This window comes from Vidua chalybeata, chromosome 1 (assembly GCF_026979565.1).
Source record: "Vidua chalybeata isolate OUT-0048 chromosome 1, bVidCha1 merged haplotype, whole genome shotgun sequence".
NCBI lineage: Eukaryota > Metazoa > Chordata > Aves > Passeriformes > Viduidae > Vidua > Vidua chalybeata.
This window is the reverse complement of record NC_071530.1, coordinates 109,683,280-109,755,368: the sequence shown is the minus strand read 5'-3', so window position 1 is coordinate 109,755,368 and position 72,089 is coordinate 109,683,280. Positions and strand designations below refer to the sequence as shown.

General features: G+C 38.5%; 1 protein-coding gene across 4 annotated transcripts; it reads left to right on the top strand.

Moving 5' to 3' along the window:
- Positions 1-16,006: 16,006 nt before the first annotated feature.
- Positions 16,007-67,433, top strand: TRAPPC8 (trafficking protein particle complex subunit 8). 4 transcript variants are annotated; one of them, XM_053944014.1, is made up of 31 exons: positions 16,007-16,238; positions 21,600-21,794; positions 24,407-24,490; positions 27,274-27,363; positions 28,679-28,853; positions 29,246-29,399; positions 30,525-30,606; positions 32,014-32,261; positions 33,260-33,375; positions 34,651-34,801; positions 36,098-36,198; positions 37,641-37,746; positions 39,280-39,411; positions 41,044-41,268; positions 42,277-42,385; positions 43,132-43,326; positions 43,511-43,641; positions 44,731-44,805; positions 45,482-45,608; positions 46,644-46,801; positions 47,568-48,010; positions 50,336-50,483; positions 51,706-51,802; positions 52,247-52,315; positions 52,429-52,469; positions 53,914-54,099; positions 54,595-54,696; positions 61,224-61,271; positions 62,608-62,753; positions 64,360-64,449; positions 66,397-67,433. In XM_053944014.1, exons 1-31 carry the CDS (start codon positions 16,082-16,084, stop codon positions 66,629-66,631), a joined length of 4,416 nt encoding a protein of 1,471 aa, XP_053799989.1. In that variant the 5' UTR covers positions 16,007-16,081; the 3' UTR covers positions 66,632-67,433. The 4 variants fall into 4 exon arrangements, with proteins under 4 accessions (XP_053799989.1, XP_053800006.1, XP_053800000.1 ...); XM_053944031.1 differs by lacking the exon at positions 24,407-24,490; XM_053944025.1 differs by lacking the exon at positions 61,224-61,271.
- Positions 67,434-72,089: the final 4,656 nt, after the last annotated feature.

The following is a 72,089-nucleotide window of genomic DNA, read 5'->3' as shown; positions in this document are numbered from 1 at the left end:
CTGCCTAGCCTCCAAACAATTGCCATGAGTCTCTAGCCAGAGGCTGCCTAACACCTCCCAAATACAACAGAAGCATTACATTAGTTCATCTAGGAGATACTGAGGCTGCTCTGAACAGTTGCACTTTTAGACATGCATGCATATATTTGTGTGTCTCAGCTCAGGAGCACCTAATTTTCCATAATCTGTGACCTGGCATAAATGGTGAAAACAAGCCCCGCGGAAAAGGCTCAACTGCTTAGCCGGATCACTGCTGGGAAGGAACACTGCAAAGCTGACTTAGCCTCTGAGGCCAACGAGTGATCCTGGAAACACAGGAGCTCAGAAACATGCAAGGAAGTCTTTCATCCTTTTTTCTCATTTTTCTCCCCCCGGAATTACTCCTGAACATTCACTTAAGTGATGCTTCTGCCTGCCATGAGCAGCAGAAGGAGGCTTGTGCCAAGTGCCAGGCTGGGAAAGGGAGCAACTGTTGAGCACAGATGTAACTGACAAGGCATTTAAAATAGTGGTAGGCAGAGGTAGGTTATCTCAAAGCTGATGATTCAGTCATCTATTACTTTTAAAAACACATTTCCATTAGCACCAGAGAGGCGTTTTCTCAGGTCTGGGCAGCTGTGGCCCACATTTCTTGTGCCAGCATGACGAACCATCAACTACCTCTGTCAAAGAAAATAGGGAAGACTTAATGGTTAAATGTTACAAACAATGACCACAGATATTTCAAAGAAATTTATTTTGCTCTATTTGTAAAGGTTATGAAGGATTCTCATTTTTATCTGTTTTCAGCCTGTTATTTCTTTACCCAGAACTCTGATGATAGCTGTGATGGGGATGTCTGTGGCAAATGACAAGATAGGGCAACAGAAGATATGAGACATGTCCTTGTGTTGGCTAACAGACACAAATATAGATTAATTTTAGTAGGAAGTTAAGGTACTCAAGGAGAGCTGAGCTGTGGAAACAAAGCTGTGATTTTTCTTGTCATATTCTCTCATGTCATTCATTCCTGTGCATGAAGCTTCTCTGCCCACAGTGGAAATGAGTGCTGAAGCCAAGTGAAAATCATGGAAGGAGTTGAACATCTACAAACATAACATGGTGACCTTAATGCAGCTGTCAAAGCAATCTACCAAAGCAACTGGGTTGGTTTTGCCTCTGATGAAGAAAAAAAAAAGGCAGATTCCTTCTAGGTGTCCTCAGGCATGTGAACACTCAAAGAACAAAGACAGTGTTCTACTTATTTCTGCAGGTACTGGAAAATATGTGATACATTCAATAATACATATAAGTGTTTTGGGATCTGTCTAGGTTCTTCTCATTTGGCTAAAAGTTGCATCTGCCCTATTAAATACAGTTGGAAAAGGTTGCAATATATTTTGGGCAGTGTCTTTTTTATCATGACAAAATATTATTTTTCTTTTATTATTGAGAAAATCTGAATATAGAATCATAAAAAACTAATATCTGGCAATTCATGAATATATTTTCCAGTATCCAATGTATTTTCCACAGCTTGATATTTTTACAGAAGCAAAGTCAAGTATGACCCACTTTTGAGTAAGAAATAAAATGGGAAATGCAGTAGACTTGGCACCTCCAAGATGAAAGCATCAACATGTTCAGTTATCTTTCAGTTTGCATCTGGCCTGCAGTAAAACTAGTAATCTCCTGTCAAAGTGATTTTCTTGGAAATTTCCATCACAGATTTGGTTTTGGAGAAAATATCAGCATTTTCTGGGCCCAAACTCTGCAGTGATTATTATCTCATATAAACAGCCTTTACAGTCATGTTATTAACTTGCTAAATCAAACATGTAATGACAGCAGAAGGACAGAAATATTTCCCGTCTTTGCTATTTACTCCTATGCTATCCCCCTGATGAATAATAAAAGCAGATCTAAGAATTATATGTCATCTTAGGTAAAACTCAAAAAAACCAGGATAGCAGCATGCATTATTATAGAAACTGCAACAAAGTATGTTCCAGCACACATGCAATCTTGTCAGTCAGAATCAAGTCAATGAATTTCCTGTGACAGCTACTGGTTTCTTTTAGTATCCAATAAATCAGGAGGAAAATAGTAATACCATGCCACTGGCTGACTCCAATATTGTCTATTAGGGCATTACAATTTGGTGTCACTTGGTTAAGATTTAGATCTGAATTACACCCAAATTCAATTTCTTTGCATATGACTGCATTAATAATCTAATGTGATAAAAGGTCATTAGCCACTCTAAGATAATTAAGTGCTAAAATTATTTAAAAAATCAATCAGGGACTACATCTGTAGGGTTTTTCTTCTGGTAAATCACACACACATTTAAAATCTGACTTAATGTAAGAATGAATAATATATGGAAAGCATTAAATCAGGAATGTTAAAAGTAAAGAGCTTTTTTTTAAAAAAAAAAGCAGACCAACAAACCAACTTTAAAATACCTAGCAAATAAGCCCTTAAGTGCCTGTCAATAATATGTGGAAACAGAAATAGCATTGTCATTGTTGACGTGAAGAATGGAAGTCTCATGAAGACAGTGGTACAACTGCATTAGAGATTTCAGAGATTACTGATGATATTTTTCCAGTACTCAATAGATGGCACACATGGAAACCTGATTGTGGTGGGAAGGACTGGAATGAGCACCAGGCTGGAAAGTTGTAGTGATCTGAAGAGAGACACAATGCTCTCAACCAATTACATCAAATGAGGTCACACGGAGAACAGGCTCAGCCAAGCTCTGTTACATGTGCACATGTCTACGGCTGAGTAGGCATTTACAGAAGTGCTTGCATTTAATGTGGATACACACATACAAATAAATTCTATATATGCCTGATTTGAAGTTTCCTAGAAAAAAAAATTAGTTAAGAAGTAAGGAAAACTGAGAATGTATTAGATGAGAAAATTAACAGTATTAATGAAAATTAGTATATGTATCAGAAGACTTCATTACATGGTGTTAAGCAGTATTTTAAATATTAAAATGAACAATTTTATTTAAAACCTTTTCTGGAAAAGGAAGGAGAGACAATAGTTAGAAGTAGATAGCAAACATAAATATGTCAATAAAAATTACCACACAAATCCAAAGAAAATTCAAGCCTAGTAAAACGAGGGACAACAGAAGGATATCTAAAGTAGAAACAAGAGAAGGTAAAACTGCAGGTAAGATTTGGTGCTAGATCAATAGGAGTGTGCTAATGTTAGCTGCAGTATTTGGTAAGGAGCAAAAGGATGTATTTATATCTGATCAGGGTAGTGGATAATTTGCTAGGCCAAAATGCAAATGTAAGTTTTAAACTGCATTAATAAAAATTGTTTTAAAAAAATAAATATTCTAAAAGGAAAGAAGAGAAAACTTGCATACAATAATCCCAGACGAACTGGCTGAAGGGTTTTCTGTCTTGCTGTTAATCATTGTTAATAATTCTGAGCATGCAATGGAAGTCCTCCAATGCTGGACTCAAACAACATGTTTGACCCCATCAGTTATAAAATGTAAAATATGAAGCACCATCAATAGAAATATATTGATGTTCACTAATTTGGTTTTAGAAACAGGACTTGGCAACCTCAACTCAGGTTGTACTCTGATGAACTTCAATTATAATTGAATTTTGTAACTGTGCTGATGTAATACACTTCTGTAGGGTATTTAACTTAGTCTTTCATGGCCTTCAAACTAATATAAAATAACATTATATAATACAAATGAGATACTTGGGAAACAATAAATGCTGTATGGCAGATCTTACAAAGTAGCATCAGAAACATACATACTTGACCTTACCATAGGTAATATTTTTATGGACATTGTGGAAACAAATACACAACTACCAAGTGACTGTATTTGCAGATGCTGGAAGCAGAGATGAAGAGATAAATCATGATGGCAATGTAGGTTGCACAGCACAATCTGCATTCCAGGATAAATTGGACCTGTTCAGAGAAAGCAGATCCTAAAGTGTCAAGTGCAATCTCATATATCCAGGGAAAAAAAAAAAAGTGTGCTATATTTCTGGAAGAATAACTAGTGGCTGAACACAGCCTGGCAACAGGGTGGAGAAGCAGCTTGCACTTCCCTGGTAGCTCTGCTATCAAAGAAGCCAAATGACTTCTGATGGGAAAAACAACAGTATAAACTGAAAAATAGGATATTTATTGCATTGGATTCACTGCTCTTAAATGCAGAGCAAATGAAAGAAACTCTGCTAGTGCAACTTGACTAACTTTTTTTCTTATCCAAGGCATAGCATACATCAGATAACCTGTGCCCACAGATAATCTGCACAATGACAAGGGGATAAGAAACAGGTCAATGTTTCCCAAGCAGAGGTCTGGGATACCTTCTGGTGTAACCTGAGCATGCATATAATGAACACTGCTGTTAAACCACAGGGCATTTTCCCACCCACACAGAAGCTGTGGTTTTGCTGCTGAGGATACATGTTGAAGTTGAGGATACATGTTGAAGCACAACAAGGGATGTTTGTTGATTGACCTGAAAAGAGCACACCAAGTTGCTTTTCCTCTTTGTTCCCTTGTCCTAGTTTAAAATGCTAAGATTGTAGAGGATTTCCTCATGTGAATTTCCTGTCATTTATGCAAGTCAGAAAGAGGCAAGGATTTCCTACTCCCAAAAAGGAGGCATTATACCATGCACGTATGTCAGGCAGCAGCGCTGTTGCCTTGAAATGTGAGTTTTAATTTCAGTGAGCTTATTTACATCATGACCCTTCATCTATTTACCTGATTTTAATGACACTATTATATGAGAAAGTAATCTGTGAAGATTATATTATTTGGTGTAACTTTCTAAAACCTTAATGTCCTAACCTTTGTTAGAGTGAGTCATACAATTAAGTAATTGGGTAAGGTCAATTGAAGTAGACACATGGTGCCGGTGAAAGCATGTGTTGACCTGAAGCTGGTTTTATAAAATCATGGTGTAATTTCTAGCTTCTGCTTGTACCTTTAGAAACTATAGTTCCCCCAGGGAAAACCCTTGTGAATAAGAAAAGATAGCTGAAACGATAAGCCATGTAAGTACTGATATCTTTAATGGCTAGGATTTTAAGAGAAGGTTTAAAATTCTTTTGTTAATTTATGAAATCACTTCTTTCATGGCAAAGTGGCAATACAGTGCCCAAAATTTACTTTTTGGTATCAACATTTAGGAAAACTTTTGAAAATTCCTTGGTTATTTTGATTTCCCCATTCCTCACATTTGTCTCAAGCTGTGATCCTATCTGTAGCTGTGGCTTCCAAACAGATTCATTGATCACCCCACTTCAGTCATGAGAACCTTCCCTCTTGCCTGTCCTTCATTGACCCCCAGAGTATTGCTCCTCCCCCCAGAGTATTACATCCTCATCTAACTGAGATTTGAGTCCAATGCTTTTTCCTTGCAGTATTGCCCTTCCAAGTCCAGCGTTCTTCATCCACGTGTTTTTTTTCTCCCACCTGTGTTTCTTTGCAAGTTAGTAACCCATGTCTGCTGGCTTAGCTTTCTAGATTTGTCTCTTGTTTTGCCATTTGGTATTTATTGCCTGACCAGTGAGTGAAAGCACTCACTACTTTCCTGATCAATTTGAAGTAGAAATTATTTGCAATGAGTAAATTATTTTCCTCCATGTGAGAATGCATGCTTGTCTGAATGTTCAATTTTTCTGTGTATCTTCCCTGCAATTTCCTCTGAAGAAACTTTTCCTGGGAAGAAACCAGCAGGCCTCACCTGGTGCCTAGCTGAGGAATCTGGACAATTTGATTGATACACCAGGCTGGGCTTTTGGAAAGTGAACCAAGTGAGTGCAAAGAGGCCCTGGGGAATCATGAATAGAAGGGAAAGGGGAAGCAAGCTATCACAAAAACATAAAATTGCCTTTGAAGGTTATAGCCACAGCAATCACACTCAGATTAGTGACATTACACCTCTTTGCCAGGCCCAGCTCAGGAGCATAAGATGACTTTAATGAAGTATAGTAGGTGTAGAACTAACAGTTCACTCCTGTTCATCAATAAATGACCTCATTAATTTTTTTCCCCCTTAAACTGGAACAAGAGTTGAAATTTTGAAATCTCCTACCACCTGGCATTTTGGGGGTAGGAAAAGTCAGGAATGTGGAATATCTTTCTGAATTAAACATAATTATTAAATGCAAAAATTTAAACAGGCTGTTTAGAAGTGGTTGGAAAGTTTGGATTTTACCTTGTCATGTCTGGTACAGGACACAAGACATGGAAGAAAAAGTGATTATATCCTCTGGTCAGGGCTTTCTAATTTGGGAACCAGTATTGTCATGCTGAATCTATCACACTCCTTTCCTTCCTCCATTTCCCTTCCTTCCCAAACAGCAAAAAAATAATTATGCATTCAATTCTAATTCTCAGTAGGGATGATGGTTCTCTCATGTGTTTGCATTATGCTGTCCTGAAGCTGCTGGAGTGGAGTGCTCTGATTTTTTATCCAATTTGTCCCCCACCTCTTCCCAAGCTGAGGCCTACATTCTTACAAAAACATAGGAGCTATCATGTCTTGCACACTAAATCCACACTAAATTCTGCTTCGGAGAAATTAGTACAAATGTTGCCCTATAAATGAAGAACCAGTTTGTTAGTCCTTTGTTAGTTTAGTGACTCAGTTTCAGCAAATGGTGGGCAACAACCCCAGGAATTTCCCTGACAAAGGGACCCCCAGAATCAGGAAGATTATTTGACTATAGTTTAAAAGAAATGAGCAGCAAGGATGACAGACTTTAGGTAAAATATCTGAGATAATTAGGAAAATGGAAGTATGAGATTGTGTGAGAGAGTGAGCGTGAGAACTTCACTTTTTTTTTACAAGGAGAGTGGCAATATTTGTATGTGTCCAAAGTTCTGTGGTGAATGGATCCAATGACTGTGTTGCTGAGTTTTGATCCACTTGTTTTACTTAATTTCTTCTTTTTTTCTACTTGTCTCTCTCTTTTGTTACTGGCAAAGAATAGAAGATTGCTGCTAACCCTGGGCTGAGTCAGGGGGGTGGTACACAGCTGGTTCTGGGAAACAAAAGAGAGGTTATAGAGAATGACTTCAGAATTCCCAGCCAGAGCAGGATCACCAGGAGCTACTCCTAGCTCTCTCTAAATACCAGGAGCTGTTCACTGGAAGAGCTGTATTATGATGTCTGTAAGGAGAACTGCATGATCACCCATTCCCATCCCATGCCCATCAAGAGCATTGGGATCCTGAGTAGTCAGGGAGAGTGTGCCATTGATTTAGGAGAGCAGGAGACTGATCCCTGCTACCACCTTGAAGCATGGCTGGGCAAACCTTTCCCATTAATCCTTACAGCTTCAGATCTGACCTTCTGCTTCAGCCAGCAGACTCTGTCCAGAGGATCACCTGGACCATGTCCCAGTTACCCTGGCCTTGATACACACTTGAGGCCCCTGGAACAGTTCTTACTGCCTTGCTGTCTAAAATCTTCCTTCTAAACTGGGTTTTTTCCTTGTCTTTTGGGAAAGGACAAGCTGTGTTGATTCAGCTTAGGAGGAGTTCCTCTTTCTTCTGTGCACGTGTTGTTTTTCCTTTGTCTTGCAAGCTGCAGAAGGGCATTTCATGAGCTTTTCCTGATTTGTGGAAGGCAGTGAAACTTAGAGGGCTACTGATGCATGGCAGACTGCAGGAACAGCTTTGCTCTGGCAGCAATTCGTATTCTGTACCAGTGTCTGCTGACACAGATGACCACATTGTTCAGGTTTGTGAAGCACATAAGCAAATCCAAAATTTGAAAAATCAGGGTCCCAGATTAACCTTGAGGAGTTACCACACAACATATTTAAATGACTGCAAATGAAAGTATTGAATTCAACCTGAAACTGCAGCTCTGGCAATTCTATATTCTTTTTCCTCTATTTTAAACCTACACAGTACTACAAATATTTTATTAACAGATGGAAAAAACCCTTTCAAATGAACTTCCTCAGCAGTATCTGAGTTCAGCAGAAAGATCTAGCTTGGTTATCTGCATAAAACAATTGCAAAACTTACAAGTTCAGGAAGCTTCCAGCCCAAAGAAGTACAAAAGCACAACTGGCAGCAGCAAAGAAACAGCAAAGAGTAGAGGCTAAGCAGTTTCAGCTCCAAATTTTACAGCCATGTTCTGGTTATTCTTACAACTGAAGCAGTGGACATGCTCCCATCTATTCATGACACTTTCTTACTTTACTATTTGTTCTCTTTTTCTATTTCTTGATTAGGCCTCCCCTGTCCCTTTCCATCCTATACTCTCTGACTTATGTTCAGATACCATTTCCTTTGACCCACTGCTTTCTCTGTAATAACCAGTATTTTTAGTTAAGTAATTCAGATGGTTAAAACATGGATTTGTGACACTGTATTATCCCTTTGTATTTCTGTCCACTGTCTGTCTTATCTATTTGTACATTGTCAGAATCTGAAAGCAAAATGTTATGCACACATTGCCAGACTGAGGGTGCTACAAGTCCTTAGCAATGATCTATTATATTCCTTCTAATGAATTTTCTGCCTTGTAAATAAATATATTTGAATAATTGACTGCCCCATTTTTTAGTAACAGATCTGGGATACAAGACCCTGAGCTGCTTTGTTCATTGAAGATGGGGTTGTTCATCCATCCTCAATTCTCCAGGCAAGTCTGAGGCTGCATCAAAAGGTTCTCAGTCACCATCCCTGGACGTGTTCAAGAAATGACTGGACACGGCACTTGGTGCTGTGGTTTAGTTGACAAGGTGGTGTTCTGTCAAAGACTGGACTCAATGATCTCAGGGGTCTTTTCCAACCTAATTGATTCAGTGATTCTGTTACCTTGTCTAGGAGAGCAGTCCATGAGATGGCAGAGCATCATTAAACTAGCATGACAAAACTGGTCCTGTAGACAGTGTCCTACTGGGAGAGATCATCCAAACAGAGAGACATTCTAAGCACAAAGTTTTTAATACTGGGTAAAAAGAAAATGTGTACAACATGTTTGCATTCACAGAGAATAAATTCTGAGCACACAAATACAAGTTTAGAGCTGCTATAATAAAAAAAGGACCTCCAACACAATTACAATTAAAATGAATATTTTGTCGTTCTGTAGTGGCTACTGAAGATTGATAATAGCCACATGAAATTTGAATTTCTGCCAGAAATTTAAATTAAAAATTGAATCTCAGAAGAATGTGATGATGGTCAGAATTTTAAAATAATTTTTAACCTCAAGTCATGTGTGCACAGGATCGGGATCCACTTCCCTCTACTGGATATAACTCATGTAGTGTTCAATAGTAATGGATCAAGAGGAACGGCAGACAAGCACCATTTTCCCAAAGCATCCATGTGGAGGTCCTAGTTTAAAGTATCTGTGAAAACATGATTTTGGAATAGCTCTGGGGAATTTCAAAATGTGGATAAGCCATAAATATTGTGGAAGTTTGCCTTCCCCTTGTTCTAATAATCTATCAAAGCAAAAAAACATTCTTTCTGCAATATTTAGTAGCTTTTAGATAACATTCCCAGGACACAGTCCTGAACAACAGCAACTTGTATAACCTATTCAATATTTTTCTTACTGTCTATATTAAAAACTATTTTTTCATTCACAGAAGATCTTCTTTTATATGATGCTTACAAGCCCTGTCCCAAGGACTGTCCCTGGCAGGGTATTAAAAGTCAGCCCTACTACAGCACTCCTTTTTTGTAAATAACATGTTCAAAATCACTTATTTTATCATGGATAATCACTGTTGTCTTCCACATGACTTCCTTACTCAGGTGACAAATGCAAAAGGACTTTGGGTGATAATCCTGCTTTAACATGCAAATCTCAAAAAAAGAGAAAAGGAGCTATTTCATCCCATTTAAATTTAATGCATACACCTGAGCAGTGACCCAAGCAACTCCTTAATTTTTAACAGTCACAGAGTGGGTCAGGTTGGAAGGGACCACAGTGGCCATCTGGTTCAACATCCCTGTTCAAGCAGGGTCATCCTAGAGCACATGGCACAGGGTTGCATCCACAGTTCTTCAGTATCTCCAGTGAAGGAGACTGCAAACCTCTCTAGAAAATCACACCAGATTCACCAACACAGTAAAGAAGTTCTTCCTCATGTTCAAGTGGAGCCTCCTGTGCGTAAGTTAACTGCTCTCGAGGGTTTTGTGTGTTTTTTTGGTGGTTTTATTTGGTTTTTTTTTGGGGGGTATTTGTTCGGCTTATATTATTTTTGTTTTGTTGTGGTTGTTGTTGTTGTGGAGATTTTGTTTCTTTCTTTCCTTTCCTTTTTTTTTTTTTTTTTTTTTTTTAATAAAACTGACAGAACTGCTTCCCTTTGGGGGAGGTTTTGGGGCCAAATGCCAGCTCTTGTCCCACCACAAACCAGCTTCCTGGTGCCAGGGAATCCCCCAGGACAGCTGCCCACCATGGTGCAAAAGGATTTTGTTTAATATCATGCTTTAATGGGCAAAGCTTTAAAAATGAAGCTATTTTGTCCAGTTTGCATACAACTGAGCACTGACAGATCTGCCAGAGAACACCCCAGCAACTCTTAACGTTTTAACAGAACCTCAGAATTGTTAGGGTTAGAAGGGGCCTCTGGAGATCATCTACTCCATCCCCCTGCCAATGCAGGGTTACCTGGAGCAGGTGACAGTGGAATGTGTCCAGGTGGGTGAACGTCTCCGGAGGGAGAAACTCCATGTGCTCCCTGGGCACCTGTTCCAGTGCTCTGCCACCCTCGGTGGCATGAAGGTGGCATGAGGAGAAGTTCTTCTGTTGCATCCCGGAGTTTGGGTTTAGATTAGGGTTTTTAATTTATGTTAAAATAACTCAAGTTCTGTAATCCCGCGTTTCCCCCGCGTTGTTTCCCCCCGCGGTTTCTGCCCCCATGTTGCCTGTTGCCGGATCTTCCCCCTGTGCCGCTCCTGTAAGCACCCTGCCGTCCGGCCCCGGGAAACCCCGTGCTGGCCGCCCCGAGCCACACGGTCCCGCTCAGCCCAAGGCTCAGTGCCCGCCCCTGCGGGGTTCTCTGGTTGGTCGCTGTTGCTGACGTCACCGCCACGGCAGCCGCCCCTATTGGCCGGCAGGCCGTGGATCCTCTCGCCCCGCCCCTCTATAAAGCCCTATCCCGCCGGCACGCAGACGCCATTTTCTCCCATGGGAGTGCCGGGAGCGGTCGCGTCTTTCCATCGAACCGCGCCACGTGACCAATAAACCGTTCCTGCCAAGCACGGAGTAAATGGACAAATTTCTTACCTCTTTGCCGGGTCCCTAGCGCACGGTAACAGAGACTGGCCAGCCCACGCGCCCGAGACACGGAGCCGTGTCCGGGAACCCGCGGCAGCAAACCCCGGCAGCACGTGGAAGCTACGCCACAGCCGGGCTCCCAAGAGCCGCGTGCAGCCGGGGAGAGCAAAAACCGCCGCCGCAATTGGCGCCCGAACGTGGTGCCGAGGCCAGTGCTGAGCTGATCGCGTGGACGGAGGTTCACCGCGGAGCTTCAGGAACAGCGCCGGGAGCCACCGCCGCCGGCCAGGGGCCGCGCCGCCGCCAAGGGGGGAGCGCCGCCGCCAAGCCAGAGCGGGCAGCGGTCCGCGCCGGACCACAGCTCCGTGCCGGACGGAAACCGAGAGCAGGGGCTCTCCAAAGTACGTCAGTGAAGTCTCCGTCGCCCACGGGGGACCAGACAGTGTGTCCCGCGTGGGACAGGAAGTGCAAACTTTCGCAGCCAGGAGGGCAGAAGAAAGAACACTTCCCGGGACTCCCGGACCCTGGTGGCAGCTTTGCTTTGCAGAGACTTCAGTCTGGTAAGTATTAGTCGTGGAAACGTGTCCAGCTAATACGGGGAGGGCTGGCCGTGTTCCCGAGGTTGGGACGTGCGGCGCGCAGCACGAACGGCAGCCGCTGGAGTCGCCTGCATTTTTTTGCTTTTTTTCTCCTTTTTACTGCCCCAGGGGTGAGGTGGTTTGGGTGGAAGAAGCATGGGGACCGTGCTATCTGCCCAACAAAAGGAATTTTATTCCCAAGTTAAAGAAATCCTTTTGGTGAAGGGCCGATACCCAAAAAATTTAGTTAAGAAATTTGTCCGGTGGTTGTTCTTTGCTTTCCCCCGTCCGTCTACCGAGGACGCGCGCAAAACAGAATTTTGGGAGCAAGTGGGAAAAAGGCTAGCAGAGGGGATCGGTAGGGATCCCTCCATAGATGACTGCTTCCCTAAATTCCATTTGTTGATCACAGATGTAGTAAAATCAGACCCTGCGCGAAACTCGGTTGGGGAAAGGAAAGAACCATCCGGAAAACCTGTTACTCCCTCTGAATCTGTTTCCCCATCCCCTTCTCCTACGCCTTCTTCCCCTAACCTGGGTGGGCGAGGGGGGGCACCCCGTCGATCTGAGACGCAGGGCAGCTCCACAAATGTGGACCATGCTCCTGGCTCCCCCAAGCCACCCCGGCGTCCCTGCCTTAGCGAGATCGGTCGATTCGCTGAGGCCACGACCCTAAACCCCTTTTCCAATCCCTTTTTCCCCAGTTGAAAATCCCAGTTTCGGCGCTACCCCGCGCAGTTCTGTTTCTTTAAACCCCTTTCTTTGTTCCTCTGAGGAGGCCGAGGCCACGTGGTTGATCCCTTTGTCTTCCCAAGATGGAGGGCGGACACGTGGCAGGGTCTCTTCTTCCCACAACCCCTTTCTGTCCTTTGTTCCCGATGTCCCCGCCTTTGACCCAACCCCCACCTGCCTCCCTGTGGGCGTGGGCGCTGCCGCCTCGGGAGTTCAGGTTACTCCCTCACCCATTGTTCCCCCTCGTGTGGGTGTTCCCTCCAGTCCTTTGCACGTCGTCCCTGCTGAGTCATCGACTCCGCCCTCCCCCACCGGGGAGAGCTCTGCCATCTCCACCCCGCTGCCTGAGGGAGGCAGCCCCCGTCCTGTTGCCCGTACCCTGTCCCCATCTTCCCATGGGTCCCGGAGATCCGGGCGGGAGGGAAGAGGGGGGAGGGAGGAGCGGGAACCCCTACCCCCATCTTCCCATGGGCCCCGGAGAGCCGGGCGGGAGGGAAGAGGAGAGGGGGGGGGGACGGGAACCCCTACCTCCAAGTTCCCATGGGCCCCAGACGTCTGGGCGGGAGGGAAAAGGAGAGGGGGGGAATCGGAGCCCCTGCCTCCACATTCCCATGGTTCCCGGAGACCCGGGAGGGAGGGAAGCAGGGGGATGTGGGTTTCTGAGCATTTTCCAGGTTCCGTGGAATGGGTCGAGCCGACAGATGAGAGGCATGTAGAGGGATCGGAGGTTCAGGACAAGTTTGTCCTGGAAGCGGCATCCATGAACACTGCTGCCTTGGATGCCGTGCCCCCAAAGAACGCTGGTCCGAAGCAGCCTCCAGCAAGACGCCAGTGCTTCCACTGCAATCAGAGAGGACATTTTGTGGTTCAATGTCCGATTCTGCGCAGGGCACCCCCAGGGACAGTGGGAGGGGGGAGAGGGGGGGAGGGAGATCCCATTCCCCCAAAAAACTGAAGAAACAACGCGCACCTGCCTCGCGTGAAGATAAAAGTAAGGCAGGCCACAGCACCTTAAGGGGAGCTGTGAGTTATCAAGTAACTGTGCAGGTGGTAGTTCAGAACATCAGGGTGCCTTTGAGCGTGGCAGATGACCCCACCAATCGGGGGGTTGCATCAAACCGCAGGCGACGCAAAAGAAAAAGGACCCTACAATCTCCTTAAAAAATGTTTTTCCCCAAAGCCCCAGTCTGTGTGTGTCCCAAGTCCCCATGTTTGTAATAAAGTTGCCTCCCAGTTTCCCTATCCCTAAACACCCGGAAAAGAACCAACCCCAGTACCATCTTCAGGCCCTCTCCACCTGCGTAGCAGTCAGTCACCGCAGCTGCAGCAGCAGAAGAAGCTGGGAGAAGAGGCCACTGCTTGAGAGACTGAATCAACACCACTGCTTTCTTTTTATATTTTATTAAGCGGGGAGATGTTGTATCCCGGAGTTTGGGTTTAGATGAGGGTTTTTAATTTATGTTCAAATAACTCAAATTCTGTAATCCCGCGTTTCCCCCGCGTTGTTCCCCCCCGCGGTTTCTGCCCCCATGTTGCCTGTTGCCGGATCTTCCCCCTGTGCCGCTCCTGTAAGCACCCTGCCGTCCGGCCCCGGGAAACCCCGTGCTGGCCGCCCCGAGCCACACGGTCCCGCTCAGCCCAAGGCTCAGTGCCCGCCCCTGCGGGGTTCTCTGGTTGGTCGCTGTTGCTGACGTCACCGCCACGGCAGCCGCCCCTCTATAAAGCCCTATCCCGCCGGCACGCAGACGCCATTTTCTCCCATGGGAGTGCCGGGAGCGGTCGCGTCTTTCCATCGAACCGCGCCACGTGACCAATAAACCGTTCCTGCCAAGCACGGAGTAAATGGACAAATTTCTTCCTCTTTGCCGGGTCCCTAGCGCACGGTAACAGAGACTGGCCAGCCCACGCGCCCGAGACACGGAGCCGTGTCCGGGAACCCGCGGCAGCAAACCCCGGCAGCACGTGGAAGCTACGCCACAGCCGGGCTCCCAAGAGCCGCGTGCAGCGGGGGAGAGCAAAAACCGCCGCCGCATTCCTCCTCATGTTGAAGTGAAAAACGCCAATTACTTGTTTTTTTTTTTTTTTTTTTTAATTTTTAAAAGTTTAATAATAATAAAATGGTTATAAAAATAGTAATACAATTAGAGTAATAAAAATTTAGAGTTAGGACAATTACAAGACAATAAAAAGCAAAGACTTAGGGATGTTGGGATGCTCTCGGGCACTTAAGCCACGACAAGCATGCCTTGTGAGCAAAGGAATCACCCTTAAAACAATACACTGTTGCATATTCATATATACTTCATGGTTATGCATACATTCTATTTAGAACAAGAAACTCTGTTATATGTCAACTGTTTCCTTTAATCCCCACGGCGTCTTCGAGTCTGAGCAAGGCCTGAAGAAATTAGCTTCTTCTGATAAGAAAACCATAAATTCCTCTTCTCTGGAAGATTCAGGTGTGTTCTGTGATGGTTACCTCGAAGCGAGTATCTCATTCCTTAAAAAAAAAACCCCAAAAAACCCACATACATAGCTTCTATTTTAACTACTAAAGCTTCATTTTAACTACAAAACTACATTTACCATACTTAATACAGCACAACTAATCAATATAACATAATACCTATTGTAACTATCTGCGTAGAGCCACATAATATGCATTTTACACAAAGCAGAACTTGTGTTTTAGTTTATGGCTAACCATTCACAGGTTTTGTGTGTGTAGCTTTATTCATGTGTGGGGTTTTTGTTTTGGGGTTATTTTGGTGGTTTTATGGTTGTTGCTTTTTTGCGTTTGGATTTTCGTCCTTGTTTTTGATTTTTCTCTCCTTTGCTTTGTTTTGGGGTAGTTTTGGCCCTTTTTTGTTGTTGCTTTTTTTTTCTTTGGTTGGTTTTTTGTGCTTTTTTTTTTTTTTTTTCAATTTTCTCGGTTTGATTTGTTTTGTCGTTATTTTGGCGGTTTTTTTTGTTGTTTCGGGGTGCTTTTCCCCCCTATTTTTCTTGTTTTGGGGCAATTCTGTCGCTTTTTGTTATTATTTTTGGGCTTATTGTTTGTTTTGTTGTTTGTTTGGGTTTTTTTTTACATAAATCCGACAGCACTATTTTTCCCACTCGGTGGCCAAACCCGCTTCCCGGCGCTAGGAATCCTCAGGAGCATCGCACGGCCCCGCGCCGCCCCCCGCCCGGACCGCACCAACTGCCCGCTCGGGGGGGGCAGGAAGGGCACACAGCCCAACCTCCCCCCCCTCCGGCCGGCCACCGTCGCCTCCCCCTCCCGGCCCGGCACCGCCCCTTTGGCCAATCACATGAGCGGGCGCGGGGGCCGCCGGGAGCGGGCGCTCCCCGAGGGGCTCGGCTGAGGCGCAACATGGCGGCGCTCGGCGGGCGCTGAGCGGGGCCCGGGCGGGAGCTGCGGACAGGCACTGGCCAGGGAAGGAGGGAGGGAGAGAATAATCCGGAGAATTGCGGAGAAAGGTGGCGGGGCCGTCTCGGGCGGCCCCGAGCGGCGGCCATGGCCCAGTGCGTGCAGTCGGTGCAGGAGTTCATCCAGGACTCGTTCGTGCCCTTGGTGGCCGCGCTGTGCAGCGAGGAGGCGGAGCGGCTCACCCGCAGGAACAACCTCAGCTTCGCCGAGCTTGTCAGGCCCTTCTGCCGCCTCACCTCGGAAGGTCGGTGCCGGCAGCGGAGCGCGTTGTTTACACGGGGCGGGGGAGGCGGCGCCGCCGCTCCCTTCCGCCCGCGGCCTCCGGGGGTCCCGCGCGGCTGTGCCTGCCGGGGCTGTGCCGGCGGGACGGGCCCGACACCCCTTCCCGGCGCCGTGCCGGCGGCCGCCCGGGTGGTGTCACCGGGAGCCGTGACAGGCTTGGCGGAGACACGCGTTTGCCGGGGTTGTCGCAGGTGACAGCTGGTAAGGCAGCTTAGTTTCATTCGGTCTGCGGAACCGGGGAAGTTTGGCTTCTCCTGGAGACATCCCACGGCTGAAGAGGAAGGTGTCTGTAAATTCAGCTCTTCCAGACGGATTTTTGTCTTCCATTAAAACCACTTTGCTGTTAACTTCCTAGTACCCATACCTGACTCTTGCTGTAGACTCTACTGGATACGGCTAGTCTTTCAGAAACATTGATCGTAATTTCAGTTGCAGGGCTTTCGTTTCTCTTGCCTGTAGCATGATCCTATATGGGTTATTTTCTTTTCTTTTTTTTTTTTTTTTTTTTTTTTTTTTTTTTTTTTTTTTTTTTTTTGTTGACGCTTCTGTGAGTGAAGAAGTGGGAATCGAACTGCTTATGTGGCAAAATGACCACGTGAAGCAGCAGGAAAACTGGAGATTGACCACTTGAGAGAAACAACAGAGTTTTTTAGCTGTGGTGCTTTAACTTAATATCGGGAATTTGTTTATTTTTCATTTAGGTAAGCTATGCATTTCAAGCTGCTGCCCATGACAGTTGTGTGCAGGACAGCAGTTTGCAGAGAACTGCTTGTCAGAATAATGATGCAATGACATTTGTCAGATTTGGTTTCTGAGACATGTAGCTCAGACTGCAGCCTCTTCATGCCATGTGCTGAGGAAAGAGTGCAAGAAAATGAAGCTTGTACTGTCATTCTCATTAGATTTTTGCATTTCTCTCTTAAAAATGGCAACAGCTTAAAAGCTACTTTGTCTTAAAAATCTGCCTTCATTTTCAGGTGAATCTTAGTAACTTATCAACTGTAACTTGTTCATAAATGTTTTTCATTTTGTTTAACAATGCTTATGAACTATGAGAGAATGCAGCAGAGATAAAAATAATAAATGCAGATGCTCACCTCTTTAGAGCTCTGAAGTTAATTATCTCTTTCTTTTAGTGAAAGGCTCTCAAAATGCATCTAGCAAACAAAACCAGGCTGAGTATTCAAAATGTAGCATTCACTTGGAAGGTTAATTAATTCACTTAGTTGCAACTATTTTGGTCCAATTATTGTGACAGTTAAAGAACTTGCAAACCCGAATTATCCTCAGTGTTCACTGAGTGAAACTTGACACAGTTGGTTTTGTTGCTGCACGATTTTGTGTGTATTCTAATCCAGCAGGCCACAAGCCTGACTCCAGTTCTTCACTCCAAGAGTGACTTCCTCTTCCTACTTCCTGGAAAAAAATGTTACTGCATGCTGACTGTAAGTTCTTGTGTTAGAAGCTGCATGTGTGAGGGTAAGGACTGAGAGGAAGAAAGGCATGATTAAATAATCTGATTGCGGTACAGCAGAATGTCTATACATAACATGCTCTGTGGTTTACTGCTTATGGTTTTAATATTATTATTCTCATATTATGTAGGGTTATTATATTGTGGTGATAACTGTTCAGGGATTCTGTGAGGAGCAGTGGCCATAAGCTAAAATACAAGAAGTTCTCCTTCAACATGAGGCAAAACTTCTTTCCGGTGTGGGTGGCAGAGCACTGGAACAGGCTGCCTAGGGAGATTGTGGAGTTTCCCTCTCTGGAGACATTCCAAACACACCTGGACAGTTCATGTTACCTGCTTGAGGTGATCCTGGCTTGGCAGGGAGGCTGGAGTAGATGATCTCCAGTGATCCCTTCCAACTATAACAGTTCTGCGATTCTGTAATTCTGTCTTGATGTCTTCCTTTCTAAGCACAATTTTTCTTAAGGGGGTGTGAAATGCTGTCCATTTGAAATTAATCCATCTCTCTTTACTTAGTGGCTGTTTCATTGAATTTGTAACATAAAATTGGATTGATTAGTAGTTCATCCCTTTAGAAATAAGCTGTCCCTTACTTATACAGAAGTTTAAAGTACATGTATTGCTTCTTGGATTCTTTAATTTGAAAAGCTAAGTCATGGATTTGCTACTACATATTTAGAGTCCTGCTACAGTACATATTTTTGTCTGAAATTAGGAATTACGTAGCTTATGAACCAGCTGAAGGCTGTGTGCTCATCAGCCTTCTTGCTTAGAGAAGCAGTGCAAGTAGGAAATCAGCCTACTGATATATGTGCAAAACAAATCTGATAAACAGGAATTTATCAGTAGAGAGCTGAGCTCTCTACTGTGAAAGACCAGAACACAGTGTAATCCTTCAGGTAGTGTAAAACCACACTGTTGAGGTTGCTCAATCCAAGGAGGCCAGCTTCTATCTAACTTCAAGTAGAGCCCCTAGATGCAGCGGGATCACCCTTTGCACAAATCAGTATTTAATCTACTCATCAACTTTGGCCTATGACTGACTTGCTAATGTTGGTGTGGCCAAAATACACTTGCAATACTCAGCAAACTGTGATGGTAGTGTGTCTTGAGCACAGATTCAGGGTGCTCTGTCCTGTAATTTTTAGCCTCTTGGCTTCTGTAAGTAAGTCACCTCCTGTTAGTGAAGGAGAAATGTTTAAAAAAAGTGAAAGGACAGCTTTACTGTCCCCATAAATCTTGACTTCAGAGGAAAGCAAAACCAAAACCCTCCCAAAACTTTCAACTTCCTTTAATAAAAGAAACCAGAAGTATACTGAGGATTTTATACTTCATACTTATTCTCAAAGTGGCTTACTTAACTGTTTTGTTTGTTAGTTACAACTAATGCCTGATTTAACAAGTCTGTTGTGCATTGTATATATTGATAGGCGTATATTGTGTATATAGGTAGGTTTTCTTTAAAATAGGATCCTGTTTTTAAGAATCTTGAAAAATACTCTATGAACTAATGCTGTCTTTGTGGGAGGGAGGATTACAGTGCACATGTCAATTAGCAAGTATCACTTTAAGATAGCATTGGTTGCTCTTAAATCAAAGCGTTTGACCTTAACAAAAAAAAAGAGCTTCTGATGAATTTATCTGATTCTAAGCCTTAAGTATGTGCAAGATGTAAGGAAGTATAATGGGAACACTGCTTATTCGAGCTTAGTGTGATGTTAGGAATTCCTTGTTCATGTGTATCTTAGCATCTGATGCTTCAACTTTTGATGAGAAAGATACTGTTCTAATACTGCTGCCACTTTTGGGGAAGTACTTTTTGAAATTATCTTATAAACATTTGAAGGAAATGTATAACACTAGATATGTCTCTTTTTTTTTGATTAAAACAAAAACTTTTTGGAGTTCCAAGTATGCCTGTTATTTTAGTCCTTAACATTTAACATATGCCAGAGATGTCATCTGTGTTCTGTAGGGAAATGTGGTTGCTCTTCATTATTATGGCTATTACATTTAGGACAGATAGCAAGGATGAGTTGTAGTGTTACAGCTGTGCTGGTGAAGGCAAACTAGTTTCCTAGTTGTTTGTTCCTGCCACTTCCTTTACATTTGATAATTTCAAAATGGGGTTGATAATTTACCAATGTGATAAGATGAAAAAAACTCCATCCAAAACAACTGCTTCAGCTTTCTGATAGAAATGATGAACTCAAATATGTAAAGTTTAGCCTGCACAACTGTCTTTTCTGGTGTTGATAAAGCCTTATGATGTACGAGTTCAATCTCAAACTTATAGCTGAAAAAAACCCACATATTTTTAGGTTGTTTTTGGCAGGACTAGTGTTTTAACCTGCTTTACTGTGTTTTCCCATGAGCTTGAGTGCTGGGTAAGGCTTGGGAGTGAATATGTGATTGAGGAAGGTAGAACTACACCAGTCAAGATTTGAACGACATTAGAAATCTGTTTTAACACTTAAGATGGATTGTAAACACATCTAGTGTGATCTGACTTTAGCTGTGTACTTGTTACTTCTGAAGAGGCTTGTGGAAAAGGTGTGGAGTGCTTTCCAGGCTGGAACAGATTGAATACTCAGTTTCAGACCTTTATGGTGTGAATCCTGTAGTTAGTTGAAAGATGAAGAAAACAGCAAGAATTTTCATTTATGCTGCCTTTTATATACTATACAGGAATTTGTGAAAATAACATGCATAGGAGTCGGGCTGTGCTGTGTGGCACGTGGTAGCACCAGGTGGCTTAGGCAGCCGTAGTCAGTGTGTCCTGCCTGCGCTCAGTCTGGCTTGCTTTGATGGTGGTTGTGGTTTGAAGTAGGGTAAAATTACATGAAAAATCACAGTAGGCTCCAGAATTGTTACAAGGCTTGAAAATATTGTGATCAGTTTTTTAAAAACAGATGGCTTTAGGGAGCAATTTTCAGAAAGATTCTACAAAGAGAGGTATAGTGTTAAAAATCATACAATGGTTTAGGTCTAAAGGGACCTTCAGGAACATCTAGTTCTAAGTGTACCCTGCTGTGGTTAGGGTTACTTTCCAACTGACCAGGTTGCTCATACCCCTGTCCAGGCAGGCCTTAACTGTTCCAGTGTTGGGGCATCACAGCTTTTTTGGGCAACCTGTTCCAATGCCTCACTATCCTCATGGTAGAGAATTTCTTCCCAATATCTGATCTAAATCTGCCCTCTTTCAGTTTTAAGCCATTCCCCCTTGTCTTGTCACTATATGCCCTTGTACCTCTCCAGCTCTCTTGAAAACCCCTTATAGGTACTGGAAGACTGCTCTAAGGTCTCCTCCCTTCTCCACGATGAGCAACTCCAACTCTCTCAGCTTGTCTTTTAGGATATGTTAATTTTGGATGAATGAATACTATGTTATCCGTGTCAGGTTTCTTAAGTGCTATTTAATTGTGTGTGGGGGATTTCCTGGAAACTGCTGATTCCTTGAAACATGTGTTGTGTGAAATCCATACATGGTTCCTGTGGCTTTTTCATGAAAGTTGATATGCTCCACAAGGAAGGGAGTGCATCAGTGTAGGATGTGCACGCTCTATGTTAGATGGAGTAGATATTCTTACCAGCTAAGATCCTATACTGTTCATTCATCAGTCTGCCTAGATGAGCCTAATGTTGAACATCAAGTAATTTTTTGTTACCACCTTCCTCCCCTCCATTTTTGGTAGTCAAGCATTATGGACTGTGGTCTAAAACTGGTGATGGAGAAGTTTAGTGGAGCAATCTTTAAAGAAAAAATGTGTTGGAAAAAGACTAATTTATGACAATTCCTTTAACTGTCTGTTACACTCCTCAGCAAATCCTCTTCTTTTTCTTTTTTAGTTCATATGAGAGATCCTAATAATCAGCTTCACATCATTAAAAATTTGAAGATTGCTGTCAACAGCATCATTACTCACCCACCTCAGCCCGGTGCCATTCGGAAACTTTTGCATGATGTTGTGTCTGTCAGTCAGCCTGCTGAAGGACTGGTAGCTAATGTGATCACAGCTGGAGATTATGATCTCAACATCAGTGGTATGTAATGGTATTGTATTTTTCATAATGTAAACTGGAATTGGCTGAGAGATTTCTAGCCTTTGTTTCAGCTTCATGGCATGTACTAAAATTATTCAGAGTTTATCAGTTTTGAGACATTGCTTTTACTGAAACTTCGGATTTAACTAATAGTTTTGGCTTTATATAATGCTGAAAGAGTGGTTGAACTGAATTAATAATTTTAAGTTTCCTGGTGTTGTAGTTCTTCCCAACTTCTGTTAAATCATTACTTTAATGTAGCCATTAGCGATGCTTTGGTTGTGTAATTTTCTTGTTACAAAACTGATACAGTGACTTGTCGAACTTGGCTGGATAAATGTCAGAACTTAGTGTTGGTACTAATGTGCAGCTTTATCTTGAAGTTAGTTATCCTAGCTTCTTTTATTTTTTATGATAAAGTCATAAAATGTTTAAGGAAAAAGGACTGTGAAGAAAGGTGTGTGACTCCTTTGATTCCTTGTCTTTTTTTTTTTTTTTTTTCTCTTGTGGAACTTGTGCTTCATATTTCACTGTCAAAATGACTGGAGTATTCCAAAGATGTTTTTTCTTAGATCTCCAAGGGATGAGGCATTGTGAATAATGCTAAATGAGACCTGATCTTAGGATCTGAGAAGATTGAACTCCTCCCAATTAAGACCCTAATCCATTAAAGCCTCTGAGCATGTACTTAGTTCAAAGCATGTATGCACTGCCCTATTTAAACATGCGTAATTTATGTATTTAAAGTTCAGCCTGCAGTGAAGAGTTTGGCTCTGCTATAGCAATGGACTGATAAAACTTCATGAGGATTAGTGACTGATGTTGCTGTAGTAATTTTTTTTTTATGTTGATGATGGAAAAATGGCGTAATTCTTATGTCTTGGATACCTAATTTGCAAGATATGTCTTCAGCTTGATATCCCATGTTGGTTATAAAGCAAAGGACCTGAGCCTGGAAACATCTTGTTTTTGAGATTTGTTAAAAATCCCACATATTTTTTTCAATTTCTGTGCCTGTATTTATAGAGCACATTGGTGAATTGCCATTTTGGTATGAAATTTTATTTTTGGATGGAAATTTGCTTCAATTCTAGAGATGGAAAGACCCTGAGAAAGCAGAATGGTTTTGGTGAGGAGACTTTTCCATGAGGTTTCTAGTGACCGTAGTTTAGAAGTGAGGTATTGAAAGAAGAGAAGAAAAATAGTAGCTATATTAAGCAATGCTTTGTAGTTATAGAAGCTAATATCTCTCCTTTTGTTTTCAATATTTGCTGCTGGAGCCTCAGATGTACAAATCACCATGTTTGACTATCTTTTGTCTCTCAGTGATTAGGTTCTTATTTCTATTCAGACTGGCTATATGCTTATTTGACAGGAGGAGAGGTGTATAAGCGATTTAAGATCACACAGAAGGACAAATTCAGTTGCTTTGTCTTTTAGTGGAACCCTGCTTCACAAAACACTGACAGTGCTGTTGATGGAGGAGTTTGTATCCCACAGTGTAAGAGAATATGAAGAAGTACCAAGTAGGGTTTCTTTATGCTTAGATGGATATGAGTATTTACTAAGACATTTAGGGTCTTGTTTTTTCAACTTTCTTAGAGCATTTTATTCAAACCAATGGATACATTCATTCCTGACAGCAGAACATAATAATTTGGCATTGTAAATGGGAAATGCTCTCATTAGTTCTTAATTTGTTCTTTTTTTGGGAGTGAATTCGTTTTCTAGGATAATGATATTAAAATATACTTCCTTAATTTTAATAGTGATCAAGTGATGTCTGTTTTGAAGAAAGGTAAACATTGTTTAAGAAGCTGAGTTATGATGTTTCTGGCACTGGGGTCATAATCCTGCTCTTTTTTTGATAAAAGGTTTGGAACTGCTGTGTTGTATTGATTTGTTTGTAATCCTTCATTGTTACAGTTTTGTTTAATATTCTTATAGTTCCATAATATAGTGCTGGGAGACTCATTTGGTTGCTGAAAATTTGCTCATGTTCAGCCATGCCTGCTTCTCCCATGTACTGGTGCATGTAGAAGGTGAAGAAAAATGATCCCAGTAAAGAACTAAATTATTTGAGAGAAGGAAAGAATTTTCTACTAGACCAGTTCCCTGACTATGTTTGTTCAGGGCTGCATGATAAAAATGCTGGCATGAGGCATTGGAGGAATATGTTTGAGATGAAAGAGAATGTTGGGGCAACCACTTTCAGCAGCTAATGTATTCAGGTACATCTAACTAGTACTATAGGCTTGGAAATCTCACAAGTTAGTGCCTTAGATTTAGAGTATCTTCCATCTAGTAAAATAGAAATAAGGTTTAGATACAACTTAAATCTTTGCTTCTTGATAGAATTTCCATTTGTGTTCCAGCCTAGAGTAGGGACTGAACTAGAAATTAATATTGATTTCCATTAAAGTACACTGTCAAATGTTGAGAAGCCTGAAATATTCATGATTAAGGTTAGCTGGAGTCAAATCTCTTCAGTGCCCCTCATAGGCCTGCATGGCGTAGATTTTTTTCTACTTCACTCTACCAGAGTGTAAAAGCCGAGAGTGTGTTTGCATCTGACCCTTTTTAGTATAATAATATCATGTTTTTTCTATCAGATCGCTCAGTTAAAGCTAGTGTTCCTTGGTACAGTAATTGGAAAGAGACACTGATGGAACTGAACACATCCACGTTTTATTCAGGTATTTTTTTGTGGTTGGTGCCAATTTGCCAAATTGCCCTTTACTCCTTTTCCATGTGCCCCATCCACCTTTCCTTACCATCTGCTACAACTGTTCAGCACTTTCCTGGACGTAGATGTGTGTTCCTCCATTTTTTCCCCCTAACTGAAAAATCGTTGGTGGTGGTTGTTTTAATTTTTCTTTTAATCACATTTCTACTCTTGTTAATCAAAAATCATTTGGTCTTTCCATGCAATCAATAAGGGTGGTGGTGGTAAATTAACTGTTGCTGTTAAAAACACTGGACTGTTTGATCCTATGGAACTGTATACTGTCACTGTGCTGTATTTCAAATGTACTTTCTGCTTCTCTAGGGAAATTCTTTCTCAGGGGATAGTAACATTTTTTAAGTTGGAACTCAACTGCTGACTGTACTTAGAGCACATATGTCGCTGCTATATTGACATTCTCTCTGGAGTATGATCCTTAAAAAAAGAAAAAGCTTTCTAATACATTTTTATGTAGTTCATGAGACTTACTGCTACCAAACCACATTGGTTATTGACCTTTCAAGGCTCTGCATTGTGGTCTTTAAGAGCCAGGATTTGATGTTTTTCATTTTTATATATTAATATAGTTTATGCCTTTGGTTAATAATAGCTATCCTTTCAGTAGTATCTGTTCAGATCCTGCTAAATGCCTAAAGAGTACAAAACTTCATGAAGTAGACTTTCCATTCTTAAGCTGTTATGTAGAAATATTACTTTTTTTTTTGTTTTTTAATTAAGTTCTGAACATGTTAACAAGTTTGCCAAAACTTCAGTTCTGTTACCAACATACTGGAAAAATGCAAAGTGTATAGGTCTGGGCACCTGAATGACAGTGCTGGCCTGAACTGCTGTAATGTGTTATGAGGTGTTACAGTTGTGAAATTTTTTTCAAATACTGCTTTTGTTTTGAGCATGGTGTGTGTTTATCAAGTATCTACAATAAGTGATTACAGCCCTGTAAAATGCTCAAGTGAATCCTGTTAATGTTGCTGTGTAGAGGGAATCCGGTTGCCTTTGAGGCCGCTTCCAAGCTTTTTAAGTAGGCCTAATGAAAAAAGAGGGCAGGGGAACCAATCCACAAAACAAAGTAGTTCTTCTCTGTTTGTATCTCAGATTTAAAAAAAAACACGTAATTTTTTTATTTTGCTGTGATTCAACTATAAAACAGAAGTGAAGTTTTTTTGCCTTAGGTCGTTTAACAGTGTTTACTTTGAACCAGAGTTACTGCATTGCTTGTTATACTTGTGAAAAATGCATATGAGTCACTTTCTTATGGCTTGCTTTTAATAATAACAAGCTGTGTTTTCCTTAATTTAAATAGTTGGCATGTTTGCATGTAGGTCTCAGTAAAGCCAAGAGCTTTTTATATCCTATATGAGTGCTCAGAGAGCAGTTTCTGGAAAGGCTGTAATCAAAAGCTGGAAGTTTGTCTCCTATTGAAGTAACTTTTTTTTAGTATTTTTTTTTCATGTGACATGTGCTGAATGCTAGATTGAATTCAAGTGTGGCTATATCTGACTTCTGTGTGTCTGAAGCCAGTCTAAGATGGCTTGACAATGTAGGATTAAACAAAATGCATTAGATGAATGCCATACAAGATAATTCCAACATAAAAATGAATTTGTTTTCTAAAGTTAGCTTAAGAAATCAAAGTGGTGGTTTGGCTTGGTTTTTATGAGGGGGTGCATGAGAGCTTTACAAAGCATTAGAAATTTTTATTTACTTTTATTTACTAAAGTCTAGTGATGTGGGTTTTTTAAGGCAATATAAAGAAAATACCTTCAGATTTTCTTAACAATTTTTTTTCTCTACTAGTTACTGTTTTCTAGTTTGCAGGTGAGATGACACTGGATTCCTGTAACCAGTGTGAAATCAGTTTATTGAAACTGGATTGATTTTGCTCTGGAGTCTGTTTCCCACTCAAGGGAAAGGAGTTGGAGAATAAAGATATAATAGAACAGGCTTAAAAGAAGAAATAATAGATAATTGTTTGACCTATAGTGCGGTGTTCAGGGATGCAACACTATAGCTGGAGTGGAAAGAAATGGACGATATTAGGTTCACCATTTTTTTTATGTCCCAGATATCCTTGGTTTCCCTTGATTTGTTACTCTTAGGAAAATGAAATCCCTGTTGTAAAAGGGCATTGAACATTGCAGGTTAAAATTATTAGGCATTAATGGCACAACTTGGATCTGAGGTTTTGTCTTCTTGGATCTTTGCCAGCTGAACTGTTTGTTTTAGCAAGGCATGGGAAGGGGACTGCTGTCAAGCCAAGTCAACACTTGTAGAAAACAGGCAGCATAGGGTTTTGGTAATCCTTAGCTCCTCTACATACTCAAAAATGAATTTTGTTTCTTGGTCAATTCTTACATCCCTAGCCCAGAAATTAAATGACTGTTAGAGGAATTTATTTCTTTCTTTGCCAAGTGTATGGGTGTTTAAAGGGGTGGTAAAGAGTAGTTGGTTTAAACAAGGACTCCATGCACGTGAGCCTGCAGTGGTGAGGAATGTGGTGCTTATGGTGCTATTCAGTTTCACAGGATTTGATTCAAGTGTTACTGTTTCTCCTACTTGTGTTGCATCTAAAATACTTTCTCCTTGGACTATTCCCCCTTCTTTCCCCTGCCATGCAAACCTTGTCAGAGTTTGCAGGCTTCACTTTCAGGATAGTCTTTCATACTTCCTTTTCATGAATGGGTAAACAAGTTTCACTGACTAGTCTAATTTGTCCTGTTTTATTGTGTATTTCAGCTACTACTCCTTGGTTTGAGTCTTACAGAGAGTGCTTTCTTCAGTCCATGCCTGCATCTGATCACGAATTCTTAAACCACTATGTTGCATGTATCCTTTAAATGTTACAGACCCCTCCAGGGAAGGCTGTTACAAAATGTCATGTAGGAGACACTGAAAATTTTGCAGTACCTCTTTCACAATTATGATTTGAAGCCTATATATTTTTCCACTATGTCTGACTACACAGACTGATTTCATAAGAGTGTCAGGGTTTTCTTTGTGACTGTTTGGCCTGAGTTTTTTTGTAGTGTTTGTATTTTTTCCCCTTTCTCCACACGCTCTTTTTATGTCAAAGTGAGCTCAAAGGCAATACCTGTAAGTGAAACTCCATCATCCTAAAACACTTTCTTCTGTAGCTTTTTAGGTATCTCTTGTCTGTCCCTTATCTACATCAGAGGAATGTGTGTTTGGGATACATCTGCTGCTTTTTAGTAGCTTTTTGTAAGCAGATGGAGTGGTGGAGGTTGGGGAGAGGATGTTTTGGAAATTTGGTGAACTTTGAGCTATGCTGGATAAAAAGAAGTCTGGAAAGACTGGAACAATGCCTGAATGCTTTAACTTTTTTTTTTTTTTTTTTAAACCAAAGCTTAGGCTCAATTTGCTTGTCTACAGGGAAATTGAAAAAAAACACTGTTTCGTGATGTAGCTGATGTTAAGCTTTACAGTAATTATGATTCTGCAGATTTTATGACACTCTGTTCCTAATTCTGTCCTGAACATTATCATTTCAGTATAGAGGACAGGTATTATAATGGCCACACCTGTGCAGAATTAACTTTGCAAAATATTGATTCTGGATTCTGAATTTTAATAACATTTAAAGTATAACTTTGCTTTTTGGCTTCTCTGAAGTAATGTCTTTTGATTTGGTGAATAGATGTAGCAGAGTGGGCTTATTAATGATTGTGTAGTTGTATTGAAATAAAAATCTGAGCACTTCTGCTTTTTACCCAGGTGGTGTTGCTGCGTTTATGAATGCTGGTCATCACTGTTGTTCAGGTGATAACTTAAAGCCCCAACTCTCCTTGGAAGTTGAAAGCTAAAATACAGTTGGGATAAATTTCAGATACATATTTGCTATGAACATCTGGTTTCTATCTAAAATCTTAAATCAGCTATCATGTAGCAGCTTAAACTTAGATTCACTGTCAGAATTGGAGCAAGTTCCTGTTGCATCTCATTTTACAGATGTTAGTTAACTGATTCTTTTTTGTTGAGAGTAAGGCCAAATTCTAATTGCACGTACTTTTGTGGTAACATGTTTTACATGCCTAAGTATTGTACTCATCTATTCTGTTTTATACACTTCCTATTTTATTTTATGGTCATGTGTTCTTTGGGTATATGTCCTTAATGAATTCAGGTATGCTGGTAGTTTCTTCTATTGAACCTGACCCTGTGGAGCAGTTCCTGAAGCTGTCCCAAGAACAACATCGGATTCAGCACAGTAATGAATATTCATATCCCAAGTGGTTTATACCAAACACGCTCAAATATTATGTGTTACTGCATGATGTAAGCACAGGAGAAGAACAAAGGTGGGTCATCTGCCTTCAGTGAGCTTACACTGAGCTCTTTGACCAAAGTGTTTGGGTTGATAAATTCTGTTGAGATTAGACATGAAACAGGATCCATTGGCCAGTATGCTATTATCAAGGCAGATGTTTGAAAGTATTATTTTTAGATCTTCTTGTGTTCATGTAAAATGAAGTTAATCAGTCCCAGCTCTTGGGGTAGGTGCTTTCTTTGGTAGCTTTCTGAACTAATTCTCAAAGATTTTCAGTTTTACTCTTACATAATGGATTGTTTTAAAAATTGGAGAATTTTCCTTTTAAGAACTATGGATAATAGTCTAAAATAGTTCGTTGCAGTACATGCTCTAAAGTTAGTTTGATATCAAGACAAGATAAATGTTGTTTTACTGTTTCAGAGCTGACTCCATTTATGAAGAGATGAAACAGAGATATGGAACTCAGGGTTGCTATTTGCTGAAAATAAATTCTCGGGTGTCGAACAGAGGAGCAGACGAACAGATACCAGATCCTTGGAGTCAGTACCTTCAGAAAAACACTATCCAGAACCAGGTATTACAGTACTCTAAAACCAGATTTTACTGTGCTTATGAAAGTACTTTTTAGTTGCATTGAGTTTCACCTGAGTGTTATGTATGTGCTTCTACAGAATAAGTAGGCATTCCAGACACTTCTGACACAGTTGTGGCTTTTTGTGAGGGCATAAGATGAGTCCTCAGTAGGAACTGTCCTCTGTGCTACTTAATTTGATAGTAAGGAGCACTGAAGTACTAGACTGTCTGAAATAGACTGACAAGAGCACAGAAATAATCGACAAGAAATAGGAAATAATAAGAGCTGTAAGAGGAAGTAACCTCAGAAGTGTCCTGTTCATAGTAACTTTCTACCTTCATTTTTATTTGTCTTTCTCAGGCTTAATTTTTTTCCCCTGGGTCTTCTGTACTCCACTAAATAGTCTGGGTGTGTTGTTTTGTGGGAGTATGTGTGGTTTTTGTGATAACTTCATGTGGTCTGGTCTGTCATCTAAAATTGCAAGGGAGAGTGTGTTTTGAGTTTGCCATAAATATCTGTATTTTTTGCTTTAGAACCAAAAATACTCTTTTTTGAGTTTGCTTTTGACTAACTTGCAATTATAACTCCTTAAGATTAAAAGGTTTCTGGAACTTCTTTACCAAATGTAGCTGTCTGTTCTAGGTAGCCATTCTCAGCATCAGCTGCTACAGAAAAGTCAAAATATTCCCTATTCTATAAGCTAAGAGGACCATTGAGTTATAGTCCACCATAAACTAATCAGATATTTTTCCTTTTTTCTGTACCATGTCAATTGTGTAATATAGATCTTTGTGTGTGTGAGCTTATTCGAGAATTGCTTTAGGGAATGTATTTTTGCTGCTGTAGGCATTGGTGTGCAAGAGCTGGAGTTACTTTGGTTGACAGGGAAGCCAGTTGAGCAAGTTAGAAGGTACTTGCTTCATTTGGTGAATGTAAGTTTTGTCTTTAAAATAGAACAGTTTCTTAAAGCCTCAGAAACTACTTAGAGAAATTAATACATATGAACAAACATGCTGCTGTAGTAATTCAGTTAACTTATTGAAGTTGATAACTACTGTTTCATGACTTTTGTATGTGGTTGAGTAGTCTTAAAGTTCTGACTTTTTTTTCCCTCTTTTCTGGCAGGATTCCTATGAAGATTATACTGTTGTTTCAAACAAGAATACTGATCACTTGATATCTGATGGCATAGACAGTGAAATGAAAGGTATTTTTGTAACTTTATGAAAACCTTGATCTTACAGCATTTACACAACTGTCTTTTGTCTTGGACAGTATTTAATTAGATGTCTATTAGGCAACTCAGAGTAATGGTTTTTTAAATGCTTTAAGTGTCCTCAAAGAAAAATGCTGTGGTAGTGACCTACTGGATTGGTGACATCTCCTTAATGAGATGGTTAATGATGTATTTGGCTCATATTTTGTAAGTCTAAGCATATTGTATGCAAACTCTGGTAATCAGTGAAAATAGCATAGGATTAAATAGTCAATTTTCATAACAATGAAGGTTTTGGTTTGTGTGCTTTGCTATAACCTGGAAGCTGAGGTTTTGGAGGTTTTTTTTGTCCTCGGTTTTGGTATTAAATCTGTAAATGTCAAGGAAGTGTTTAGTTTGTTGTTTGGAAGCACTTGCCTTGGAACTCAGCTTGTGGATGGAAGGGGATAGTAAATTAAATAGAGTGCAAATTATTGATTGCACCCTTAAAAACAATTAAGATAGCTGTGTAGGATTCAGATGAGAAGCATCACCAAATAGGGAAAAAGTGAGGTACCCTGCATTGCCTGGCCTGCCTCACCTGGAAGGCATGTGGAGATCTAGAATGTGTAGGAGACCCTATAGTTGCCATCTTTGTAAGGCCTTGCAGCCCAGATGTAGTCTGGGAGCTGCCAACTGAACTTTACAAACTCAGGATTACATTTCATGAGTAAAATCCATTGAGGATTTGTTTTCATGGCTCAGCTTTGCTTGGTGCCAGATAGGGCAAGCTGATTTTCTTATAAGTAAGAGAACTGCTTAAGTCTTAGAGTGAAGCAGTGTCTCAGTCTATTTCAGAGAGCTAAATGCAATAGTAGTCAGCAGCCCTTCTTATTGAAAAAAGAGGACTTTGGAGGAAATTGTTTTGCATCATAATTTACTTGGATGGACATGGAAAATTAGTTTGTTTTTTTTTTTTAACCTTTAAACATAAGCAGAAAAAAAAAGAGAATGGACCCAATGGAGCAATTGTGGTAATTGCTGCAATCCCAACTTTGATGAATGCTTTATTTTGATTTTAATGTTTCCTAGGTTTTCCTTCTAAGTTGTTAATATTATTTAGCATACTGGAAGATTTTTTTGCACTGTAGTTGAGAACCAAAATCGTACATATTTGTACGTTGTAATTCTTGAGATTCCCTGAACTTTCTGAGAATTGCAGGAATGATGCCATACTCAGTGCTCTGCTGCTGCCTGCTCAGCATTGATCTGTAGTGTAGAACAGCTGGTGAATTGCTTTGCTTTCCAGAGTTCTGAGTAAGGAAAGCTTTGAAATAGGTTAGTAAAAATGACCTTTAAAACCCAAAATATTTATGTAGCTTTATACTTACTGGAGCTCTTATTTCAATCTTTCAACAGATGGCTTGTCAAATAACTTTAAGACTCACCCCCTTCAGCTGGATCATCCCAGTGGCAGTTTGGATAGCACTGATTACATGAAGGCTTCTACATCACTTCAAGACTCAAAGAAGTCAAATTCTGGGACTCCTCATGGTGCTTGTTTAACTCTCACAGATCACGATCGAATTAGACAGTTCATACAGGAATTCACATTTCGGGGACTTTTGCCACACATAGAGAAAACAATTCGACAGCTCAATGATCAGGTCAGTTTACCCTTAAAAACACTCTGTGCTATAATAAGGAAAAATGGTTGGGGTATAAATCCAGATATCCAGAAATCTGTTTTGACAGTATTACTTCCTTCTTGTATCTCACAATTCAACAGTCTTGCTGAAAATGGTTAGTAGATTTAAGAGAAACAACTGAAAATTTCCCATTATTGCTTAATTTATCTTTTAAAAAACAAGAACTAGTTTGTATCAACAGCTCCAGTGCAGGGTGGCTTCTTGGTGAAAGCCTGTGTGAATTGTTTTCAGGGAAATCTGTTGAATCTTAATATTCTATGCTTTTGGATGATTCTGCATGGGGAACAAAACAGACTTAGTGTTTCAACATCAGAATACACAACTAAATTTAAGAAATTTGTTTAATCAATAATCATCTGCAAAAAAACCCCTGTATCCTTCAGTTGCTACTTGACAGGGAAGAAATGCAGGGACACCCTGAACCGTGTAATTCTGTTGATTTTAGCAGTTTTTGCAGCTGAATATGCTTCTTTCAAAATAGATTTTTTTTGGAAGTGGGATTAATATCATGCCCATGTTCAGTCAAGGTCATGCATTAAAGTATTTGCATCACAGTGAAGTACTTTATTTTACAAATAGTCTAGATTTTAGGTTGGACTACTACCCAAAATTAGATATTCTTATTATTTAGAATTTAGTTTTCAAACAGATGTATCAAATATTCAAGGTCTTAAGATGGATGTTTCTCCAGTTTACAGAAAGAATAGCGAACCCCAACTGTCTGAGATAAAATAAACATATGAATTATGAATATATGCATATAAATATATGAACTTCTGTCTCAGTGTCAGAGATTAATTCTAAGAAAGTGTGTTCTTAGTTATTTTATTCCTTTTATTTATTTCTGTTTTATGGAAGAAAATCAGTTTACGAAGCCATAATGAAGCTTGGCTTTTTATATTAGTTTAATGTACATCTCTTGCAATGTAGTGCTCTAATTCAGTGTCTTCCTTCAGTTAATATCCAGGAAAGGCTTGAGCCGATCACTGTTTTCTGCTACTAAAAAATGGTTTAGTGGCAGCAAGGTTCCAGAGAAAAGTATAAATGAGCTCAAGAATACTTCTGGTTTGCTGTAAGTAATCTCAGTCCCTAATTTTAGTCCTAAAGTGCAAATGTAGCCTTTTTAGGGATGGGAGGTGAAAGCATGTGTTTGTTTGATGGTGTTCTGCAAAGTGAACTAAATCAGCAATGTTGTGAATTACTTCAGTTAGAAAAATCATAAAAAGTACTGTGCCTCAATATGTTCAATAAAGGAGTAGCAGAACTTAAAGAAGAAGAGGATAAAATAGACTGTTTGCAGAGTCTTCTGCCTGCTCTATTTACAATGAAGCTTTCTAAGTTAATAAGAACACATGATTTTAAGAGTAATAGTCATAAAAAGAAGCTACAGTTTGTCATGAGGGATTTTAAAAAAAATTTACAAGCTTTTTCACCTGTCATTACAGCCAAACCCCATGTATAGGTGTTTTTGCTTATATAACTATGCAATTTTTTTCCAGCAGAGTATTGAGTATTGTATATTGTATTGCTTTTACAATGTGTTCAAGAGCTAAACTCAAGGGAATTTCATACTTAGTGCACCTGTGTCTTAGTATACACTAAAACCAGGTTTTAAGTGTTACCGAAATACTAATTCTGTATGATTTGGTAATTCCCTCTGTGAATTGGGATGTATAATCATGAAGAACACTCTCCAACTGTCTTTACCACAGAAGTCTAAATAATTTTGGTCATTGTCTAGTCAAGGTTAATGTCCTTGACATGCACATAGAGCTTCAAATGTCTGTGTTGCATGTCTTTGGATTCGTAATCAAAATGTTGGTAATTCCAGCTTTCTGTTTTGAACTTGTAAGTGTAGATCACTTCCTACAGCATTTGCCATACAAGTGTTCGTGAAAATGTATTTGATTATCACTGAAGTGAATCATATATATTGGATTAATTAAAAATTAGATTGATGCTTGCAGAGGACAGGAACTTGCACAGTGTTTTGGCATAAAGCATAGTTTTTAGTGGACTGACTTCTTTCAAGAGAAATGTGGAGAAATAACTTACAGCCAAGTGAACAGTCAAAGTCTTTTTTTTTTCCTTCTCATATGGCTCTGCTTAGCTCTAGTGTTTAATCTGATTAAGCAGTTTCAGTGGTAGTTACAAATTCCATTCAGTATTTCTTGGCTAAGAGGAGTGTGTGCTTTGAATGTCACTGGAACAGTGGATCTTGCCAGTCAGAAAGTAGGATGTGAAACCAAGTTAGGTGTGGCGGCAACGAAGCAGATTCACTTTTCTTGGCTGTTTTGGGGCAAGGCTGAGAGAGGATGACTTTGAATTTAAATATTTGTATTTATAGGTATCCACCAGAAGCGCCAGAACTTCAAATACGGAAGATGGCAGACTTGTGCTTTTTGGTGCAACACTATGAACTTGCATATAGCTGTTACCATACAGCAAAGAAGGACTTCTTAAATGATCAGGCAATGCTTTATGCAGCTGGAGCACTGGTTGGTACTTCATGTAACATGAACATTCTGTGAACTTTTTCTAATAATCTCTAATATTTGTCTGAAAGTAACAAAATGCAATCTCTCTCCTCTACCTCCACATCTGTAAGGGTCTCCCCAAATCTGCTGCCTATCTTTAGGAAACTCTAAGGTGTTGTAAAATCTGTTTTCTGCTGTTATATGAAGGGAATAAAGCTATGAATAAAAACTGGAGAGTTAATTCTTAAAATATGGAAAGGAGAAAGCCTAAAATGCAACCTCCAGAAAAATTGATCTTTAAACTGATAACTCAAAGCCAGATGTAAAATAGCTTTATAGTATCTCTTTTAGACTTAGGCAAAATACTTATTTGCCAGAAATTCAAGACTCTGTCACTATAAATACAGTATTGTACCTGTTTTCGGGTGACTTAACTTGAAGGCTATACTTTGAATATGTCACTACTGAATTTCACTCTAAACACATACTCATTCATAATTTCCTCCTGAGAATGAAGGTATTTATGACTAAAGTAATTTTCATCAAGATAAATGGGAGTACCAGGGGAAATTAGTAACTTTATAAATTTTTAGAAGGTATGTATTGTAAACTTTAGTCTGGTTAACTTGCTAATATTCTAAACTCTGCTTCATAGAGCCATGGAAGCATTATTGTACATCTTTGAATCCTGATTAAAACTTTTACTTAAATGTCTATTTTTACAGTTCAGAAGGTTGCTCTGCATTTGGATAATCTGAATAAGCAGAATATTAAGAAATCCTTATTTCCAAATAAATGGAAGCAGTCTTAATTACAGATTTTTCTTAGTGTTTACTTTCTGCAGAAAATATCTGCTAAAATATTTTCAATCCATGAGAAAAGAAGTAAAATTTCAGACTGCATGTTTACTAGCTTCCTTGGAAGCTGATAATGTAATTTCATTTAAGCAAAACTCAAAAAGCAGACCTCAGCTTAAAATACACGGTAGTGCTTCTTTGCAGGAACAATCTTCCTGATAATAGGAAGTTCTTTTGGACTTGTAAAACTGCACTGAATTAATGCTTCTGCACAGTGTTGGGGGTACTGTCAGCTGCAAACACTTCTGTGTGTAACTCTCTGGCTAATTATAAACAGAGCCATAAATAGGCTGTTGTATTAAACCTTTTATCAGTTACAGTGTATTGGATATTTGTATATGCCAGTAACTGATTAGATGAAGATCTTGAATCTAATAGCTATTGAAACATGTTCCTCAGTCTTTTGAGGTTTATGATTTGTTGAAAAACCTACATTGACTCCACTGAATTTCTCTTGTAGGAAATGGCAGCAGTATCAGCTTTTCTTCAGCCTGGAGCTCCTAGGCCATATCCTGCTCATTATATGGAGACAGCAATTCAGACTTATCGAGATATCTGCAAGTATGTTGTTTACTTTTGTACTGATCTTCGTACAGTGAAAGTTGAAAGGTCTGGTGGCTTAACTTTCTTGCCCAGCACAGTAATAGTGCCAGATGACCACAGAATGATGGTAACATTTTAAGGAGTAAGATAAACTAATATCTAGGATAGCATGAAAGGAGATCTGGGCGCTTCTTAACAGAGTGCTTATTGAATTTGTGTATTGAATTCACATGGTAGATTTTTAGGTTGTGGGGTGGCTGCAAGGAAGGTTTCTGTGAGAAGACAGCAGGAGCTGCCTGTGGCAGAATCAGTTTTCACTCATCTCCAAAATGAACCTGCTGCTGCCCAAGCTGGCGGTGCTGCTGTTACCTCTGTGATAACACATTTAAGAAAGGGTAAAAATAGCTGTGCAGCAGCTGTGAGAAAGGAGTGAGAAAATGAGAGAAATAGCCCTGCTGATACCAAGGTCAGGAGAAGGTGGGGCTTCCCTGCAGCCTGTGGTGAAGACCATGCTGAAACAGATTTTTCTTTGCAGCCCATGGAGGTGCATGGGCAAGCAGGGATCTACCCTGTAGCCTGTCCCAATGCCAGACCATTCAGGTGGATGTACCCTGAAGGTGGCTGTAGTCTGTACAGAGTCTATGCCACAGCAGGTTGCTGTCAGGAGCTGTGACCTGTGGTGAAACCACACTGAAACAGTTCCTGAAGGACTGTACACTGCACAAAAGGATACATGCAATACTTGAAGAACTGCATCTGTGGGAGGGACTCCACACTGGAACAGGGAAGGAGGATGTGGAGGAAGAAACAGCAGAGGAGAAATGTTATGAAGTGACCACAGCTCTTTTTCCCTGTTCCCTTGCCCTGCTTGTGGGCAGGAGGAGGTAGAAGAATTCGGAGGATTTGTCAGGAGAAGGTGTTTTATTTCTGCTTTTATGTATCACTGTGCTATTCAGTTCTTAATTTTCAATAAATTAATTCAATCTTCTCCAAAATAAAACTGTTTTGCCCATGACTAAATGGTGAGTAATCTCCCTGTCCCTTTCTCAGCACATGAGGTTTTTAGTCTGATCTTCCCGTGTTGCTGAGCAGGGGGTGTGACAGAGCAGCTTGGTGGGCACCTGTACACAGGTACAACTTGCCGGTACAACTTGCTTCTAGCTGTTGGACTTCTTGTTTATCAGATCATTTTATTTGGTACTCTTACAAATACAATACTGTTATAAAAATGCTCTCCAGCTTTGACTTTCATAAAGCTCCTGTTATAGTTGGATTGAACATTTAATGTGTCAATCTGTATGTGGTTGTTTTGTGGGGAGTGAACTTTCATATATTTTGCTTTAAGAAGAATAAGCAACAGAACCTCAGTCTGATGCCATGTGTAGAAAATCAGTAAGATTTGAGTTCTCTGAGGTTTATTTTGATAAATATTTATTAATACATGCATGTTTTTACTTTAGGAACATGGTTCTGGCTGAACGCTGTGTACTTCTTAGTGCTGAAATCTTAAAAAGTCAAAGCAAATATTCAGAGGCAGCTGCTCTTCTGATTCGTTTGACCAGTGAGGTAAAACGTAGTAGCTTTTTCTGTTTCTGCCCTCTCACTATTTGTTTTCTTACCCAAACACTTCTAGGTTACCTTCTGATTCTTGTCCTACAATATTTTCTAGCCAAAGGTAGCAAATGAACAGGTATAAAGCATGAAGTGAAGAAAACTGTGTACACTGTAAGTGAAGGAACTAGTACAGTTATTATTTTTCTAGTCAAATGACATGCTTGACTTCCTTAACCACACTAAATATGTTGTCTTTGGCTTTGTAACTAATTTTCTTTGATATCTACTTAGCTCTTGGATGGTGTAGTTTACCAAACTCACGTATTAAAAGTATTAGCATGGCTTGCCAGAGCCATAATGGATGCTATCCCATATATAATCAGAAGTTCTCTATAGTTTAAGCAACTAAGGCATTACTGTAGCTCAGCTGGTATGAATCATTAGAACCTTACTCTCTAAGTGAAAACCTACACTTCATTAATTGGTGGAAATTAACCATGGAATCAGCTTCTAACCCAGGAATTATCTTGCTTGAAAAGGAGTGAAGAAAAATGTAATTCCAGTAATAGTGTAGCATCTCCTTTAAAGCTTGGAGGGAAGTCTTAACTGGTAGTTCTGACTTCATGGGCAGCTGCACCAAACATGATGCTTCTGAGACCTTCCTTGGACCACTTAAGCATGGAATAAATCTGTTTAGTTCTGTAATTTTCTTTCTCAAGTGTCTCTGTAGCTTCATTCTTTCCCTTTCAACTTAAGTTTGCTACAAATGTTTACAAGAGCAGCCTAAGATATTTAAGCAAGGAATTTAAATGCTATTAGCTTTGCACAGTCATTTTATAGCTTAAAATTGCACATAGTATGCCTGTGGAGCATTTTGGTTTTTGCAAGGAAAATCTTCACAGGCTACTATACTGGTGTCTCAGAGTATATTTGTAGTCAATATACATACTTGAGCATCACTGATAGCATGGAGTTCAGCTGTGGTAAAATCAAGTAGATTCTGTTCTGATTGGTTAAAGTAATATAGCTGTATCTTGGCAGAAGAAGAGAAGGATACAATAGTAAGAAATTGTACATAAAGAAATCAATATGTTTGAAAGGTTCACATGATAAAAATTTACCAAGTTTCATTGCTCCCTGTATTTTTCAGTCATCCTGGTAGAAGTCTTGTTTTTTGGTTCTAGCCTTAATATCTGCAGGGGAGGGAGGGGAAAAGGTGGGAGAGTGCTTCAGAGATAATGGTGTTTGAAACTGTAGCCTGAGTAATTGAAAAAGCAGAAAATACTTTTGTTACTCATACTGAAACAGGTTCATATGTGCTTCACTGGAAGAAATAAGAATATGATGGTATTGAATGCTATTGAAAAATACTTTTAGTTTTATCTTTATGTGCTCACATATGTATATAATATTTGCATATAAAAGAATCTTCAACTTCACAGAACTCTTACAAGTTACTGTCCCTCTTAGCATTAAAAGAAGACCACTGTTACCTTTATGGTTTTATTCAACTCAGGCTAATTCCTCTTTTTTCCTTTTAAACAGGATTCAGATCTTCGCAGTGCTCTCCTGTTGGAGCAGGCAGCCCATTGTTTTATAAACATGAAAAGTCCCATGGTTAGAAAGTTTGCATTTCATATGATATTGGCTGGCCACAGATTTAGTAAAGCAGGACAGGTAAGTATTATCTTTCCATATGGAAAGAATGCCTGGTATTAGATACTTTGAAAAATATGTTAAGTGTGTCATTAGTCTGGAAAAAGATGCTTGGCTTCTGACACTTCTGTGTTAGTCTGCAGTATTCTGTTCTGTAATCTTCTGAAATTGATTTCTGGATTGATCACCCTAGCCTTTTACTTCTGTTTTTGAAGTAATGCTGAAGATCACTGACTTGAAATTTAAGTGATGTGTGTTTTCATTTCTGGGTCTCATTTTATACACAGTAATTTTGCTTTTTTGGGCAAAGGATTATTTTTACTCTTGAGATAAGAGTGAATTGCAGGAGATAATTATTTGTTAAACTCAGTTTATTAGAATAATAGCAAAATTTAAATATTTGTTTTTCCTGGTGACTTAAATACATGTTCTTTATTGGAGGTGCAGGTGCATGAACAGTTACTACATGACACACCAAAATATCTCTTTGGCTGTTAGAGTTAAGTGGCAGTTAAAGAAATACAGATTGTTTTTACTCCCATTCACATTCCTTTGCAGGCAGCTCTAACGGTGGTAGATGAACTTTTTTGGATAGAACTTTTGTGCTTTGTTTCTGCATTAGTTGTGGGATATATTCTGTATAGATAGCTTGTGCTTGATTCCTGCTGAGGTTGGTATTGCAAGACAATAATACAGGAGAACCAAGGTATCAAATTCTGTTTGGAACAAAGCCCTGTGGTCTTGGCTGGGGATTTTCTCCCACCCTTCCTAATCTCAGTCTCACTGTCCTGGTAAGGACTAAAAAAAGTATTTTTGCATTGTTGGCATCTGTGATGTGAGGAATAGTAGGAGTAAAGTGTCACTAGTACATGCTCTTGTTAAGGATTTACTGCTTCTACTCTGCTGTCATCACCATACCAGTGTGAACGTATATTAGATTTTTTGCCCGTTAGTGCTGTAAGTAAGGGAATGCTGTTGTCATTTTTTAGAAGCTGAGATTTAGCTGTACAGTGAATGTCTATACAGCTGTTCAATACCTAGACATGGGATTGAATGCCTGGATCCTGATATATGTACAGGAAAGGAACTATGTAGCTGACTGGAATCAGGCCATCTATCTCCCAGTGGCTGATATGATGATTGGTAATTTTTCTTGTATGTAGGGCTGTGTTTTGTTGGTTTTCTTGGCATGGATTTTTGTCCCAGATACGTACACTGAACAACAGTTGGCTGAAAGTATCACATTGAAAGCTCAGTTTGGGTGGAATGAGTTGTATTAAATCTAGCTTATGTCCTGAGGCTTGGCAGTAGAGCTCTGTAGAATTTAGCAGTCAGTTGTAAAGGAACTTCAAACACTATTTTAAAAGTAATTTTTTTTCTTATTTGCTTTTCTAACTTACTGCCTGTTACTATAGTCTTTGAAAATGTGAACTTAATCTGGAGGCCAGGCTCTGTAGTATAGGAACAAGCACTTCTATGCTTAGATTAGTATTGACCAGATTCTGTGAGACACAGTTCTGAAACATTACAGTTTGCATAGTGGCAGGGATGTGGTAAAAAGTACTTTTCTGACTTACTGTTCAGTCTTCTTAATGTTATAATTACAGTCAGTGGATAATGGGATAATTTGACAAATTACCTTTTTTCTTGCAGAAGAAACATGCCTTACGTTGCTACTGTCAAGCCATGCAGGTTTACAAAGGGAAGGGCTGGTCTCTTGCGGAAGACCACATTAATTTCACCATAGGTCGTCAGTCCTTTACACTTCGTCAGCTGGACAATGCTGTGTCTGCCTTCAGGCATATTTTGATCAATGACAGTAAACAACCTCCAGCTCAGCAAGGAGCTTTTTTAAGAGAATATCTTTATGTCTATAAGGTAAGTTACTTCCTTGTTTCTGTTTCTTGAGTCATAAGTAATTTTATTACCACCAATTTTCTGTTAAATCATTAAATGATTTTCTGTTTTATCTACTTTGTTCCAGGGTTGGGTTTTTTCTTTTAATCTAGTTGATGAGTTCAGTTTTTTACTTTGGGCTTCAAAAAACCCGCACATGCTGCATTTCACGTGTGTAGTACTTTCACAGATGGGTATAAGTATGGGTTATTAGCACAGTAATGTATGTGTTTTTGTTACAATAAGGTCTTCTTTTTGAGGGTCATAGCTGAATTGTAGTTGTGATAAGTTTCATGTATTTTTAGAGGAAACTGATCTGTTCTGTTTTGATCAATTTATGATTTTGAGGGCTTTTGATAATACATATTTATTAAAGACTAGGTAGCTCTGTCATCATCCATATAGTGAATTTAATTCTTTAATAAGGATAGAATTAGATGGATCAAGTGACTCATTGAGTTGTGTTTAAGGTAATGGGTGATTCTGGATTGCAGTATAGCATATACATCATGGGGTGTTCAGTGCTGATATTGCCACACAATATGCAGCCATGTAGATACTGTATTTTAAAGGTTATGAACAGATTTCTGTGGTGTTTAAGTTATGGCAGACCTTACTCAAAGGCTGGTGTTTGAACCCACAGCTCACTTTGGTGAGAGTCTTGTTTAATGGTGGTGGGATAGTAAATGTAATTTATCAGATTCTGAGTTAGAGAGTCAAGCTTTGCATCAAATAAAGCTCATAAAAGCAATGCAACCATGGTAGTGATTAGATTTCAGGATTAAAATAATTCTCCTTTTCCCATAAGGGTTTTGCAAACTTCAAACTCCTATTAAAGCAAAAAAACACTCTGTCAAACAGTTAATTGAAATTATTTATTCCATCTTAAAAGTACTCCCTGTTCAAACATTGAGTGTTTTTAACTTGGCTTCCTTATCATTCAACCATTGATAACGTACATGACACTGTTTTCTTTCTCCTTTATTCCAGAATGCAACCCAGCTGTCACCTGATGGTCCCTTACCACAGCTTCCTTTACCATATATTAACAGCTCAGCAACTCGAGTTTTCTTTGGCCATGATCGACGACCAGCAGAAGGTTAGAAAATTTTAAGTAAACAGTTTCAAGTCCCTTTTTTAAGGAACCAAAATACATGCAGGAATTGGTGTCATTTAAAAGAAGTCTGTCATTATGTAAAACTAAAGTGACTGGGTAGCTTAAAAATATTTCAAAAGAAAAGCTTGAGCTTAATATCTACTGGCTGGATGTTTTCAGACTTCCTGTATAAATATGAAATCTGTGTGTGTGGTTGTGCGGACTGTCACTGTTTGTCATACCTGGAAAGCTTCAATGCAGGTCTGTAATGAACTTCATGAAAGAGATTATTATTGTTGTAGCAAAAACAGGACGCTAGTGGCAATGCTACAAATTAGCTTTACAGTTAACTTCCTCTAGGATGAAATATTTGAAATACTCTGATTCCTGAGCATAAAGAAAGCTGAGTGGAAATTCTTCCATAATCCAAGGTTGTACTGTGGGGTTGTAGTCCGTTATAAAGTAAAAATGATCTGTAGCCTGAGTATACTATGTAGCTTGCTAAAATCTTGGAATGCTGTGGTATCCAAATTGAACTATGTTCAAATTATTCTCAGTGTTGTCTTCAATGTGAGTATTTCAAGGTGTCCTACAATTCAATTTTAAAATCAATTGTAGCATAAGAATTATAGTGACCTAGAACTTAAAATATTTGAAGAATAGTTAGATACCAAACTGCCAGTGCAACCCTCTGATGCAGCTGTTGCACATCACAGTTCTTGCCTTTAAGACCGTGTTTCTCTTCCCAGGTGAAAAGCAGGCAGCTACGCATGTAAGCCTGGATCAGGAGTATGACTCGGAATCATCACAACAGTGGAAGGAGCTCGAGGAGCAGGTTGTGTCTGTGATAAATAAAGGAACAATACCTTCAAACTTTCAACCAACACAGTTCTGTTTAAATCGCTACTCAGATAACTCCAAATTTCCGCTTGCTGTGATAGAAGGTAAGGTTAAGATTTTTACACTACAGAAATCAACTGAGATAAATTTGTATTAATATTTCCTGTCTTATTAGATATTTGAACCAACATTTTTGTGCAAGTTGTTTGTATGTGAATACTTCGAGACAGCCTTCAGATTGTGGTGGGGAAAGCCTGTTGTCATTATTTTCGTGCACTTTATTGATAGAACCAATAACTGTAGAAGTGTCCTTCCGAAACCCTCTGAAAGTTCCACTTCTTTTGACTGACCTTTCATTGCTGTGGAAGTTTCAACCTAAAGACTTCAGTGCAAAGCATGATGGAGAAACAAAAGAGCAGGTAAGGAAAGCTACTCTTTCTTCATCCATTTCCAAACCAAACAACTGCAGGTATGGAGTATATATTGAGTATTCAAAATTCTGTAGTATGAAAACATTTAAGCATAAACATTAAACATGAAGGTTTAAGTGTAAACTAAAAAAAAAAAGCAAGAAAAATAGTAGCTACTGAAATAATTTTATATTATCTAGATTTTCCTAGATCTGTAGGGCACAAAGCAACCAAGTTAGCAAAAAATTCTAATGTGTATTGTGAAGCTGAATGCAAAACAAAATACTTCCAAGATTTCATTGTATAAGTGCTATGCCTATTTTGAGTCACACTAGCCTTGACCTGCAAATATGCGTGTCAGTAGGTAGATTATCAAATATACCCTTTTCTTATTTGAGCCACTATACATAGTGAAATGTGTGATCTGAAGAACTGTGCTTATATAACATAGAAACATCTTAATATTTTGATTAGAAGAGAAATGAACATTTATTGTATTAAAAATTAATGTTTTGAATACTATAGATGAGCTGTTGTGCTACTGTTTGACTTAGTACTTCAACTACTGATGCCAAAAGCTCTGATGGACTTTATCATATCCAGATTTTAAAGGTTTTAATTGGTTCTAATACTGAGTAGTACAGTAAATTCCTAAATAATTTGTTTTCCTGGCCAAAACATTGAGAACACAGTGATCTCTAAAGGTGCTGTAAGTATTTACCAGAGTTATAAACATGATTCCACATAATTTAAGTCTCAAGGCTTTCTCTCACATTCCCTTCTGTTCTGATCTGAACTGCTACTTTAATGGTGTGATAAATACTTCTGTGAATATCCATGAAACAGACTGGGAATAGTTCCAATTTACAGTGCTAAATCTTAAATTTCTCTTAAATAAATGTTTACTGAGCTCTCAAGCTGCTTTTTTAATTCATAAATGCTGAGGAGCTGAGCATGCAGCACTTGCTTTTCCTAACTGTTTGGAAATTTGTATAATTTTTTCCCTTGAGCAGTTTAGGAAGGGTATTGGAAATATTATTTATGGAACTTTCTCTGCCTAGGAGTAATAGTATCTAAAGAGTTGTTTCTTCTTTTCAGGGTATGTGTGATGAAGATATGGTAGGAACTGAAGCAATAGCAGAATTTTTAATAAATAGTGAGGAGACAAAAGTGGTAAGTACTATACTTTGTTTTAAAAAAGTGTTTTAGTGTTGAACTTAGTGTGCATTTCAGACTTGTTATGATCTGAACTTAACACTAAACTGACAGAACACATGACTGAATGAGAAATTCCAGTACCTCATATATCTTACCACTTTGTATAAATGTGACAGGACCAGAAACAGTGGGCACAAGAGGCTACTCCTGAACATCAGGAAACATTTATAACTTAATTTATAACACTTACTTATTTTGTAAATATGATGGTGCTTGAGCAGTTGGCACAGGCTGGCCAGAGAGATTGTGGGGTATCCATCTTTGGATATGTTCAGAGCCCTTTGGGTGGTGTCTTGGCAGCTGGCTCTAGATGGCCCTGCTTGAGCAGGCAAATTGGGCTTGATGACCTCCAGAAGTCCATTCCAGCTTCAATCATTCTGTGATTCTGCCCCTGTTAATCACAGTGAAAGTTAACTTTAAGGATTTTTTTCTAATGTAATGAGCATTTCTCAGCTGTGAACTGGTTTGGTGAATTCTGTGTGTATTAATGATCTATATTTACTGTTGCAGTTACAGCTGACACAGCTATAAAGTAAATGTAGCTGTGAGTGTGTTTAGCAATTCAACATTTAACTGTAATAATACTTCTTTCTAGTAGCAACAACAACAAAAATTTAACATATCTCCACAGGCAAGACTAAAGCTCTTTCCCCATCAAACAGGGGAGCTACATATTCTGGGAGTCGTTTATAATCTTGGCAGTGTTCAAGGTGCTGTGTCATTTGATGGGATAGATCCTTCTATTGGATTACAGACAGGTAAGTGTATTATTACCTTAAATTGTGTGTTTCTGGATGGAGGAGACATGGCTTCTGCAGAGTAGAACTAAATTCTAGTGTCTGGTGTTTGACTACCATGATACAAGGCCTTCCATCAGATAGGGATGTAGAAATAAGAAATAAGAGAAACAACTAAATGGGAAAAGAACAAATTGGCTGTTGTAGGAATCCCACAAGGAAGGATGCCAGATCAATACGTTACTGCTCCTTTTAAATCTGATGAATTTTTGAAACCAGTAAAAAAATCAAAATGTAAATATTCCATCTATGCCATGTTGAATCTGTAACAACTTCCATGGACTCTCTTGCTGTTAATTTTTCTTCCACATCTTTTTGCGTTGTTAACTTTCAACTTTTGTCTAAATGTTGCACTGAAGACTTTTTTAGAGATTCCTAAATTTAAATTTGGCTGATAGTTTTTTTTTTTTTAGCATCTTGAATTCTCTTTCCTTTACATTAATCGATTAATTGCATGCTACTTAATCCGTTTTGTTGAATCATTCATCTGAAACTGTCTCTCACGTGGAGAATCTAGTTGTTAGATGAAATGGAGATTAAAACACGTGAAAGTGTCTGAATGAAATAAAAGCTTGTTTAGAGGCTGGAAACCTTTTGAATAAAAAACATTGGGAAGTGGTGGCTGTCTTTAAAGGAAATAATCCTCTAAGTGACTTCTCCAGCCTGGCAGAAATTGGGAAAGGAAATGAATGCATCAGCTTTGTGCACTATGTCTGCCACTTCCCTTCCAGTTCTAGTCAAACTATTGAAGGGCAGAGAAAGTCCACAACAATGGATCACTGGCTGTTGGAACTTGAACTAGCCATGTGTCATGTGACTGTGAGCTTTGATTAGTTCTTTGTTGGTGGTGCTGCTTAATCAATGAACACCGCATCGGCCCAATAACAAAAATTAACTTTTGAGATTGGATTGGTAGCTTCGGATCATTTCTTAGAGACAAAGTCAGGAATTACTTAAAAAAACGCAACTAAACAAAAGTTCTAAAAATATTTTCAGGAAAGTTTGTTTCCAATGGGTTATCTGTACGAGGACGACAAGATTTAGAAATCCAAGGACCTCGACTTAATAACACAAAAGAGGAAAAAACATCAATTAAATATGGACCTGATCGACGTTTAGATCCCATTATTACAGAAGAAATGCCTTTGTTAGAGGTATGTAGCTACTTCCTCTTGGCAGTTTAGAGAAAATAACTGAATGCACTTTATAAATATAATTTTAACAATGCCTAAATCTTTCCAGGTAATTTCTGATCTGTCAGTGACAAACTTGTGTGGGTTTTTTTAAATTAAAACTTGAAACCTCAAAATTAGTATCCTCCTGAAATTGCTATATTCCCTTTAGAATTTTAGTTAGCAACAGCTTTATTAGCCAGATTTTAAGGTAAATGGGGGACAGGCAAAGAAACTTCTTTCTGTTTGCTTGCCATTAATCTAGAAAAGTTATTCCAGCTGGTTAATTAAAATACAGTGCTTTTCCTTTCTAAGGTGATTAAAATGGTCTGGGTAATTGTTAATGACAGGGGCCTATAGAGTGGGATGGATCAGCTAGAAGGGACTACAGTGATCATCCAGTCCAGCTGCCTGACCAAGTTACACTGTTAATGGCTTTGTCTAAATGCCTCTTGAACAGTTCAGACTTGGGGCATCGACCACCTCTGTAGAAAGCTATTCCACTGTTTGACCACCCTCTCTATACAGAAATGCATCTGTCCAGTCTGAACTTCCCCTGGTGCAGCTTTGAGCCATTTCCACATGTCTGATCACTGGATTTCAGGATGAAGACATCTGCACCTCCCTCTTCACTTCCCCATAAGAAGCTCTAGGCAGCAGCATAGTTTGTATTAATGGTTGTTTTCCTGGCATTCCCAGCTTGGTTCAGTGTTCAGGTTTTTATTTTCTCCTTTTCTCTCCCATACAGGTGTTTTTTATAAATTTTCCTACAGGGCTTCTCTGTGGAGAAATCAGAAAAGCGTATGTAGAATTTGTGAACGTAAGCAAGCGTCCTCTTACTGCGCTAAAGGTCGTGTCCAAGCATCCAGAATTTTTCACTTTTGGTGGAAATACTGCTGTTTTAACACCACTAAGTCCTTCAGCCTCTGAGAACTGTAGTGCTTACAAGACTGTTGTGACAGATCCTACCTCTGTGCGAACAGCACTGCTGTCTTCAGCTTCTTCTGCAGACTTTGGGGTTGGCACAGGAGGTTCACCTGAGGTAATACAGGTTCCACTTCCTGATGCTGTTCTTCTTCCTGGGGCTTCAGTGCAGCTGCCAATGTGGTTACGGGGACCAGATGAAGAAGGTGTTCATGAAATTAACTTCTTGTTTTACTACGAAGGTATTAAAAAGCACTCAAAAATGTGGTAAGTTCTTCTAATCTATCTTTTCTGTCATACTTATTAAACACATTAGATTCTGTAATTCTGTGATTGTAATGGTAGAAGTAAATATTACTGAATTTCTCTCATTCACTGTGATGATGTGAAAACGGCCTGTTATCTGATATTCTAAGCAATATTTTTTCAACTATATGATCTAATTTCCATAGGAAATTGTATAGCCTATGCTGCTTTTATTGAAGTAGTAAATACTAAAATTATTAAAATACTAAATTATTAAAATAAATTAATAGAAGGAGGGTTAATGGAATTAAAACAACCTTTGTTTGTATTTAGTCCGTCTGGAACTAATGTTCTGAAGTATAGGGTGATTTGTTTCTACATTTTATAAAACAAAATCTTGTCGACCTTGAATGAAAGATTTTATTGTTAAAATTTGGTTAGTAATTGTATTGTAATGAAGGATATTCGTATTTAACCCCTCCAGAAAGAAGTTTGACTTGCATGCTGTTGTGTAGTTCCTTTTTGGACCATCTTGAGTCCACAGTCAGGTTTGATACAACAAGCTAAAACAGCCCCAAGAAATTCATTCACCACTTCCTGTGCGCAGGCAGGTTTTCAGAAACAGGGGGCTCTATCAAGTTTAATGATTACTTGGGAAGATACATCATCAGGCCCTGCTTTCTCCTTCTCCCTATTTTTATTGCTGAGCATAACACCATATGGTATGGAATATCCTGTTGGTCAGTTAGGGGTCCCCTCCCACCCTTTTGTGCAACCACAGCGTGCTTGCTGGGTTGAGGAGCAGAAAAGGCCTTGATCCTGTGCAAGCCCTTCTCAGCAATAACAAAAACATTCCTGTGTCAACATTGTTTCTGGCAAAAATCCAAAACATGGCAACTTACCAGCTACTGTGAAGAAAATTAACTATCCTAGCCTAAACCTGTACACTTGATGTCTGTACCATGGTTACTTCAGATAAGCTCTAGTAAGGTGGACTGAATGTCTTCTTGTGGCTGAAGCTTGTTTTCTAGGCTAGTTCTGAGAGAGAAACAAAGTTCATGTGCTGTGAGACTGGTTGTGGTGTAAACCAAAGCAGAGTAAGTTGAAGATGGTTGAGAGTGGATCAGTAGCATTTTTCAAAACTGAAGTCATGCAAATGCACCCTTGGTTTAGATTTTTCTGTAGCTTCTGAAATACCAAAGTTAGCATTTAATTTGGCTCTAAGCTAGTATGTAAGAATAAGGAATTTTTCCCCTTACAACTCATAGTATTCAGAAAAAGGTACTTGAGAGATGCAGAGGGTTGTTTGAGTAATGTACTTGTTCCTTACTGTACTGAGGTTTTGAGGGGAACTTAAGAGAACTGCTGTGGTTTAACAGTGCTCTTTGTAGACTGAGGATAGCTTTTAAGTATTCAAAAATTATGCAGTTTGTGCCACTTGAAAGCTATACAGATATCTGTATATCTGAATATTAACTGCAAAACTTAAAAGTTTCTTCTGTAGTTATGATATTGTGAATTAGAGTTTAGGAAGCCACTGATTTTTCCCTCCCAAAACCAAGTGTCACATATTTCAACATATTTAGTAGGTAATGTGTACCAAACTTTTACATGCCTCTAAAATGTTTCCAAGTGGAAGTTATGGTAACTAAAAGCTTCTATATAGGAAAAGCTCATATGTTTTGATGGTGTCTATGAATGGAATTGTAAAGATTAATTCATCCTTAGAAAAGCAGGAATATATCACAAAGGGACTGCTGTCCTGGAGATTGAGCATGCCTAGAACTAGACAGGGTAGCTGTGGTTTGATTCTCTTTTTTTTTTATTCTCTTTTCAGGGAAATTTATTGAATGCAGTGGTATTCTTAAGTGCTTTTTAGTAAATATTTATGGCAAGAGATGTGGCTAAGTAGTGGTCTTTCTCTGACTTACTCAGAAACTCTTTTCCAGAGTATTTGGTGGCATTAAATAGCTTAATGATATCTGTGTGCCAATACATGTCTGTTCACTTTTACTCTGCCAGTTGTCTTACATCTGAAACATTTCTTAAGTGTTTTTCCTCATGGTAACACCTGAACCTTTTTCTCCAATACTTCACACTGGCTGAGACTGTGTGTTTAAAGAGCACCTACCCATGCAGAAAGATGGTTAAAAATAAAGTATGTTTGATAGGGTATCTTCAGTGAAAAGTGTATCTTTGGTTGGAATGAACAAATTGTCTAATGGCATTAATATTGACAAACATAAAAGCTAAATTTCTTGGTGTCATGTTCTGGGCAGTCCTGGTTGTTCAAAATGTTGTCTTTTTTTTTTTTTTCTCTTTTCTTTTCTCTCCTCCATTTCCTAGTCACAGAGTATTAAGGCACACTGCAGTTATTTGTACGAGTCGGTCTCTGCACGTTCGGGCCACTGTCTGCAGAAGTAATGCACTTGGGGATGAAGAAGGCAGAGGGGACAACATGTTGCTCTTTGTGGATGTAGAAAATATCAATACTGTAAGTTCTTATTTGTATTAATAGTAATAGTACGGTCCTGAAGCTCAGCAGATATGAACCAAGACTCAAGTTTTTCTACAGCAACTTTGCAAACAAAAAAAAAATAAACCTTGCATATTTGATCATTCAGTTACTGTTGGAAAGAGTATTAATGTAAAGTTATATCCTAACTCTCTGGAAGTCTCCTATACTAATCATAATGCAAGACTATAGTTCATAGTCTTTCAAGGAAGGTATTCCAAATTGATGAATGTTCTTGATCTCAGCTTCCAAGGTTGTCTAATTCAGAACTGTGTCCCCTTTCAGTGAAAACACTGGTAGAATTAGTGGTAATGTCAAAGTTAGATTTTAAGCTCCAATTTGAAGTAAGTTTCTCTGTTTACATTTATCACCAAACTATAAAGACATTTTTACTACTATAATCCAAATACAGATATGTCGACTACTAAAACAGATGAAAATACTCAGTTTTTCAAACCATGCTAATTTAAATTTACTCATTTTCTTGGTAAAGCTGCTCCCATTTTTTCACTCACAAAGCAAGGTAACTGAATTGAATGTTCATAGAATTCATAGACACTTAGTTGGTAATCACCGAGTTGATTTGTCATTTTCTTTTAAAGGTGTGAATACTCTGGTTTTTTTCTTCATGTACTGAATATTGTCCACCCCTTTAAGGAGGGAGGAATGTTTTTATAAAGGACTTACCAAGTTAACAATGTGAGGCTTATTTTTCCACTACCACCTCACTCTTTACAAGAAAGGAAGCCAACTCCAAAAGCTACATTTTATCCTGTATATATGTAAACCCAAAATAGATCTTGAGTTTCTAGGATTTATGGTAAAGCAATGCTTCTAAAATAATCCTAGAAACCAAGCTGCCTTGTGGACAGTGTTCTGCACTGGAGTTAAGAAGCCTAGTTTTTAAGTTATTCTTAATCTAAAATACTACCTTATGGGTCTTTTTCTGGGGAATCCTTGTTTCTTCTTTGTGTGGCTTTGTTTACTGGAATTGGAAGTTGCTGTGATCTGGGACTGTTGCATTACTTTACAGTGGGTCTTAAATCTCTCCTTGTCTCTAAGTACTGTGTGTTACGAGTGGTGTGAATAATGAGTTAAATTTAGATTCTAACTGTGCCACCTTGCAGTGAACACACTGTGCAATGTAGCACATCACAGTTGTGATTGGTTTTCTTTGACGTAACTTTTGTCTGTTCCATAGAGTGAGACGGGTGTTAAGGAATTTCATATAGTGCAAGTTTCAAGCAATAGCAAGCACTGGAAACTTCAAAAATCTGTTAACATCTCTGGAGACAAAGGTGTGTATTGTTATCACCAAAATGATGGCAAATCTAGCTTCTGACTGATAAAAACAGTTTAAAGAATCTTACAAGGAGCTGAATTTGGCTTTCAGAATAGTTTCCAATAACTTTGTCCATTCCAAAAATACTAAAGCTCTTATTTTGTTATATTTCAATAAATGTATATTTACAGATAACTTACTCAAATGTAATTAATTTTAAAAACAAGCTTAATTTGCAGGTAAATTCTGTGATGTAGAGAAATCTATGTGTGGTGTGGCTGATAACTTTCTGCTCAAGCAATATAGTTGTGTTGTGTGCCATTGCTATGCCTGATTAGCTGTGCTTATTGAATGTCATCATGTGTTTCCTGTTTGTGAATGTTCAAGACTTGTGACTTATGTCTAAGGGACTCTGATTATACTGAGGGTGAAAAAAAATCTTGCCACCTTTTTCTTTCAGATACTAAAGTGGCTAGCAGAGAGAGAGCAAAATTATGTTTTAAAGCAGCGAGATGCAAAAACTCAGAAGGTGGGTTTTTTCCTGAATGTGGTAACTTTTTGAAAAAATACTATTTTGGATACTGTAGGCTGAAGTTGTGAGTTCTCATGATGCTAAAACAGCTTTCTCTTTTTATTCCTTAGAAAATTACACATTTGCAGATATTGTCTTTGGAAATGAACAGGTAGGTGGATGGGTACAACTGCATATTTTGTCTTGTGTAAGGTGTTCCTGTCATGTGAAAGGACAAAGAGGTGGTAAGGTAACCTAGGCTAGTGTGTAGTCAGGAATATTAGGATCCCAGCTCCACAGCTGAACTCCAAAATAACTTTGGAGTAGTTATTTTAAATATATCCTAGCCCTTTAGTTTTCTAGTAGAGGCCTGCAGATATCAGATTCTTGTTCTTAATTATACATTTACTAAGACAGGTTAAAAATTCTAATTACAGCTTATTTGAAAAACTGGAAAACTAATGGATGTTGGTCCCAGAATTTCAAAACTACAGGAGGTTGCAGTGGATTCAAGGAGTCTGTTTGATTTTTCTAGAAGTTTAGGATTCTAGGCTACCATGATCTTCTAATAATTTTAATCATACAGATATTGAATAATCCTTTCAGTAAATGATCTTGGTACTACAAATGCTGTTCCAAAACCTGAGCAAAGTAGGCCACTTGCATTAGGTGAAAAATCTGCATAGTGGATTTAATCAGTTGAATGACAGATTGCTTATTTTATGCTGAGCATACATTTTTCCTGTATTTATTCAGCTTTTAAAGCCAAAGAAAACCTATTCACTGCCATTTCATTTCATAGGCATATAAATTGAAGTAGATAATCCCTCTGTGCATTTTTAGAGTTGGAATCTGAGCTACAGGAACTTTAGCTTTCCTTGAGATTTTTTTATTATAGTGGGGAGATGGGGAGGGAATCTTCCCTTCTGAGCAATGGCTTCAAAGGTGGATTTTCTCCCTGGGCATCAGCATTCTGCTAGTGCAGTAATTAGCAACTTTGCAACAGCATATTCTGGAAAAGCGAGCATTTTTGAAAGGGAGGGGTTGTGAAGCTAAAGTTGCTTGCTTATCCTGTTGTCTCATTGCTGTTGCTCTTAACCAGGCTTTTGGTGTTGGAAGAGCTTGGTACACATGACAGCACAGTGCTTCTGTTCCATGTATCTGTGGGATGTGCTGTGCAGTCTGTTGTCTTTGCTATTGCTAGCAAAGTGTATGCTCCTAACTTAGATAAATAATTCTAGCTAAGCTGAGGAAAATATTAGTAAGCAGAAATGACTTTTGTGTGACTTAATTGGATGCTTCAACTCTCTTTAATAGACTTGATATATCACAGTAGCCTGCTTTGTGGTAATAATCAAAGCTCCTATTTCCAAGTTTGGTATTTGTAGTTCTAAACTAGCAAATTATAGCTCTGCTTTCCCTATATTACCTTTAGCAGCCCTTTAGATAGGCTGATCTGTAACAGGTCAAGCACAGAAACCAAGGTGTCTGGCATCCTGTAGCTTTGCAAAGGGAAGCCCACTGGGAAAAAATGCTACAATGATTAGCTCTGTTAGAGCAACTTGAGTCAGCTCACATCCTGTTCTGAACACTTTCTTCCTTGTTTTCTCTTGTAGATAATAAGTTCAGCCAGTCCTTGTGCAGACTTTTTTTTCCAAAGCTTATCCTCTGAATTTAAAAGAACACATGTGCAATCTCATACTCATGCATCTCAAAGGGCAGTGAAACAATCATTTGATGAAACAGTCAGATTGATACAAAGATGCAGTGAAGTTGATTTGAACATTGTGGTACTGTGGAAGGTATGTATGGTTGTGGCTTTTGTGATAATTTGGACATGAAACATTACCGTTAGAAAAGAATTTAATGTGGCATCCTGAACTTTCAGGCATATACATATGAAATTTATGGGTGAATTTTTTTTCCTGAAAACAGTCAAACTATAATGATGTAAGCAAAGATAGTATCTATTACTGTAATAAGTGTCCCTAAATGGTTTTACATTACTCTGGATGCACCCAGTTCTTCTGATTTCTCTTTTAAAAGAGAAAATTATGAAATCTTAAACTAAGAGATTTATTAATGCTTGATTTTACAGAACTGTAAGAGTGACCCAGTCTGCTTTGAAGAAGAGAGTCTCATTTGAAGCAGTGGAAATCGGCATAACTATGCCATGCTAGCTTCTAAGTTTTGATCAGTACAGCATGTTCCACCTAAGTTAAGGAGCAGTCAGTAATTGTGTTCTGAATCCTATGATAGTTTCTGGGTTGCAAATGCCTTTGTATTATATTCTGTAGGCATATGTTGTGGAAGACAGCAAGCAGCTTATTTTGGAGGGCCAGCATCATGTTGCCCTTAACACAGTTGGGAAGGAGGCCTTTTCATTTCCTCAGAAGCAGGTAATCTTCTACTGTGAAGTTTTCCTTTAGAATTGCTTCTTTCTCTAAATAGACTTAATGAATTCTCTAGTATGTAAGTGAAAGCTTCTGTAGAATCTTTACGTCAGATATGTGTTATTACTAAATAATTCAGGCTGACTGCCTCCAGGTTTGCTTAGTCTTCTGTATTGAGCTAGCCAGGCCCAGTTGAAACATGAGAAAAGCAATATATGCAGGTAAGCATGTTGGTGAGCTGTTGTTGAAGTAAACTCTTCTCTGGTATTTCAGGTAGAACTAGAAACTTGTTAACAGTATGAAAGGTAATGTTTATTTCATAACAAAGTTAATAGTAGAATGGTGAAGTTTATAGTTGTTTTGCTTGATGAAAGAAAACAGCATCTGTATGAAACCAGTGGCTGTCTTCTGGTACATAAATTGATAACAACTATGGAAGTTACAGAGAAGGTTCTGTAAAAACATCTGTACTAAATTCATTTTATGTGGATGTTCAGAATAAGAGGAAATAAATCTTGTGCTTGTTTAGACTTCTCCCGAGCAGCATATTGCTGTTCCCTTTTGTTTTGGTGCCATGCTTAATGTTTTGACCAGTATTGCAAACATAATACATAGCTTTTAGTGAGCTCTTAAAGTTGCAGCAAAGAGTACTATGTACTAATTTTGTCAAGAAAACAAAGATAAATGTCTTCCTATAAATACCATACTATAATGCAAGTAGTGAATTACTCTGAAGCTGTGCATTTGGCTTTGGTTCATCAGCCTTTAAGTATTTGTACATTGCTAATTTTTTCCACTTAGGTATTTGTGCTATGAAATAAATGGGAATTGGCACACATGTACTCTAGCTATGCTGAGCAGTGCAAGAGGCTGTATTAATCTAATGACAACTGTCTCCTCACGTATTACTTTCCCTGTCTTAATGTATATGTAGAACAGTAGATCACACTGTAGACATCTAAGGGTAGGGGACACAATACTGTGAGCTTCTGATCTCATCAAGTTCAGATTCTCAAATGAATAGGAAGAGAAAATAGAAATTAATCACATCTGCCTCCTAAAATAAACAAAAGACTGAATAGGGTATGGGTAGAAATTTACATTTCTTGTTGACTGGAACTCTATTTGTCTGTATCACAATCAATTTCAAATTAAAGGAATTCATCCTGCCACCAGCAACAAGGAGATCTGTATGTATTCTCAATGTTTTTTTTAGGAATATAAGCTACTATATTAGCATTCTCTGTCTAAAATCCATTTCTCATCAGGTTTTATTACAACTATCTTCATATAGATTCTACATTGATTATTGTATTCACTTCCTTGAGTATAAGGAGCACACTTCCTTTGAAGCATTCTGTACTTTGGTTGGAAGCAAGAAAGCATCTGCATTGTCATGCAGTTGAAATCTGCTATAAGAGTAATTAGTTGTTGTTTTTTAATAAACATGTAAATTCTGTGTCCTCATGATAACCAAAGCCTAGAGTTAGCATGAATTTTAAGAACCTGTGATCTCAGGACTTCTAAGAATGGAGAAATTTCATATTCTCACATACTACTTTTTTTTTAATTGGATCACAATAGTGTGAGGAGAGCAGATAGACTGCTCTGAGGTAGGAGGTGAGGTGTAACTAATTAATTGTTTTATGGCTTTGCAGCAGTTTACTCCATTCAGTCCACATTTCATAATTAAAAGATTTGCCAAAATAGAATTAAATTAGGCTAGATAGAGAAAATAACATACTTAATCTCTTAAGAATTGTATATTGTCTTTGAATTATCTTGCTCTTTTAGAACGACACAAGCGGTGAAAAGCTGCGGGGGGGGGAAGCAGTGGTAGAAAATCCCAAACTCAGACTTGACCTCTGATTTATTATTTTCAGTGTATAATTTTGTTTTGTAAGTCTGTATTTATTCTCTTAAGTCATGAACAGGGTTGGAAACTACTCTAGACTGTTTCTGATTTGCCTTGTGCTGACATTGTTGAAGTTGGTTGTTTTCTGAGGACTTGACAGCAGAGGGAGATGGAGGTGCATGCTTTTTACCAACACATGTGGGTTGCCAGTTCATAAATGATAGAGGGCTGCTCTGATTTGGGGGGGAAAAAAAAAGTAATTCCAGACTCTGAACAGGGTGTCACCTAGGATGCAAGAGTCCACTGTCTGCATTTATTGCTGAGTTTTGTGACTGTTGCTTCCCTACAGTGACTTTCTTCTTGACTTTTGCTTCATGCCGTTTTATCCAGCAAAGGAATTTTGGCAGCCACAAACAGCTATCCCCAAGAACAGTCTCACAATGGACACTGAGGAAACATGAACAAAATTCCTCTCTGCCCCCCGCCCCACCCTTTATTTATTTTAGTCCTCTGAGAAATGGCTCAAATCTTAGCCAAATTAATCAAATAACTCTGTTGAACAAAATGAGATCACTAATTTTATATTTTGGTTAAATTCTCTGTACTGGTTGACTTCTACTACATTGTCAATTGTGGTGTATATTAGATTGACTCTTTGCCAGTTTATAAATATGTAGTTTGGATTCACAGAAGCTACTACTATTCAGGGAAACAAAACTTTAGTAAAGCACTGTAGTGAAGAACAGGAGATTGATATTCTTTAGCAGTGTTATGTTTAAGTTGTTCCAGCAGTTGCTGGTAGATTGGTAGTTGGGTGAACTGACATAAATTCATCCTCATATGTCTGTAAGGTGTTAGACTGCTGATTGAGCCACAGTCATGGGTGGTTACTTCTGCTTGGTTCCTTGTGGGACATTTAATGCCCAACAAGGAGGTGGAACAGACAGCAGGGTTTCCAGTATCGCAGTAGCATAACTTGCTGTAGTATTTGATAAAATCAAGATATAACCTCTGGTTACAGTGGGGCTTGGGGAAAGGCTGGGTAAAATTTCTATATGTACCATCATATTAAAAAGGTAAGTAACAGTAAAATTCTATACAAGTATTTTGATGCTCAAATTCATGTGCTCCCTTCTCTTCCCATGTTTGTTCAAAATAGAATTAGATTAGATAGATTAGATAGATTAGATAATCCTTTTTCATTCCAACCACTACGATAGCAATGACTTTAAAGCTGGTTTTCTGTCACTGAATACAGATGTTTTTTGTTGTTGTTTACACTAGAGATTTTTTTTGTATAACAAAATAGCATTACTTTTGAGCGTAGGCTACTGGACACAGTAGGCCTACCAGGAGATGTGACTGAACTACTTAAACTTTTATGGTCTGGAAGTTTGGAGTCATAACATGTAGTGTGCTGAAGGAACACTTACAGAATATTGACTTTATTAAAGTGTTTATTAGTTTCATATAGAAATCTCTCTGGATGATATGGAAAATATTTATCTTCTTACCCTTCGTCTCATTTGTATTTTTGAAAAAATGTCCTTTGGCTAAAGGTAGGGGGAAAATGCTAAATATAATTTGTTGCCTTGAATCAGAAGGTGCCACAAAGTGATTTGTTAATAGTCACAGGCAGCAATATATGAAGAAAATAATCACATAAGGTGTAAGTACAGTGAATTACTTTGAATAGATCCATTTCAGGCCAAGTAATAAAAGCCTCACTTATAAATTCAGCTGAGTATTTGTAAATCATGGCTGGTTTTTTTTGACTGCTATAGGTTCTGTTTCTATTCTGAAGCATGCTTTTGGAATGAGGTAGTTTTAACTGAAGGTCAATTTAAGATTGCACCTAAAATACAGGTACTTTGTCTCTTCTTGACCTTTCTGCTTTAAATTAGTGAAAGGACAAAAATGCATTAAAGGACTTCAAATACATTAAACATCCATTCACAGTCAGGGCTGTTGATTAATATTATTTCTTGCTGCTCTCTTCCCTGTTTTTCTAAACTGGTGGATTCAGTCCAAAAGATTCCAAAAGAAAAATGCAGTGTAATATGGTGGGATGGAAGTAATAGTGGAAGCAATACGACATTTGGCACACCTCTGGTTTTTAAAGACTTCACACCGATGGAAGGTGAGAAGCAGCCTAGAGGTTTGTTATTTGAATGTTGGGATGTTGGGAATAGCATCCATCCTTTCCAGGTGTGCTTCAGGACTGCACATTTAGTCCTGTGAATTAGACCAGTGCTAGCCCAAAGTAAAATCCATAAAATGTGTATAGAATGGATGCAGGCAGAGATGATAATTTTATGTAAGATAGCTTCTTAATATACATGCAGCTTAGTGAGTCAGCAACAGTTTGGTTGGAAGCAGGAATTCTTGAAATGTAGGAGAGGGTAGGGTTTAAGTAGCTATTTTTCCTATTATTGGAAGTGACATCTTTTGCTAGTTCAGGACTTTCTTTACAGAATACGTGGGAGGAGATGCTTGAATAAAACAGAGATTGTTGGAAGGATTTAAGACTTTCCTTAAACCATGTCAGTAGAGGAAAAGGAAAGTTCTTAAGGGTATATCAACATCAGGAGCTGAAATACATATTTTTCATTCTGTTGTATCAATTAATGGAGCAGATACAGTACCAGTTTGGGAGATCTGGCTTATATTATTGTCATGATGGACTGCAGAGCTGAAGATAACTGTTTTCAAATGTATTATTCTTGATATCAGTAAAATACTGTTCCTGGAGTTGTCATTTCTGTATGTTGAGCACTAGAATGAATATAGATAAATCACATGTTGAAGGAAGCAACTTAAAACTGAGGTTTTAAAATGGAAATTCTCAGATCTAAAATGGGAAAGGGAGTAAAGCACATTATTTAGATGTCTCGCTCTTATTCTTCTGCTTTCATATATTTTGCTTTTACTTATGCTTAGCTCCATTCAAGTGTTTACTGTTTAGGTTTTCTTCTGTGCTGTGCATACTGGTCCCTCATACTTGTCTGAGCATGTCAATCCTTTTGGCTATGTGTGACTTGTGGTTTATGGGGCAAATATGCTGATTTGCTGTACAATTTGGAAATCAAATTGCAGTGCTTACCTTTTTCTAGTGTGCTTAATGGCACATTGACCCAGTCTCTAAGAATATTGTTTATGGAATGGAAAACTTTAGGTTGTATAATACTGAGTATAAAAATCTTTTAAAGTGACTGTATGTGAAGATAACATCACTTCTGTCCATCTGATGGAAGGGAAGAACTTTTAAATTTGAAAATGCATTCTGAGATATTGAGGAATGTATTATGGGTAGATCTGTCTGTTACATTTATTTAAGACGCTTTGAATTGTTAAAATATTGCTTTTTCAACTTTTAGCTAAATATAATTGCAGAAGAGAGCTGAAGCTGATTTGAATGACTAAAGCACCATTTCAGAAGTGTATATAGAGATGATTTATAGCTATTTCAAAGTAACAAAATGCCAGACTCTAATGATTTTCTTGTAACACATATAAGTGCAGATATTGAGATTATTCTACTTGAATTAGAAATCTTTTGTCTAGATTTGAGTGGCCTTTGTAAATGGCTTTGGGGAACAAGAAGCTTTCTAAAAACAGAAAACAACTTTCCAAGCACCGGTTGTGCAGTTTGTAGCTCTTGGAACATAACTGAGGGAGCACTGTCATTCTGGTGCTAATGCTTGTTGTGTATTTTTAGGCAAAACCGAAAAAGCTTTAAAATGCAGCTATAAAATGTAAAACAATAACAAAAACACACACTCGTCTTCCAGTCAAGCCTCTCTACCTCTACCAGTTTGTATAGATGAGACACTAAAATTACACCATAACTGTTTTCTGAAAGGGACAATCCTAACCATTGATGTGGCTTTCTTGTATGCAGCTTATGCTGGTTACTGGAGCTTGTGACACTTCTGGAGGCTTTGCAAAGAGCCACACTGGGTCAGAAAGCAGATTTTAGGTGTCAGAGTTCTTTTTTTTTTTCCCCTTTTACAAGGCAATAATTCGCTTGGGCTGATAATCAAGGAGTTCAGCAACAAAATATCACCTGTTCAGTTCTTGATTTTTCTTTTGCTTTGTTTGTGAGCATAAGGCTGTTACTGCTTGGTGTATATTCTTGAAAGGAAGTTATGGGTGCCAAGTAGGTATGGGCTTTTGGTTTGGTTTTTTTAAAGCCTTGATCCAATTTCACAAGCTCCAGAGGAGGGCAGGAGTTTAATGCATCCATAAAACTTAGCATTTATTAGCAGTCTCTAGGTAGCTTTCTGATCTGCATGCACATCTTCTTGGTTATTGTTTGGATGTCCTTAATTGTTTCCTGAACCATTCATTAGGTAAAAGAAAAATTGGCTAAATGTCATATCTTAGCCTTTGTTCTAGGTACACAATCACAAAAAGCCTAGAGTCTGAGCAGCTAACTTGGAGAGACAGACATCTTTTCTGACTCTTAACACCCAGAAGGTGGCTGGGATTAAGGTTTAGCTCTGCTGGAAAATGATTAATTTTGCTGCTTTCCAGTCCTTCATCAGAGGTGTAATATTAGAACTAAAGGTTTGAAGTATTAACAGCACTCTGCACTTTCACCAGTAAATGTTTCTGCTGCATTTCATGATGTTCTTGTCTACTTTTAGAGGTAAATATTCGTATTTGTCTTTTGTAGGGTTTTAAAAAAATACTCGGGAATTCTGATTGGGAGGACTTGGAACAGGTAATTGATTCTAGGGCAAACTGCACTATGTAGGATATTGCTGTGTGGTTGATGGCAACCTTGAAAATTGGTTGAACTATTATTTGAGGGGAGAGAATAATTTAAATGAAAACTTATAATCTCTGCTGTGTTTCATGCTGTCAGTTCGCATTGTTAGATAGGGTAGGATGGAAACACCAAATTCATTCAACACTTAAAATATATTTTATTGTTACTATGGAATCTATCTTTTTTTTCTTCTCAAATTACTTTTTGAAAGAAATACCCTTCCTTTCAAAGGGAAGATTTGTAAGCCTGTGAAAACATTTGGTGTCTTCCTGGTATTATCAGCACAGTGACTAAGGTGTTCATACACATTTCCAAATGCCCAGTGTGTTTGGTTTTTAAATCAGGTTTCATTGCCTGTACTGCTCCTTTTCAACTTAAAAGGTACAATCTATCACCTTTTAATGAAAAGTATTAACTTTATTATATTGTACCAACTTACTGGTGGCTTTTAAAAAATCTTGTTTCATGTGGTTTTTTTGTAGGCAGTGACATTTACTGCTGCAAATTCTTTTTTTCCTTTAAAGATGGATTTTCTGCAGAATAGGTTCATAAGGATGTCCTAAAGGGCAGCCCCTTCCTGAATAAATCCTGCTCACAAACAAGATTAGATTATGTTAGAAATGCTGCACCAAATGCAAGCTGGTTGCAGCTTTCTGTATCACTTAATTTCTGCTTCAGAGTCTCATTCCATCCAAAGGGTTGGGGGAATCCCAAGTAGTGTGTTAGAGCTTGTCTTGGGCTTTCAGCTGGAGACAAAAGGTAACTTTCATATCTTCAACTGCTTGTTATGCAGTGTCAAAGAAACTGTTATTCAATCCTTCTGGTAGTGTTCACATGTTCCTGTATATTTCTATTTGATTTACTTTGGATCTGTTCTGGGAAACTTGTGCATTGGCTTTCCTGTTTTGAACTTCCTAGGGCAGGTGATGAATTTTTTTGTTGTTAGGTACAGCTGCTGAACAGGGAACAGTGTAAATGCTGTCCCTTTTCCCTAGAAGCCAAACCCAAGCACTAGCAAACTACTGCAACAATAGTGTGCTTTTGTGAAACTTGCACAGATAGTGTTTTCATAAGCAACTGTGAAATCTATTTCAAAAGAGGGTAATAGATAAGTCATATCAGTTCCTTGTCCAGCATGCTTAAATACAAACCACCTTGGAAAAAATGTGAACTTCATGATACTGCAAATTTGTTTTCCTTATGAGCTATAGTTCATAATGGAGAATTGTAACTTCTGTGACTGGATTTCTTGTACCTTATTTTCAGTGTTATTCTCAATTTGTTTTAGGAACTACCAGAAACAGTTCTCTTAAAGTTTTTTCGACCAGAAAATGCACCGGTACCTGCAAGACCAACACCAGAGCAGCTTTCTAATCTTATTAAGACAAGTCTTCATTATCCAGAGTCTTTTAATCATTCTTTTCATCAGAAAAGGTTAGTGAAACATTACCTTTAGAAACTTTAAAAATATTGTTAATTGGACATAAATCCTCTTGAGAGATGCTATGTGTGTTATGATATTAAAGTCTGGTATGCAAGTGTGAAATCTTGTTCAATTTTTAAACTTTATATGTAAAATGAAAAGTTTATAAAAGTTTATAAAAGTTTTTTAAAGTTTATAGGTAAAATTAAAGTTTCATGTAAAAAATAATGGACTGTAGTACCACAGCTCAGTTTTAATGTTAACAAGTAATGTTATCAAACTTACTGAAAAAAAAATAGTCTGCTCCCTTTGTGTTTATTTTTGTTGTCAGAGTAAACAGTGTGATTTCTTTGAGAAGCCAGACAAAGAGAGGTACTTTTAGCTCAAAGGAGCTGTTATGTCTACAACATCTTACTTGCTAAGATTAGCTGCACATGGTTCTGACTTTCATCAGAAGGAAACGTGGTAACAGTTCAGATCACTGGAGCTTGTCTCATGGAAGAATATCAGTATTAACCTCTGTCAAAAAGCTTGCTGTTAGAGTGAATTGTTTGGAGCCTGTAAAATCCATGAGTCTTTCAAATTTTAATGATATGAACAAACACCCTAGCTTAAGTTCTGAACATTAAATGGGTTGTACTTGAAACATGAAGGTTTCAAGTATAAACCTATTTAGGCTTGAGTTTTTTATCTGAAAGCTCTACTGTGTTCATTTTTTATAACAGTTAATGTAACTTGTCGAAAGAAAAAGGGATTTGTTTCTAAAATCTAACATTTAAATGTTCTATAAAGTGCTATATTTTAATGACAGTGATAAAGCATGCATTATCCCAGTAAGACAGTCACCTCTTATTGGTTACAGTCTCTAATTGTTCTTTTCTTACAATTCAAGTTTAGGATATTTAAACTGTTAGGCAATGGCAAGGAATTCCAGTGACACAAATCACTTGCTGAATACAAGCTGTTTTAGCTGCAGTAGTTTGTGTTCCTGCCTGTCAATTACTTGGGGTCTTTCTTGCTGCAGCATTATTTATAGAAACAACAATAATAATTGTGAACAAGCAGAATATCAATTAACTGTGTTAGTTTTATTTAGTATAAAGGCCTACATTAAATCCAGGTATACATGTGCTATCTGTTCTGGTTGGGCACTGTTCAGGTTATAACTTAAGGCCCAGTGTCAACAATTCCTCTACGGGAGGCAGTGCAGAAGAAAAGTATCCAGTCAAAGTGTGCCAACCAGAAATTCAGAAAATAGTATTCTGGGCCATGTTGTCCCATTCTGGAATGCCTCATGTCACACAAGCAGATTTCCTGTAAACTGAGATGGTATTTATGCTTCTTCTCTCCTTTCTCAGCTGGATGAAGGGAGGTGATAACTTCATTTGGCCCAAATGAGCCAATGCTGTTTGCCTTAATTGACAACTTTTATTATAAGTAGCTCTAGTCAGTGTAAGTGATTATATTTCTACCTATACTGTCTTGACTCTGGCATAATTGACAACTACATATAAATTCCACGTTCCTGGAAATAATTTTAACTATTTTAGAGTATAATTAAGACTATCCAAAATAAGATTCTTTTTTTCTTTAATGTGGAACTGTTTCTCTTTGCAGCCTCTGTCTGGTACCTGTCACGCTCCTACTTTCCAATTGTTCCCAGGCTGTTGTAGATGTGATGATTGATTTGCGGCATAAACCAGCAAGGTAGTGTGCAAATGTTAATAAAACAATATTTTTTAAGAACTCTTCCTAGCTTGGGGAGTCTTGTAATATTTTAACTATATTGAATATCTAGAATAGGATTTTTTCAAGAGTGGTTTCTTTGAAAGAATGGAAGTTGATAAAGGGCTCTTGCAGTTAACTGTGAGTCTTCACTCTCTGCTAAGACAGGGCCTTTAATTGTGACTCTTAAATAGTTAAAACTTGGCAGATCTTTTCTAGAGAAAGGGAAATGCTTTTCCACTAGTGAAATAGGAGCTTCACCAACCTTTATAAGTTTTTAGGTTTTCATTTTTAAAAAATAGAGTAATTTGTAGACAGCAACTTCCTCTCGCAGTTTGGCTTAGTGTAAAATTTTGGAGAACCTTGGATATTTTAAAGACTTCCTCTAGGTTTAGGAGCTGATTCTTATGACTGCCTTTTTGCTTAGTACTGTAGTAGTATGTGGGAAAATATTAGCCTTGAGGAAGTGTTCATGAATTACTTCTAAGTTTTACTAAAGAATTTTTGTGGAACTGAGAATTCAGTACCATGATATCTATACCACTGTAATTCTGTCACTTCCGTTTAAACAAGGCAATTTCTACTCATGAGCATTGCAGGTGACAGCTCCCCTTCTGCCCTCTTAGATATAATGCTACCTGGTCTGTTTGCCACCAGGGAAGGGAGAAAGATTGTGAAGACATTGTGGGGGCTTAGTCTCATGGGGGACCAGTGGCTTCTTGTCAACAGTCCGTTGACAAGATATTAAAAGCCCAAAGCCTAATACACAGGTTCAAAAATGGAAGACAGAAGATTTAAGTGTGGTTTACTTTTCAGGTACAGTTGGAAAGCCATTCACTGATCTGTTTTTTCACAAGATGGTCATGTTGTGTTACATTGTGAGACATGTCTTTGGAAAGATAGTGTACTCCTCATGTACCTTGAAACTGCTTAAAAAGAAAGCCCCCATACACTCTCTTCTAATGTATTAGTGCAATGTCTCTAAAGCAGTGTATGTCCATGTTGATTATTCCTGTGTGACATGCAGTCTGATTTAACTCTAGCTCATGGGACAGGTCCAAGAATGTCTGAAATAGGAATTCCTTAAACTGTGACAATTTGAATCTTGCAACTACATTTAGTGTTATGTGCAAGTTATGTAGAAAGCTGAGAATACACTGAGTTCTTCATTATGCATCTATGTATAATTAATGTCCTGTGTACAGTACATTAGGAACCAAAGAAACACATTAAAGGTTTGTAATGATTCATCTGAGCCAAGGGGAGAGCCACTCTAAGGATTTTTAAGTGAGGCCGAGAACATTAAGAAATATTTGGCAAGACCCAGAGTTAAATTGAGCTGATGGATGGACATAAGCATCCCTAAATTTACCCAAGGGTACCCCAGGTACTCTGAGTCTACATGTATTTGGGGGAGCAGGTGTGAGAGGATAGGAATGTAGTAGAAGAGAAGACAGACACAGGTGATCTTTTTTTTTTTTTTTTTCCTTGAAGTTGTATTACAGTATCTCAATAAAATGTTAAGTGGAGTACTGTCTGTAGCTATGATGGCAACTGTTAATCCTTGCAAAGTCTAGCTTTGTCTTGCTAGAAAACCTACTCTTAAAGGTAAGGAGGGTTCACAGAACAAAGACAGCAGTATGCATTTGGGGAAGGCAGTGATTGTAGACAAGCAGTCAAAAAGACTCACCAGCATCAAAGACAAATGCCAGTGGGCACTCATCCAAGGCGAGCCAGCATAGTAACATAAGTTCCCTACTCCTGAATTCTGAAAAGTTTTTAGGAAGTATCAGTCTTTGTAAGGGCCTGGTGAGGGGGACATAGTGTATTCTGAAATCTTGGGAATACTTGAAGTTGGAGGGAGTCCTCTAAATTGGTAATGTATGCTTCAAGTGCAGAGAGTTAACATTTATATCCTTTTTTTTTCAGCTCTGAAGCACTAGAAATACATGGATCTTTTACATGGCTTGGACAAACACAATACAAGCTTCAACTTAAAGGCGAGGAGGTCTATAGCTTGCAGCTCAAAGCTTGCTTCGTTCATACAGGTGTCTATAACCTTGGAACCCCCAGAGTATTTGCCAAGCTTGTGGACCAAGTTACTTTGTTTGAAACAAGTCAGCAGAACTCCATGCCTGCACTGATTATTATCAATAATATCTGACCACTTCCTGAAAAAAAAAGCACTAAAAGACAAAATAAATGGGATTCTTTTCTTACATTGCTGGTTGACATTTTGCTGCAGTTTTTTTGAAATAGCACCTCAGACATCTGACTTGTTACTAAAGATCGTGTAGAAAAGAAAATAGCAAAATATTCAGATGACTTGTCAGTTTGTTTCTCGATGCAATGCACGTTGGACTGAAAATACCTTTATCCTTTTATAATGTATTTCTTCTCTGGTAATTAAGATACTCATAACATAAAATACTCTTAACTGCACATCTGAACATACTTGTATGTCCAATGCCCTGTCAAAAATGCAGCTTGACTGCTGTTACAACTTCCAGCATGGTGTGTTTAATATTTGTGGCTGTATTAGGATATGATTCAGGAAGAAAACCTCATTGGCTTTTTCCTCTCTGAAGCCATTAGTCATGGTAAATCCCAACCTTACTGTGAAGTTCAGTAAGGTCTCTCAAATAAATCCATTTCTGATTGTCAGTTCTTTAGTTTGATTTTGGTTTCATATTTATGGAAACTGGTGACTTTTCAAGGTTTACGTAAAAGTCCACCGAGGATGTGTAAAAATAAATTTGAACCAGTTTGAGTATTTTCTCATTCATCTCAAAACAGAATGCACTATTTCACAACCATGAGATTGTCATTTAAATTGTCACTTACTTTATTATGTAACTATAACAACTGATCTGTTTAAAAAAATCTACTAAAGATTTTCAAAATATGTATTATATTTATAACAAATGTACTGTAAATAGAATAAAGCATACACCATATTCACTGTATGGACTGGTGGCCTTTTTGCTTCCCATTGTATACAGCTTGTAGCAATCCACAGGTGCTGCTGCTATCATAGGACAACGCTGGTGTATGAGACAGTGCATCTACCTTCTGATGCATTTTATTCTTTTTAGGTAAGGCTTCCAATTTTACTTGTTTGGTACTACTGTATGACTGTCTCTAGGACTCTGTACTTCCTGAAAGTCTTGTAACCCATTCACAGCACATAACCTTTCATAGTCTAACTTAATAGGACTGTGGATCATGTTGCTAAATCAGTAGAATACTGAAATATTATCTGTCAATGAGTATGTTGCTTCAGGCCTCAAGTCCTTTTCTGCTGATGTACAGCTTAAAAGAATAATCTGAAAGGTTCTCAGCATTGTAGCCTTAAGCTGTGTCATCATTGCTTTTTCTGTCTCACACCCATTTAGGGAAAGAAAAGTCATTATTGGTGCCATTCAGCTGTGCACCGTAGGCCACAATGTTCTAAGTCAGTTGGTGTGTATTTTAAGACAACCTGTCCAAAGTGGGTTATCAAGAGCATCATGTTTAGAAATTGGATGAAAAGAGGAGAGACCCTGTAGAGGGAACTGGGCTTGTCTGATGGAAGCTGGAGATGGTACAAATGGCAACTCACAGTGAGATCTGGCCATTGAGCAGTGGCTGGCAGGTAAAAAGCAGGTGAGAATTTGAGAATCTCTGAATGACACAGTAGTGAGATGAGATGATGCAGGGCAAAGCAGCTCCTGGAGCTTCTCAGCACTGCAGGCCCAAATGCGTAAGCTCTGATGTTCACCTGCACATCTGAGTGGTCTGATTCATCAGTCTGAGATCAGCCGGAGCCGTGGGTGTTAGGGGGAGGAGGGTCCTTGGTAACCTGCTTTTCTGGATTTCAAATATGACAGTGGATCTTTTCCTTTCTTGGAATTGCAGTAGCAATGGTTATCTGGAGGCATGCTCTTTGTCTCTCTTGGTGCGTCATTAGAAATTCTAAGTGTGTCTTTGGGAGCTGTAAAAATCAGTATGATTGCTTAGGAGAGGAACTAGCATGGAAGTAGGGCTAAGCCTGCATGGGAAACTCTGTGTCCTCATTGTGGACTCCCAGTGCTGATGGAAAACAGTTCTATTGAAATGAAAATTAATCTTGTCTTGCTATTGAGTAAATAAGTAATCTGCAAAGGCATGATTGTGCTTCTGTCACAGCAATGTTGTGGCTCACAGTAGATCATAATATACACCTTTGAGATAGCTAGAAAAAGCTCTCAAAGACAATGGAATCCAAGGGCTCTTTTTTGTACTAGGAATCTACTGAATGTTTATTTCTTGCTACCTTTGTAACATAAAACCATGAAACTTGCCAAGCTGGAGGTTTTGGTGAAAAATAAAATGCCCTGCTTCAATCTGGGGAATATGGGAACAATTTTATCTTGTATTACTTAAAATACAGAAATAATTCCATGTACTAATATACATAACATTTGGCTTTTCATTTGAGCTGAGTAACCAACAAGCCTGTTCCTGAGATGAGGTGAATTCTGCCATCCCTTCCATACTTCATGGTATGTGCTGCTCCATCCTTTGTTAGGGGAATTCAGGTGGTTGTAAGCTTCTTTGCCAAAAATTGGTGAAATGCTGCATTAACAGATAACTATTTTGTGCAATGCAAATCTGGAGTGATGAGGTTTTATGGAGTCAGAGTCTGTGAATCATGTAGGAGATTACTATGATAACATAGCAAGGTCTTGTGCTTTTACTTGTCTCAAACAGCAATCCCCATCTGCTTCCTCAAAAATAGTAGAAATCATTCTAAATGGAGTATTCCTCTTATATTTTTCAATATTGTCTACTTGTCTTAGCTGAAACTAGGACAGTATTCTATTGTAAAAATTTTTTGAAGGGGTGGTTATGCTGATAAAGCTGTGGAGTTTTCTGAATTTGTTGTCTTGTAACCTAAACTTTTCTATGCTTCAAAACAGGAAAAATCATCGTAACTTTAATACTTAAATTACTTATGACAGAAACCCACTTTGTCTCTATCTGAAATGACATTTTTAAAATCCTGTCTAAATATTGAGCAATAGAATAATGACTTAACTAGCAATAAATATCTAAAAGTTTGTAGCAAAAGCAGTATTAATTGCTTAACTTGTAAACAAAAGGGCCATTTACGTACTCTTGTGGTTGGTGTAGTTCTAATTTATTATTGCTGTCTGACTAGAAAAGTGACAAATTACATTAAAAGTCCATTCCTACCATGGTTTAAGACAGGTAATATTCTCCTGATACTCAGCATGTGTGAAAACCTGTGCTCTCTTCAGGAGTTGGTTACAATTCGAGGTTTGGAGTTTGAAGATAATTTGTCTTCACCACACAACCTGACTAGATACCAATTAATAAAAAGTCCACTGAAGTCCCTTTCATTTAAATACAATTTTGTAACATTTAAAATCTGCTAGGTTTCTGAAATCATTCGCTTATCCTGGAAAGACTGTCTGTACAGTGAAACATATAGGACTAGACACATAGCAGTGAAAAATTTATAATGAAAAATGAGGGGGGGAGAAAGAAGTAAAATTATCTTTTTTGATTTCAAAATAATAAAACATTAACTTTCTAAGTAGAAAAAGGGCACTGAACCAGTTTCTCCATTGTATTTTTATAACATTTTTTTCCTAAATAAAAGGAAATTTGTCTTACTAGATTTCCCAGAGACTTCCAGATATTCCACTCAAAATAACTTTTTCTTCCTGTTTTTTTACAGTGATAAATGAGATAGAGAGTATGTAAAAAATAAAAAGCAAGATCAGAAACACTGACTGTGATGCCCAAAAATGTTGATAGTTTTTGGGAAAAGCACCACAGACATGCACTGGGAAGGTCAAGAATAAATTGCAATAACTGAGACGTACCCGCTACAATGGCTTTAAAGATATGAGCATTTTAAGGAGGGAAAATTAACTTCTTTTTCTCTCTATCAAGAGTTTGATACTTAACTGAGGACTGATTCAGCAACTCATAACAACCTTTTGATATCATTCAAAGATTCAAGTAAAAATAGCAAGAGGGAAAAATAATGTAAAGAGAGGTCAGTTCTGTGTTTAGAAACTTCTCAATAGAAGAGTTGAAGATCTGTTTCTCTCCCACTGAGTCCTTCTACAGAAAGCCAAATAGTATCCTTATTATCCCTCATGTCATAGGTCACTGGTAATTATTACTGACTCTCAGGATCCAAGACTTGAAGCTAACAAAGGAAATTAGCACCAATTCATTTCCAGTTTTGATAGTAAATTGTCTTCGCTCAGGTGCAAATGCTCTTGTGACCTGTGCCTTGAAACATCAGCTTTCCCCCAAAAAAACTAGTTTTGTTTACTAAATAACTTTGGACTCCTGGAGTTGTATTTCTTCCCTCTGGACAGGGAAAGTGCCTACACTGTTAAGTACAATTTCATGATGGTTTTGAAAAAGTTCTTAGTATTAGGAAATTCTACTGTTTCTGGAAGCATGAACTCAGCTGCACTTTAATTTCATTTTTGTGATAGGATTTTGCCAAGTTCAGTAGCAGAATAGAGAGGTTCAAAGTAACAGTTTTTTGATAGTCACTCAAATTGTGTGCTGCTTCAGAAGAAATACATAAGGTTCCAAGATAAAAGTAGAAGAATTTCATGTTTGGATTCACTGACATAGTGAATTTCAGCAGAAATAATACTTGATATACATGGCCAGTGTGGATCCCACTGCATAGGTTGTATTTTGAGCTGTTACCATATTTCTTTCCCTGTCTAACACAGAGACATAAGTGTATAGCATGTTTGTCAAGATATAAAGATAGTAAGTTGTGAGAAAAATTCTGTTAAAGTGCTAGAGTGACTGGAACATGCCTATGCCTTGGATAAGAGGATAGCATATAATGGAGTAATAAAAAAAAAAAAAAAAAAGGTTGGTTTTAATTATTTAAACCCAAGGTCACAATAACCACACAATGTAAAGAATCTTGGTACTATACCAAAGCTTTCTTACTGATCTAAAGTTAACATTTCCCTCCTCTAACTAAACCACAGAATTAACATTTTCATTATTCTTCAGCTGCAGTAAGTACAGCTGCCTTACTGAAAAGACATCACTCTGGCTGTGAGACTGCCTGGAGAATGCAACCATGTGGTGCAATGACAGCCAGAGTCAGATTAATGGGGACAGAACTTTTAATATTAAAGATTGCCTTTAATTCAGAATCTACTGTGACACAGAGCTGTCTACATCAAAGGTGTCACCCAGCCCAGGTGTATCAGAAGTCAGATTGCTGAATTGCAATGAATACAGTAGAGACTCCTGATGTTTTTCACTTACTACACTCTTGCTCCAGTAAGATAAGGGATTATTTCTGAGTATCCTTAAATATAAAGATGACTGCAGTAATGGAAATCCACAGAGGGAACTTCAGTCTTTCTTCATATGCACATTGCCTTTTCTTCAGTTCCTTGAACAATTTCATGGAAAAAATGACTTACAGAGTAAAAGCTAGGCTAGAACAGAATTAACACTTCTGTTTTTAAAACCGTGAATACAGATTAAACACTGAGTGTTTCCTGATCCCATTTAACTCAAGATTTATTTACTACATATTTCTAGTTTACAGGAGTAAATAATTAATTTGTAAAATG

What these genes read in the sequence shown, in the direction of transcription:
- TRAPPC8 (XM_053944014.1), top strand. Translation starts at nt 16,082, where the DNA reads ATGGCCCAGTGCGTGCAGTCGGTGCAGGAGTTCATCCAGGACTCGTTC. An exon ending in ATGGAGAAACAAAAGAGCAG is followed by an intron (nt 43,642 to 44,730) that starts GTAAGGAAAGCT and finishes TCTTCTTTTCAG; the next exon opens with GGTATGTGTGATGAAGATAT. An exon ending in AAGAAATGCCTTTGTTAGAG is followed by an intron (nt 46,802 to 47,567) that starts GTATGTAGCTAC and finishes TCTCCCATACAG; the next exon opens with GTGTTTTTTATAAATTTTCC.